Source organism: Dipodomys merriami, unplaced genomic scaffold (assembly GCF_024711535.1).
Source record: "Dipodomys merriami isolate MVZ:Mamm:240054 unplaced genomic scaffold, mDipMer1.0.p SCAF_9, whole genome shotgun sequence".
NCBI classification, from domain to species: domain Eukaryota; kingdom Metazoa; phylum Chordata; class Mammalia; order Rodentia; family Heteromyidae; genus Dipodomys; species Dipodomys merriami.
In genome coordinates, this window is record NW_027206512.1 from 25,505,063 (window position 1) to 25,577,151 (window position 72,089).

General features: G+C 37.1%; 2 protein-coding genes and 1 pseudogene across 3 annotated transcripts; all 3 read left to right on the forward strand.

Moving 5' to 3' along the window:
* The first annotated feature begins 1,354 nt into the window (after window positions 1–1,354).
* LOC138820877 (UDP-glucuronosyltransferase 2B15-like) lies at window positions 1,355–18,007 on the forward strand. Its single transcript, XM_070012829.1, has 6 exons — window positions 1,355–2,101; window positions 3,460–3,608; window positions 5,287–5,418; window positions 12,236–12,323; window positions 13,109–13,328; window positions 16,746–18,007. The coding sequence occupies exons 1-6, from the start codon at window positions 1,378–1,380 to the stop codon at window positions 17,023–17,025; spliced, it is 1,593 nt and encodes a 530-aa protein (XP_069868930.1). The 5' UTR covers window positions 1,355–1,377; the 3' UTR covers window positions 17,026–18,007.
* A 23,102-nt stretch (window positions 18,008–41,109) lies between these two features.
* Window positions 41,110–59,501, forward strand: LOC138821005 (UDP-glucuronosyltransferase 2B17-like). 2 transcript variants are annotated; one of them, XM_070013057.1, is made up of 6 exons: window positions 41,110–41,850; window positions 43,513–43,661; window positions 44,994–45,125; window positions 48,670–48,757; window positions 57,590–57,809; window positions 58,996–59,501. In XM_070013057.1, the coding sequence occupies exons 1-6, from the start codon at window positions 41,127–41,129 to the stop codon at window positions 59,273–59,275; spliced, it is 1,593 nt and encodes a 530-aa protein (XP_069869158.1). In that variant the 5' UTR covers window positions 41,110–41,126; the 3' UTR covers window positions 59,276–59,501. The 2 variants fall into 2 exon arrangements, with proteins under 2 accessions (XP_069869158.1, XP_069869159.1); XM_070013058.1 differs by having other exon boundaries at window positions 41,195–41,246.
* On the forward strand, window positions 46,118–46,552 carry LOC138820716 (AP-4 complex subunit sigma-1 pseudogene; annotated as a pseudogene).
* Window positions 59,502–72,089: the final 12,588 nt, after the last annotated feature.

Below are 72,089 nucleotides of genomic sequence, written 5' to 3' on the forward strand. Positions count from 1 at the left end.
CTATGGATTTTTAGGAGGTGGGATGACAGGTGAATATACCCACATTTGCCTGTTGTTGTTTTGTGAACTTTTCTGACCTTTGTGAACTGTGATTTGAACTTTTCTGCTCCATGTGAACTATGATATGAAATTTTCTTCCTATGTACCATGATCCTTGTGATGTCCATGACCCAAAGAGCTAAGACTACATAAGTGAGCCATTAGTGCTCAGCTTCAATGGAGTTTTAATTGAATTTGCCTTATTTATAACTTTTCTAAATGTATTTAATATCTTCCAAAGTACATTATATATATATATATATATATTTATGTTATGGTTTCTATTTTTAAAGATTGAAACATATCTTAGTCTACAAGAGGAAATGTTCATCATCCCTAACCATACAGGAAATAGAAAGCAAAACAACTCAGAGTTTCTGTCTCACCTCAGTTAGATTGGCACATATACATAATGGAATTTTGCACAGCAATTAGAAGGAATGAAATTATGACATTTCCATGGAAAAGGATGGACCCAGAACAAATAATATTAAGGGATATAAACCAAGCTCAGAAACCACAACAGTGCACGTTTTCACTCCTTTTAGAAGCTAGATCTGAAATACACATTTAGATATAATAGATAACTATACTTAGAGTCTTTATGTAGGTGTGCTATATATTTGACTCCTTGTATGTAAACCATGTTTGATCTCTGTATTCTGCAATATCTGTTTCAAAACCATCACTGTGACACTTCCTTTGGAGTGAAGAATTCCAAACACTTTGAATCAGCCATCTTATTGATATCCTGGGGGCATTTTTATGAGTCTTTATTAGAATACTTTACTGTTGATTAGAGTACTTGAAAACTGATAGTGGAGGTGATTACAGCCCTCTAGAAATATACTAGAAAGCATTGATGCCAAACTTTAAACTGAATTGGATGAATGAGTATTATATTTCGAAACAGTTACTATCAAAAACTCTTGAATGATGACTCTGAGAAATGTTAAGCAATTATGAAATTACTATGTTTCTTCTGTGTCAAAAAGGATGCAAAACCAAGTCAACACTCACCTGCCAATTTTTTTTTGCATAATTATAAAATGGCTTGCATAAAACAAGTGACTTACACAAACAGGTCATAGACTCCTAGCTGCCTGAAAGTATTTAATTACAAAAGGGATGCTGAATTTACAGGTCAAATCATCAGGAAATTAAATTTCTTTTATAAATCTGCCATTCAGTCCACATGCCCCAATTGGTCATTTTACATATTTGCTTTGATCAACCCAAGTTATATTTTAACTTCATGATCAATTTTTCACTTATATGTAAGCACAAGAACTTGTCAGAGGTGAACATAGTTTGAAAGAAGCTGTGCTGTTAGTCAGGATGACTTGGAAATGGATTTCAGTTCTACTACTATTACAGCTGAGTTATTACTTTAACTCTGGAAGCTGTGGGAAAGTACTGGTGTGGCCCGTGGAATATAGCCACTGGATGAATATGAAGGTAATACTGGACGAACTTATCATGAAGGGTCATCAAGTCACAGTTGTGAGACCATCATCTGCTATTTTTGTTGATAGCAATCAAGAATCCAGCATTAAATTTGAAACTTACCCTTCGGCTTACAAAACCGATGAATTCATCGCATTTTTCACAAGATTCACCTCTTTGTGGACATATGAATTGCCAAGAACAACATGTTTGGCATATTCACCATTACTGGAGAATCTATTTATGACATTTTCTGATATTTGGCTAAATATTTGTAAAGAAGCAGCTCTGAACAAGGAACTTATAGCAAGGCTACGAAAAGCAAGATTTGATGTTGTGATTGCAGATGGCATCGGTCCTTGTGGGGAGCTTCTGGCTGAGCTATTGGAGATTCCTTTCATGTACACTCTCCGCTTCTATCCTGGCTACACAACAGAAAAGTATAGTGGAGGGCTTCTATTCCCTACCTCTTATGTGCCTGTCATTCTGTCAGGATTAAGTGGTCAGATGACATTCATGGAGAGGGTAGAAAACATGATATGCATGCTTTATTTTGACTTTTGGTTCGAGACATATGACTCAAAGAAATGGAATAGCTTTTACAGTGAAGTTTTAGGTAAGTTTAATAGGGTAAGATCTTAACTTTTGTAAAAGTTGAGAGAGGTACTCTGAGATGCATGTGAAATAAGAGAAATTTCTTTGTTGTTGGTGAAACAGTTAAATGAGATATAAATTAGTTTACCAGATTATGGGATCAGAGAGAAGACAATGGACAATTACCTATCTATACAGAACACTGTAGGAGATTATCCTCAGTAAAAATTGTTCATTTTTTTCTTTGTTATCAAAATCACCAATTACCTAAGAGACTGATGAATGAAAATATGTATCTTGTTTCATAGGAAACAAGAAATAGTTTCCCTTAATCAATTTCCTTATTTAAATCAAAATATTTATTTGTATTCTCCTTTATTTTCTTTTTGCTTATAAGAGGTTTGGACTCAGAGAACTCAATCTTATTTGGCTTACTTATTTAGGCTGGTACCTTGCCACTTTAACCATGCCCCAACCCAGCATTTTACTACTTCATTGGAGGCGTAGTCTTGAGTATATTTCTGCCCATGTTAGCTTCAGACTTCACTCTTCCAGATCTCAGAATCCTGGGTAGCTAGGGTTAGAAGTGTGAGCCACCAGTGACCAGTTTTCTGGATTTACTAAATGGCTTCCTTATTCTTGACCAATACAATATTTCAGCACAGACTCAATAAATATAACTCTTAATGTATCCACATTCCTCTATTGTTTCTTATAATCTATTTTATAGACATACAATCTAGTAAAGTGGTGATATACTTGTGATTATTCTCTGTCATTCTTATTATGTTTCTACATTTACTAAAATATTAGCCATAAATAAGGTAAATTCAATTATCTAGTCTCAATATTTATGAAATACTTCCAGATGATATTTTCCAGTGTTTCCACATAATAAATAAATATGTTAGGCTACTACTGTGAATCAACTAGAAGGAAGAAATTCAGCCACAGTCATAAAAATTTACTCATATGGAAATCAAGAACCAAGGAACAGTTATTACAATGTAGAAAACTAGTTTAAGTACTGCAGAGAAAATACTTTCTGTGACTATGATAGAATTATTGTGTCTGGAGTTTGAAAATTTCTCTAATGGATAATGAGAAAAGAAATGCATAGTCAATACTATAATTGCTTATTTTAATGATTATTGATGACTGCTAATAAATTGAGGTGCCATAGATATAGTGTCTTACCAGAATTCTTTTCACACAAATACACACTTACCATATTTCCTGTGTATTACATTTTATCAACAAACACATTCTATATCATTAAGTACAAATAATACCAATCATTTTTAGAGAAATATAAATATTTTATTAAGAAACAACTCTTTCATGTCCTTACCTACTAGTTACTTTTTCCTCTCCACTCAGGACGACCCACTACCTTAATGGAGACCATGAGTAAAGCAGAAATCTGGCTTATTCGATCTTACTGGGACATGGAATTCCCTCGCCCAACTTTACCAAATGTTGACTTTGTTGGAGGACTCCACTGCAAACCTGCCAAACCCTTGCCTAAGGTAAATAGATAACCTTTTGTCTGTGTTATTTTATTTCCTTTTCAATAAATATGGTTCTGGACCACTCAATACAAGTCTTTGTTTACACTGAAAGAAATACAGGAAGTGGGGTAAAGCATTCTACCAATTGAAACTAATTTTTGAACCATCACAAGTTTCTGGATCTCAGAAAACTTAGAGTCATTCAGAACAAAGTCAGCTTAACTAACATTTAATGAGTCAGCACCTGGAAGGAATCCTTAATTCACTCATAAAACTATCAAGTGATTAGCATATAAAGAAATGAGTATTAGACATGCAGGGAAACAATGCAGCTATTTCTACTACAACCCTTAGTCTATTTAAAAGGAGACTTTAGAATCAATTAGTAAAAATTATGTGAAAGCATGTTGGAAAGGAAAAATTACAATATTAAGGTAACATCTGATAGGAATCAAAGAAAGTTTCTCCATCACTAATAGTGAAGTATTAGATGAACATTGCTCAGATATCAGTTGAGAAATAAGAATTGAAAAAGTTATATTACAAAAAGAAATTAGACTAGTAAGAACAATTTGCAAGAACTAATCTTTTGCTTTTTTAATATTAATAAATTTTTATTGTGAAAATAATGTACAGAGAGGCTACAATTACATAACCAAGGTAATGAGTGCATTTCTATCAAGCATTGTTGCCTCCTCCTTTGTTTCCCCTTACCATCCCTGCCCTTCCATCTCCCTCCCACTACATAGCTTTCCCCACCTCCCACCCACTGCCTACAAAGTAGTAAAGTTCATTTTTCCACATAAAGTCTTGTACATCTCATTGTTGCAATGGGTCCACCTGCATCCCTATTTAAACAATTTGTTTTTTTCCTTCCCCTGCACAAATTATACCCACATAAAATAGAGTGAATCAGGGGTTATACTGTGGGGGAGGGACATACAAAGCAACAAAGAAATCATCTTATAAATATGTTAGAAATAATAACAAGAAAGAAAAACCATTTGAATCCTTATCTTGGGGTTCATTTTGCCTAACATCAAGTTATCTGACCATTACTGCTTGTCTCAGATGTATACTAGTTATTGCAATAAGGGAAACCATGGGACCTATGTTTCTTTGGGCCTGGTTTAGTTCACTTAATATAAGGGAAAAATGCTAGACAATAATATAGATTCAAGGTGGAAATGTTTGGACATTTTATTGCACACTGGTGCCAATATCTGATTTAATACTACCTGTGCCCTTACTGTTGGCTAATGGAAAATTTTGTGTTTTATGTATCTTATTGCGATTTATGTATCTTCTTTGGCTATTGTCTGATAGTATTTGATCTTTCTCTCCAGTTTTCTATTAATGATTTTGCCTGTCATAAGAAGGGTTTGAACTCAACTTGGATATTGTCGCTGAGCTTCATTGCTCAAGTCTAGCACTCTAGCACTTGAGTCACAGTTCTGCTTCCAGCCTTTTCTTGGTTAATTGAAGCTGAGAGTCTCACAGACACTTCTTCCCAGGCAGATTTTGAACCAGGATCCTTAGATCTCAGCCTCCTGACTAGCTAGGATTAGAGGCTAGAGCCACCCATGCTTGGCTAGATGGATTGAGCAATATTTTATATGTTTGCTTCACTATTATTTCTGTGTGTGTGTGTGTGTGTGTGTGTGTGTGTGTGTTGAGGCAAAGTTTTTCTTCACAGGAAATGGAAGACTTTGTGCAGAGCTCTGAGGACAGTGGTGTGGTGGTGTTTTCCCTGGGGTCAATGGTTGATAACATGACAGAGGAGACAGCCAATGAGATTGCATCAGCACTGGCACAAGTTCCACAAAAGGTGAGATAGTGTACCTCAACAGTGGTCCTCACTGAATCGGCATTCAACCCTGCAGGTTTCTGATTGTATTAGTTTCCTGGTGAAATATACACAGTTACTACAGCTCTACCTTATCTTAGCCAGTTTAAAGACAAAGCAATGCACCACATTTGCTCAGATAGCATTCAATGTGGATTGTTTTAAATTTACATGAATTCTGTCATCAGAAAAAACACAACAGCCAGAGTATGAAATTTTGTCTTTATCATAGTATTGCCAGCAAGAGTTCACAGACATCCTGAAATTTTCATCTAGTCATAACAAGAATGTTAAAGCCTCTCAATAAACTAAGCAAGTTTCATAAAGGAATTAAAATACACTTGAGAAGTGATATTATGCAATAACAATTAACATGGAGAAAAAAGGTTTGAAATGTTCTACATAGTTTAGGGTTCACATGTAATCCTTTCCTCCAATTTTGTAATTGACCCATTTAGTGTGCACTTGAGGGGGTTCTTCAGAGAAAGGAAAAAGAAGGTTCACTCCTTCTCCCAGGTATGTATTCAGCCTGATTAATTCAGAGAAAGTAAATGCAGACATCCAGCCCTACAGGACTGGGCCTTGTTTCATACATGATCTGTACAGTTCATGTGAAAAGGGACATATTCTACTGAAAAATAAATGTACCATCAGTAAAATTTGGATTCCTTTCAGCAGCCATATGTCTCATAATCTACAGGCCAGCTCCATTTCCTACATTTAAAGATTTTAACACAATATTAATAGTAAGTTTGGATGTCACTATCATCAATTTGTGATCAAAATTCAGCTTGCAACTGTTCCTAGATGTCACAACCAATGCTTTGTAATATCAAACTAGCTTCATGTAATTACCAAAAAAGAATTAATTGATTTATCATAAAGAATTGGTTACATAGATCTGAAGAATTTTTCTTTAGAAAAGATTGGACAAAAATAGCATGCGTTCATGTGCTGGTCATGAGGCAGCAAATGCAGTCTTAACATGCAGTCCAATGGTGTGAGTTGTTGATCTGGGTGCCATGGAAAAGCCCAGTCAGCAAACACATAATTGGTTCTAAGGACCATTTGTCTGTCTGTCCAGATCAATGTATCCAACCAACATTTAAGGGAGGTTTAATGGCCAGTCTACTAGCTACAGTTTTGTGAGGCCCTTCATAGCATGAATAGCATGTTAATATTGTGTACTAACCTCATAATGTCCAACATTCTGTAATATAATCTGACTTAATACCATACTCATTATTGTGAAATTTGATTACATTTCTGGTCAAACAGGACAATATTTTTTTCACATAACTTCTCTCCAGAGAGAACTGTGAAGGTAAAATCGTTGTTATAAATAGGCAGGAAAGGAGCAAATGAAAATGTGAAATTAAAATGAAATCTTATAGAATGAAAAAATATTACTCTAATATCATTTTGTAATGGTTAATAGCTAAAACTAGCATTTAGTAAATATTTATGTGGTAAGATGTAAATCATAAGAATTTTAAGTGCTGTTATGCACCAGATCTATTATTATGACTACATAAAAATTTTGGAATGCATTCATTTGTCATTTATTATATCATTTTTCTAAATATTGTAAAAATTACGATGACATTCCATCTTATTGAGTGTGAAAATAAATGCTGGAAATGTCGATATTCTTTTTATTTTTTAATTTATTTTATTTTATTTGTGAGCATACTGTACAGAGGGGTTACAATTACATGGGCAGGATAATGTGTACATTTCTTACCAAGCATTGCAGCCTCCTCCTTTGTTTACCCTTCACATCCCTTCCCAGCCTCCCCCCTCCCCCCCCCCCAGTCCCAATCCTTCTCCCCCCCCACCCATGTTGTAGAGCTCATTTTGGACATGAAAACTTGTACTTCTCATTGTTGCAACAGGTCCACCTGTATCCTTAAACGACTTGTTTTTCCCCATCTCCTCCACAAGTTATACTGACATCAAAAAAAGTGAATGCAGGGGTTCTATTGTGGGGGAGGGACATACAAAGCTACAAAGAAATAATTTTATAAATGCGTTAGAAACACATGCATGAAAGAAAAAAACATTAAAATACCTATCTAAGGGTTCATTTTCTTAACATCACTTTATCTGACCTTTTCCGCTTGACTCATACATATACCAGATATTGCAAATAAGGGAAACCATGGGGCCTATGTTTCTTTGGGCCTGGCTTACATCGCTTAATATAATTTTTTCCAAGTCTTTCCATTTCCTAACAAATGTGGCAATGTCAATCTTTCTGATCGAGGCAAAGAATTCCATTGTGTATATACACCACATTTTCTTGATCCATTCATCTACTGAGGGGCATCTGGGTTGGTTCCAGATCTTAGCTATAGTAAATAATGCTGCAATAAACATAGATGTGCTGGTAGCTTTAGTGTGGTCTTGTTAATAAACAGTTGGGTAAATGCCAAAAAGTGGGATTCCTGGGTCATATGGGAGTACTATGTGGACTCGTTTGAGGAACCATCATAATGCTTTCCAAAGTGGTTGAACAAGTTTACATTCCCTCCAACAATGAAGTAAGGTTCCCTTCTGTCCACATCCCCTCCAGCATCTGTTGTTGTTAGAGTTCTTGATTTTTGCTGTTCTAACTGGGGTGAGGTGGTATCTCAATGTGGTTTTGATTTGCATTTCTTTTATGGCTTGGGATGTTGAGCATTTCTTCATGTGTCTATTGGCCATCCTTCTTTCTTCTTCAGAGAAGTTTCTCTTTAAGTCTTTCTCCCACTTATTTATTGGGCAGTTGTTTCTTTGAGGATTTGTTGTTGGGTGGTTTAATTTTTTGAGTTCCAAGTATATTTTAGATATGAGACCCTTGTCTGTTGTATGGCTAGTAAAGATCTTCTCCCAATCCCTAGGCTTTCTATTGATTTTGCTAGCTATGTCCTTTGCCATGCAGATGCTCTGCAACTTCATGCAATCCCATTTGTCCAATCTTTCTTTGATTTGTTGTGTTTCCGGGTCTCTATTCAGAAATTTTCGGCCTGAGCCAAAGAGACCTAGGGTTTCTCCTATTCCATCCTGTAATGTTTTCAGAGTGTCTGCTTTGACTCTGAGGTCTTTGATCCATTTGGAGTTGATTCTGATGCAGGTTGATATATAAGGATCTAGCTTTACTTTTCTACAAGTAGTTAACCAATTTTGTCAGCACCATTTACTGAAGAGGCTGTCTTTGTTGCATTCTATTTTTTTAGCTCCTTTATCGAAGATTAGATGGCTATATGTCTGTAGGTTCATTTCTGGGTTTTCAATTCTATTCCATTGGTCCTGAGGTCTGTTCTTATGCCAATACCAAGCTGTTTTGATTACTATGGCTTTAAAGTAGACGTTGAAATCTGGTATTGATATTCCTCCAGCAGTGTTCTTTCCATTGAGGAGCGTTTTTGCTATTTGGGGTCTTTTATTGTTCCATATGAATTTTTGGATTGCCTCTTCTATTTCCTTGAAGAATTAGGTTGGAATTTTGATAGGTATTGCGTTGAATTTGTAGATAGTCTTGGGAAGTATTGCCATTTTCACGATGTTAATCTTTCCAATCCAGGAGCATGGGAGGTTTCCCCATTTTTTAAGTTCTGTGTTGATTTCCTTTTTCAAGATTTTAAAGTTTTCATCATAGAGGTCCTTCACTTCTCTGGTTAAGTTAATACCTAGGTATTTTATTTTTTGAGGGGCTATTACAAATGGAGTTGCTTTCCTAATTTCAGCCCCACTTTTCTCATTGTTGGTATACAGAAAAGTAATTGATTTTTAGGGGTTAATTTTATAACCTGCTATTACCAAAGTTTTGAATTACCTTGAGTAATTTGGTAGTGGAGTCTATGGGATTCTTTAAATACAAGATCATGTCGTCTGCAAATAGGGAGAGTTTTATTTCTTCTTTCCCTATTTGGATCCCCTTTATGTCTGCATCTTGTCTTATTGCTGTAGTTAGGCATTCTAATACTAAATTGAAGAGAAGTAGAGAGAGTGGACATCCTTGTCTTGTTCCTGAGTTAAGAGGAAATGGCTTTAGTTTTTCCCCATTAAGTATAATGCTGGCTGTAGGTTTGTCATATACAGCCTTTATTGTATTGAGGAATGTTCCATGGATTCCTAATTTTTTCAAAACCTTCATCATGAAGGGTGTTGGATCTAGTCGAATGCTTTTTCTGCATTTATTGAGATAACCATGTGGTTCTTATTCTTGCTCCTGTTGATGTGATGAATATTAATTGATTTGTGTATATTGCACCAGATTTGCATCCCTAAAATTAATCCTATTTGATCATGGTGTATGATTTTTTGGATGAATTGTTGAAGTCGGTTGGCCAATATTTTGTTGAGAAGTTTTGCATCAATGTTCATCAAAGAAATGGGTCTATAGTTCTCTTTCTTTGATGAGTCCCTGCCTGGTTTTGGGATGAGGGTTATGATGGCTTCATAGAATGTGTTCGGTAGTGAGCTTTCTCTTTCAATTTCATTGTAGAGTTGGAGGAGTATTGATGTGAGCTCTGCTTTGAAGGCCTTGTAGAATTCCGCTGTAAAACCATGTGGTCCTGGACTTTTCTTAGGTAGAAGGTCTTTTATTGCTGCTTCTATTTCATTGCTTGATATTGGCCTGTTAAGCTGGTTTAACTCATCTTGTTTTAGTTATGGCATGTCAGTATTTGCTAGGAAAAGGTCCATTTCTGTCAAGTTCTCAAACTTATTAGCATAAAGTTTTGAGAAGTATTCCCTTGCAGTGTTCTGAATCTTGGTTGTTTCCGTGGTGATGTTTCCATTCTCGTCTCTGAGTTTATTTATTTGGGTGTGTTCTCTTCTTTTTCTGATAAGATTTGCTAAGGGTCTGACAATTTTTTTAATTTTTTCGAAGAACCAACACTTTGTTTTGTTGATCCTTTCTATAGTTTTTTGGATTCTAATTCATTTAATTCTGATTTAATTTTGATTATTTCTTTCCCCCTACTGGATTGGGTTTATCTTGCTGCTCTTTTTCAAGGAGGTTTAGATGTGTCATTAAATTGTTGGTTTCAGATCTCTCCAAATTGTTAATGTATAAGCTCAGAATAGGACATCCCACCATCACATTATAATCCACACAGGATCAATTCAGACCAAAGAAAAAGATCCTTAAAGCTGTCAAGGAGGAAAGATTAATTACCTATGAAGGAAAACCAATTAGAATCACCTCAGATTTCTCAGCAGAGACAATCAAAGCAAGAATAGCCTCGAATGATGTATGCCATGCCCTAAAAAGAAACAACTATCAACCAGCTAAACTCTCCTTCATAACTGAAGGCCAAATAAAAACATTCCATAGCAAAGAAAAATTGAAACAATACATCACCAAACCAACCCTACAAACGATTCTTAAAGATAACCTACACATAGAAAACAACGAGACCACAATAAAGGTCAAGAAACTGCACCCAAACTGAGAATCCAAGAACCATAGGAAGAACCCAGTTTTCACAACCCCCAAGAAGGTGGATAACATGGCAGGAACTCCCAAATACCTCTCAGTCCTTTCTCTTAATGTTAACAGACTGAACTCTCCAAATAAGCGACATAGACTGTCCAGTTAGATTAAAAAACAAGACCGTTCTATCTGCTGCCTGCAGGAGTCACATCTTGCCCGTAAAAACAAACACATTTTCAATGTTAAAGGTTGGAACAAAATCTACCAAGCAAACGGCCCCCATAAACAGGCAGGAGTTGCAATCCTAATATCAGATAAAATAGACTTCAAATTAAAATTCGTGAGAAGAGATAAAGAAGGTCGCTACATACTAATTAAGGGATCTGTCTTTCAGGAGGATATTACAATTCTAAATATCTACTCGCCAAACAATGGAGCACCCAAATTTATCAAAGAAACACTACTTTCCCTCAAATCCCATATAACTCCAAAGACATTAATTGTTGGGGATTTTAACACACCACTCTCCCCACTAGATAGATCAACTTGGCAAAAACTCAACAGAGAAACTGCAGATCTAAACAGCTGCATAGATCAACTAAATTTAACAGATATCTACCAAACATTTCACCCAGCAGCACCAGAATACACGTTTCTCTCAGCAGCACATGGAACATTTTCTAAAACAGACCACATTTTAGGTCACAAAGCAAACTTGTCCAAATTCAGAAACATTGAAGTTATACCTTGCATTCTCTCTGACCACAATGGAATAAAATTAGAACTCAACACCAAAAGCCACCAAAGAAAGTCTGGTATTACATGGAGGCTGAACAACACACTGCTGAATCACGAGTGGGTCATGGAAGAGATTAGAAAGGAAATTCAAGTGTTCATGCTATTCAACAAAAATGAACACACAAATTACCAGCTCCTCTAGGACACAGCAAAAGCAGTACTCAGAGGCAAGTTTATAGCTCGATATTCTTTTTATCAGTCTTATTATAGACCTCATTAATGAACCCTATCTGTTCTCTTTTCCATTCTGTGTAAGTCATTTAAATGTGTTATCTCTACATTTTATTCTTTTTCATTTTTTCTCTCTTTTTTTATTGTGAAAATACTGTACAGAGGGGTTACAATTACATGGGCAAGATAGTGAGTACATCTTCTCAAGCATTATAGCTTCCTCCTTTGTTTACCCTTCCCTTCCCTTCGCATCCTCCTTCCCCCCCACCCAATCCTCTCCTCCTCAAGTTGTAAAGTTCGTTTTTGACATGACAACTTGTACTTCTCATTGTTGCAACAGGTCCACCTGTATCCTTATTTAAAATGTAACATTTACAAATTTAAAAATACGGTATCTCAACCCACCAGATTCTTTGGAGATTTAATGGAAAGAAACCAGATACCTTAGGACCAAATACTCGGCTGTACAAGTGGCTCCCCCAGAATGACCTCCTTGGTAAGACTCTGAAAAACACATACTGGAAATATGAGTAACTGTAGAAGTAGTTGATAACAACACAACAGGAAAAAAAACTGGTGAAGATGTGTTAATAAAAACTCAAAAATGAAAACACACATTTTTTCCTAAGGAAAAAGTCTAAATAGTTGGAATTTCATCACAGTACATCATATTCTTTATAATCAGTTTATCTTTCTGCAAATATATTTACCATTGACAGAGAATTTTCTATAATTACCTGAGGTTATCTCTCTGTCCTTTAATTCATCCTTACATTATCCATCCTCCTAAAGTAGAGCAAGTATTTGCAATGCCACTGAAACTTGCAACTTTCTTTTATTTTGAAGGAGTCTGCCTTCTATGTGGGAAAAATTGCTTCATATGAAATGATAATACACTCTATTTCAAGCATCCCTCCTTCATTAGATTAATGTACTAGTTTTAAGTTTATGGGAGCATAATCTAACATGACCATTTTCTTGTTTTGGAATTTGCTATGATCCATTATGTTGTTTTCCTATATGTTCCACAGGAAATGGTATATTCATTTTCAAATCTCAAGACATAAAAAACTTAGGGCACAAACCATAGGAATTTTACGTACATCCCCAGATGATTAGATGCTACTTGCAGAGTGACACAAAGGCAAATTAAGTGTAACTGATTGGTTCAAGAATTATTATTTAGACAACACTGTTCTTTTCATTGCTCACATTATACATTTTTCATTTCATGTCTAAGACTTTTAATGAACAATTGTATTGAAATATCCCTAATCCTAGGCCATCCCAAAACAAAAGCTTTCATCACTCATGGTGGAGCTAATGGCATCTATGAGGCGATCCATCATGGGATTCCCATGGTGGGCATTCCTTTATTTGGGGAACAACACGATAACATTGCTCACATGGTGGCCAAAGGAGCAGCTATTCAACTGGATATAAGAGCAATATCAAGCAAAGACTTGCTGAGAGCACTGGAAGCAGTCATTAACAACCCTGTGTGAGTATAACCTTGATTATGTGTATGTGTGCATTTGTATGTAAGTCTGTCTTTCTCTTTGTTCATCTGGGCATTACACCCAGGGACTTGCTCATGATTAATGACCACTCTACTCTATTCGTTAGTCTGATGCTTGTTTGACCAAATTGTGATTATAGATAATTTCTCACACAAGCCTGACCATGAATGGTACCCTCAGTTAAGACTTGATTAATTCTCAAAGATTCATCAATAACCCATCATGTGTTTCACAAGTCACAATAATATTCGTGTATGTTTGTATGCATGGTGTGTGTGTGTGTGTGTGTGTGTGTGTGTGTGTCTGTGTCTGTGTCTCTGTCTGTGTCTGTGTGTGTCTGTATGTGTCTGTGTCTGTGTCTGTGTCAGTATCTGTGTTGCAACATTGTTATTCTATATAGGCCAGGATTGTCTCAAACTCATGATCATCATCTGTCAGCATTTGGAATGCTGAGATTCCACAGACCCAGTTTCATTTCCAACCATAATTTGTTTTGTTCCCCAGGTGATTCATTATAAAGGAATTATCAAAACCTTGAGAATAGTACAAAATTCGAAAACAGGCAAAGTGGACTGAAAGAAATCACTAAGAATGACAATAGACGAATGCAAGGAAGCTTAGGAAAGCAGTGAATTAGAGGCACATGAACTCTTCCTCCACAAATAACACTAACTAACCCATTCAGTTATAACTTTCTTCCCACTTAAGATAGCACTAGTTACTCTTTATAAAATAAAAATTCAGTGTGTTTGAAAAATAGAGCATGAAGTTTAGATGGTTGAAATTTTACTATTGTGAACCACATGAAAATATCTGTCATTTCAGTTTCTAGAGTTTGTTGTTTCTTCAAAACATTCTAAATGGTTTGTATTGTTAAACAGCAAGACAATAATCAAATTTCACATTCCTAGTATAAATGATTCCTCAAATATCTACGTTAATGCTTAGATTCTACCATTGTTAAATAACTACAGCTTTTAAAATTACCTGATTCATCCTGGTAAGAAAAGAGAACATTTTTTGAAATGTATGTGTATTCTTAGATACCACGGGACTATGATTATCTTATTCAGAATAATCATAAAATAAAAAAGAAATTACCTTCAGAAGTACAAGTGAAATGTAACTGCATGATAACTAAAATATCTGAAGTAATAATAACTTATTATTCAAATTATTTCAATAAATAGGTAAAATTCATTTATACTATTAATTTCCTCTTATACTCAGTAATACTCTGTATATAATTCTTTCCTTTCACCATAACTGTAAAATTAGTGGAGTGTATTTTACTTTTATTGGATATAATAATATAGCAGACACATTGTAAAGGCTGTATTACTTTGATCATATTTGGGGGGTAGTGGGTTTGAACTCAGACCTTAACACTCAGATGTTTAGCTTTTTAAGGGCATTCTAGGGCTGGGAAGATGGTTCAGTGGTACAGTGCTTGCCTTGCATGCATGAGGCCCTGGGTTCAATTCCTCAGCACCACACAAGCAGAACAAGGCGGAGTGGCTCTGTGGCTCAAGTGGTAGAGCACTAGCCTTGAGCTGAAGAGTTGAGGGACATCCACCAGGCCCAGAGTTCAGGCCCACAACTGACCAAAAAAAAAAGGGGGGGGCATTCTATGATTTATTATATGGCTCTAAGTTTATTCTTTGCTGGTTTTTTGAATGTAAAGTCTTGAGACTTTTCCACCATTTCCAGTTTTGGGCTGTTACTGTCAGGACCTAGCCTCCTGGGGTAGACAAGTTTACAGGCAGGAGCCATCAGCATCTAGCTCTGACTTCCATTTTCCTACAGATATTGAGAACCATAACATATAGTTTGTGAGCCATATTTTATCTTCCTTTGTTTTGAAAAACAGTGTATTTTTGTATTTTTATTTGCTATACAAGTATAGTTCTCATATATTGTTCTTATTAAATTATGGACAGATACAATGTTGATACTGAGAGATACAGGAGATTTCTTAACTAGATAGTACATGCTAAAACTTAGAATTAGGACACATTTCACTCATTTTTTGATGCATTTCCTTTTCTTTCTACCTGCTGTATTACAAAAAGGATCACCACTAGTCCTGGCTGAAGCTCACCCATATCAGTGAGTTCTGTTAAAATAATAGGGATACAAGTCACTTTACTTACCATTGCAACACTCTCCTTCTATAACACGGAATTACCCTTAATAATCATTCTCTAGGCATGCCCATTTTCACCTTACATACTAGAAAGAATACATTCACCACAAATCCCATGTGCCTCAATTTTACTAGAGCACCCTCTTATTGGGTCTAACATCATAATACTAACAAGAAAAATAACAGCAATGTTACAAATGTCTTTGATTGTCATCTGAAAAGATGAATAATTAAAATCATCCTAAATATGAGTACATTTATTTCTCATAATTCAAGAAAAACTCAATTATCTCTATTTTTCCATTTCCTATCTTTTCGCTGTATAATAGCAAACAAATAAAAACTGATACCTTTCAAAAGATGTTCATAGAGGGAAAAGGCAAGTCATAGAGTAATAGTGTTACAAGTAAGTGAAAGTTCAAGAAATAAAAGGAAGGATAGCTGACAGCCAACGGCTGATGGCTATGATTCTAGCTGTGATTCCAGAGGCTGAGATCTGAGAATTGTGGTTTGACATCAAGCCAGGCAGAAAGGTCCCTCAGACTCTGATCTCAATTTAACATTCAAAGAGCCAGAACTGGATCTGTGGCTGAAGTGGTAGAGTTCTTCCCTTGAGCAAAGAAAGCTCAAGGAGAGTGTGAAGCCCTAAGACCAGAATAAAACAAAAGAGGCAGGGAATTTTGTAGTTAAATAATAATTAAGCACCAATAAATGATAAAGAGAGCCTTCAGGGGAAAAATTCTTATTTAAATTAACTATCTCTAAATTATGATACAATTCTAAACTTTGAACAACATGCATTAATAATTAAGCTTTTTTATTGCTGTGGATTTCTTTGATCATTCTACTTTTGTCTTCAGAAATTCTTGTGTTAACAACATTTTTCTTTTTTTTTAATTGTAAAAACACCATACAGAAGAGTTACAATTGCATGTGCAAGATAATGAGTACTTTTCTTATCAAGCCTTGTTGCCTCCTCCTTTGTTTCATATTTCTATCCCTTCCCATCCAACCCACCTCCCCCTCCTATCTGCACCACTCCTCCTCAACGACTTTAACAAGATTTTTCTAAATGGTTAAATCCAGGGTCATTAAGAAGCTCTTGCCTTTTGCCCTAACATGTCTAAAAATACAGCAGAAGAAAAGAATTGTCTTTTCTCTCAAAATTTTTTTAGACTCATCTGCAGAAAATTTCAGTATCTGTATTTTCTAGTTCATTTGATATACTTACATCAATTTGATTTACCTTTAGCTACAAAAGGAATGCTATGTGGTTGTCAACCATTCACCATGATCAGCCTATGAAGCCACTGGATCGAGCTGTCTTCTGGATTGAATTTGTCATGCGCCACAAAGGAGCCAAGCATCTGAGGCCACTTTCCCACAACCTCACCTGGTACCAGTACCATTCTCTGGATGTCATCGGATTCCTACTGGCCTGTGTGGCCACTGTTACCTTCCTTGTCTTAAAATGTTGCTTGCTTGTTTACCAAAAGATTTTTAAGATGGACAAGAAGAAAAAGAGGGAGTAGAGCTTTTAACACTCAGTAAATGGACTAAAAGCCTGCTAAGGAAAAACATTCTAGTGATTTTTAGCACAATCAAGCTGGGAGAGATTCTCCTCCACACTTTACCTAATCCTATGCCTATTGTATTTTCAAATGGATCTTACTCGATTAAAAATGAAGCAATGTACAATTCTAATGTCAGAGTTCCTCAAAAAGTTCCATGTCACTGATTTTTGTAGATAGTATAACTGAATTAACCGGGACATATGGAAATTTGAGTTTGTTAGTTTGAGAGAAGCATACAATCCAAAGTTTTATGGGCATTTTCTAAAAAGGAATATTTTATTAAGATAAAATGAAATGAACTCTTTGTGTGTCTGTCCAAAGAAAAAGAGAGGGATAGGTTAAAAGAGGTAACATTTTATTCAGACTACTGACATATGGGAGAGAGCTGACAATAACTGAAGTAAACTTCTGCTAACTCAAAGCTAACTAAGAGTTTCATAACCATAAAGAGTGAGTGAGAGGAAGTGAAGAAAGGAGACTTAAATGGGACTACCATCTATGTGAAGATAGTCAACTACGAAAGAAGTGAAAATTTACTGGAAAAGGCCAGCTATGGGTAGAAAAGTTAGAAGGTGTGCATTATACATGGACACTGAGACATGATTATTGATTTTGACCTATGGACAGATTTTATGAATGTAATGAATAGAAGAAAATTAGATATCATTAAGACCGCGGTGGCTCATGCCTGTAATACCAGCAACACAAGAGGCTGATATCTGAAGATGACAGTTCAAAGCCAGCCTAGGAAGGAAAGTCTAGGAGAGTGTTAACTCTATTAGCCACCAGAAACCAAAAATGGAACTGTGGTTAAAGTGAGTACTAAACTTCAGCAAATAGAATCCAGACCATGAGTCGCTGAGTTCAAGGCCCATTACTGACATAAATAAATAAACAAGCAAATAATAAACAAATAAATAAATAAGGGATTTGATGGGCATTGTGTTATACATGTATAATCCCTGTTCCTTAGGAAATGGAGATAGTATGGTGATGGTTTGATTTGAGTAAAGGCAAAACTGTATATGCTCAAGCAAACTTGAGACTGTCATTTTTATTCCACTGCTATACAATAGGAGGCATTAATAAAACTAATTATGAAAGTAACATTACAAAAGGAAATAGGTAAAGACAGTTACCCTTTACTAACATTTAAATGTACAATCAGTCTATATTTAAAACATAGGATACAAATAAATGTACAAAAACAAAATAATATATCTGTGCTCTTTATTATATTAATTTTTAACAGAAGAAAACTTTGCAGGTACTTTTTCTGCACTAATATCGAAGCTCTGTATACATTATTCAAAGGAACTTCTAATCTACTTTAATTTCTTCCTCAAATTATTATATACAATAAGATAGCCTATTAACATTAGATATACAAAGGAATATTACTCTACCATAAGGAAAAATTAAACTATATCATTTTCAGGAAAATAAATAACACTGGAGGGACTGGGAAGGTGGCTCAGTGGTAAGGTACTTGCCTTGCATGCATGAGCACCACATAAACAGAAAAAAAAGCCGGAAGAGGCATGTGGCTCAAGTAGTAGAGCAGTAACCCTGAGCTGAAGAGCTTGGAGACAGCACCCAGACCTAGAGTTCAGGCCCCATGACTGACAAAATAAATAAATATATAAATAAATAAATATACTTGCAATCATCAGGTTGACTGCTATGAACAAAATCAAAAATGCTAAATACAGTATGGTCTTACTCATGTGTGGAGTGGACACATAAATGATGATGATAATGATAGTATTTAGCAGACAACATGAAGTTAAATGCAGGACCTTTTAAGAGTGGATTGGCAAAAGGAAGAAGAGAGAAAGGACAGGCTACTGTGGAGCACAGAGGATAAACGGACATTGAACATACACATCGATGACAGTGTCATGTTTAAATGAACAAAATGCTACTTGAGAAAGGAGAGGCCGTTGAGGGGAGTGAGAATAGAGTGGAAAAGGAAAATATGTTCCAAGTGCACAATGTGTATATATGGAAATATCACAATCAAAGCCCTCGTATTACAAATAAATGATAACTCAAAAATAAAATTCTACTAAAGAGCACAACAGAAGCTAACCAGGTTATAAGGGAAAAGAAAACATGATATAGGAGCAATGCAAACCAGTGCAGCTCCTATGGAAAGCAACATGGAAGATCCTCAAAAACTAGACATGGAGCTGGTGAATGACTTAATATCACTGTTGGTCACATCTCTGAAGTAATAGAATTGAACACTCAGATGTTTAATGCAGCGTTATTTATTAAAAGACAAGTTATGAAGTCAGTTTAGATGACCTTTGACTTTTCAATGAGTGAGAAAAATAGAGAGATGTATTCATATATAAATATATATACACATATATACCTATAAAAGAAAGTGAATAGAGATCTATACATGTATATATTATTTTACAGAAATAAGACTGTCATATCATTTGCAAACAAACTGGGTAGAAATTGGAGATTAGTGCGTTAAAAACAGTAAGTCAGTTCCCAAAGGACATAGGTCACAAATTTCCTCCCACATGCAGAGGACACAGAGAGTATATCTGTTTATCTATCTATCTATCTATCTATCTATCTATCTATCTATCTATCTATCTATACAGTGTTATTATATATATAGTATTATATTGGTATACATAATACCATCTATAATGTGGATATATTTATAACTATATAGACCACTCTCTGTCTTTGCACATATATATATCACTGTTTTATCACTATGTATGTATATGTGTAGGCTTATATAATCAATATGCATAAGTGTATATATATATATATATATATATATATATACACACAGTGATGTAATTGTTGGACTGTTTGAGGGAAAGGAGATTAAAATGAGAGAATGATTTAGTATAAACAATACCAAAATGCATTACCAGTGTTTGAGGATGAAACATAGAACAGACTGAAAGCTTTCCACATACAGGTGTAAGGAGCGAATAGGATAAGAAAAATGTAATTACTAGAAGTTAATACAGGTTAATTTAATGAAAGTGCAGTACAGTGGATATGCAATTACATAGTGAAATAGTTTATATGCACTAATACAAATTCTTGAAATTATAGGTGCATTCCCTCATTACACGAGGTGAAAAGGGACAGAATGGATGAATGAAAAATTAAAAGATAATCATATCCAGCTGTGGAGACATTTAGTGAATTTTCTGGATTTCTGAGTAAACATGAAGAGAAGAGCACACAATGAAAATCTGCTAAGGGCTCCAGAATAGCAGGTAACAGGTTAGAAGCCAAATTTTCTTAATGTCTTATATTAGTCGTACCTTTTCTTAAAACCCTTAGTCACCAGCAATTACTTGGCTTTTGCCTTATGGAACTGAGTCAGATTATTTACTTCAATTTTGCATTGATTTTGTCTTAATTTGCGTGAATTGTCTCTAACAATTCTGATTGACAAATGGTTGCAATCCTAACCTTAAGTGACCTAGAATTACTAGTTAATTATTACTTTTTTTAACCTTAATCCCATTTAGGCCAGGAACTCTAAGCCACTGACATTATGACTCAGGAATCTAACCCTTTTCACAAAAACAATTTTTTTTTTACTTGTCTGTAAGAAAACAGAGAAAGCAGAAATTTTGCAAAAGTGATATTGAGAGCACATGCCTTGATCCTAGCCAGTCAGAAGACTGAGATCTGAGGATCATGGTTCAAAGCCAGGCCAGGCAGGAAAATCACTGAAATTCTAATCTCCAATTAAACACTCAAAAGCTGGAGGTAGAGCTTTGGCTTGAGTCTTAGAGTGCTAACCATGAGCAAACAAAGAAGAGAGAAAAACTTAGGGAAAAATGTTCAGGTCCAAGTTCAAGCCATTGAATGAAAGGTGGATTCTAAACTTCAAAAGATAGTCAATGAGTTTAATAAATAGTGCTTTGCCACATCGATTAATGATATATTTTCTGGTTCTATAAAGTAGGTAAAACAAATATCCACCTTTTGGGCCCAAACAAAGTCACCACTGCAGTGCCGGTTGGATGGAGGTAAACACTGAATAGAGCAGAATCTTTTCCATTGGAAGTGAAAAGTAAACAAAACAAAGGAACGGGTATACATTTCTCTTTCTCCTAGGGTCCATTCACAAAATCACTCTTTAGTAAAGTTAGTTTAAAAACCATTTCCAAATCACACTGGACCCAAGTGTGGAACCTGGCTGCCTTCCCACCTCCTCACTGTGGCATCTCTTCCTAAATGGAGAACTGACACTTTGAGAAAAGCCATGGCATTGACAGACTTATCACATGAACCCTGTGCTTTTGCATACTGGAGTCAATACTGAAAGGTCTCTGAATTGATAATCTATGAATTGATGCATAAAATACTGCACACAACAAAATGGACAATATTTTTGCCAGATGAACCATCACTAAAGTAAACAAAGTCATATATATATATTAATATATATTATATATATTAATATATATATATTAAATGGCATAAATACCTCAACTGATACTTCAGAAATGCAGCTAGAGGGATTATCAGAAACAACTTCTCAGCAATCAATAGGAAAATGTAAAACAACTAGATCTATTTCTGGACACATAACCTACTAAAATGGTTTGTAAGTATGTGGGAAACATGGACAGACCAATAACATATGGTAGAGATACCAAACAAAGAGAAGACTAGGACCAGCCAACTCCACTGCTGAATTGTGCCAAAGTTCTCAAGAATTAACCCTGTGTCTTCTCAAGCCATGACCATGCACCATGTGTTGGACTATTTCCCCTTTCATCTTGATTTCTTCATTTGGGTCTCCCCTCTTGTTTCCTCATCAGTCCAGAAAATGGTTTCTAAAGTATGTTTTTAAATCAGATATCTTCTTTATTAACCCTTTATCTTCCAGTGTGTAAATTACTTTGTTTCTGGTCTTTGCTCTATCTTGCTTTTATTCATTTGAGGTTTGCTTGGTGCATTCTTTTCTAGCTTCCTGATTGACGTTTGTAGTGTATTTTTTAAACTCCCTCTTCTTGTTCCTCCTTCATGTTAAGTTCCCTCTTCTGTCTGTGTTTGCTCCATTCCACTTCATCTGAATCAAGAAAATGTTAATTTCACTTTGGGTTCCTTAATTGTGACATCAATTGATCAAGAAATTATCTTTCATTTCTCTGTTATGGGTACTTTGAAATTTTTCTATGTTTTTAAATTTCTAATTTTATGTGGTTAAGAAAATATATCTTATTGCTGAATTTTTCATATCTGTTTTGTATCTATCAGTTAGCTTATCATACGGAACTTTTCTTATGCTAATGAAAGAAATGTTACATGCTGGAATTAATGTGTTAACATTTTCTAGTTCAGCATCATCTGTTGTACAATTTACTTCATGTTACTTTGTTGATGTTTTAGTCCATATGATCAGTCCTTTAAGGAAATTGGATGTTTAGTCTCCTAAGCTTTATTTTGTATCAGCATAGTGGTACTAGGTTAATAATGTTTTACTCATAGAATGCTAGGATGGGGAGAATTATCATCTTTCTTTTGTTTGTACTGATCCATTTATCATTCTAGAATTACCTCACGGATTTTTACCTACTGTCTATTTTGCCTTCATTGGTTTAAATACTCTTATTCTCTTCTGTTATGCATTTCTGTGTGCAACTTTTGTTATTCCTTCACTTTCAGTCCATGTGGGTCCTTATAGCTGACACAGTGTAATGTATTGTATATTCAGTCTGTAAGTTTTTCAGAGAGAAGGTTTACCTAATTTCATTCAAGGTGTTTTTTCTTCTCTTAGTTTTCTTCCTAGCGAATGAATAGTTTTTGTAAAGACCATATTATGATTCTTGTTTTTTGGTTTGTTTATTTATTTTATTCTTCTGTGTCTGTGTCTATATGATGGAAACTATCACCCTTCTCTTACTAGGTGAGACTCTTTAAGCATTATTTACAGGATTACTATAACAGTAATTAGTACACAAGTTTTTGGTAGTTTGAAAAATACTTTATTCACCTTAATGTTGTGTGTGTGTGTGAGTGTGTGTGTGTGTGTGTGTGTGTGTGTGTGTGTGTGTGTGTGTGTGTATACACATTGGTTCTGGGTTTGGCATAAGTTTTTCAGGAATTTGAATATATCAACCTGTATTATGTAATGTGAAGTTACTGCTGAGTATTATACTCAAAAGCATATACTTAATATATGCCTTGAAATGTTATGCGGTTGTTAAAATTCTCCTTGTTTGGTTTTTAGAAACATTTGGTGATCTTCTCTTTTTTATAACTATATTCTCATGTGCCTTGGCTAGCATAAATTTTGTTCAAACCTATTAAAGTTCCATTGAGCCTTTTAAATATCTATACTGCACTGAGTTTCTTCACAATTATTATTTTGAATAGTTTTTAGCCAGTCATTAATTTCATTAAGATTACTTTAAATTTTTTCCAAGAATGTACTGTGTTCTCTTTGAATGATCATAGAATCTTCTCTTTTTTTACATATATCTTGTGTCCATACATTGGCATTTCTGCATGTGGAAGATCAGTTGTGCAGCCATTATAAAGGATCATTTCCATAGTAAAATCCTTCATTGTTTTATCTTAGAGAATTGGCCACATCAGATGTATCAGCTTTGATTACAGTGTTGGTGTTGGGTGTTGGGTGTTGGTGCAGTGTCAACAGAAATCATCAGCTGTAGGCAATGGCGGTGAGCTCTGGATGTGTCAGTGGCTTCTTCTGTAGGTATAGGACATAACATTGCAGCTGAGGTATATTTCTCTTAGGCAGAGCTAGTCAGCAGCAGCTGTAGGTTGTAAAGCCCACTGAGTCTGTTGAGCACTTGTCTGTTTATGGGAGTGCCCTGGGAGTGGTAGCTCCTTATGGTGACAGAGTCTAGGATTCCAGTGTGGAAGCTGCCAGTTTTTATTTACAAAAAATAATAAAGCAATCAATAAGCAACCAAATCTCAGCAATGTAGTCAAGCACAGGCCAGCCAAAGGAGGAAACTCAAGAACTGGTCATTACTGTCTGATTCAAAAACCAAAGAAAGGAGATTCTTTTTAAAAAGAGGGATAATTCGGTTGAAGTAATATTTACAAAACAAATTATTCAAATATAGCTGGGCTTAAAAATGATTTTTTTTCTGTGAAGCAGCAGATCAGGATGGAGCGCCTTGAATATCTGTAGAATTTTTTGGAGCAATGCCTCACCCTGAAAACCAGGAAGACCACCTGACTGTGCCCAAGAGATAAAATAGTTGCTTCAAGCATCTAAACTGCATTATTGAGCTATCCAGATTCTTCCTGGGGCTGAAAATGAGTGAGAGGGGCCAATATTTGCTTCCTAGGACTTATGAAGTAAGCTGGGCATTGTGTCTCTTTCTGGGTCACATCAGGATATGTGAAGCCACTTGGCTGCTTCAAGAGAACTGTAACAGGCTCCCTCACTCAGGCTCAGAGGTTTGCTGTTGTGGGTGGCCTGAAGAGAGGGGCAGAGTCACCTGCCTACTTCAAAGGGCCAGTGTTTGATAACCAGCTCAGCACTGGATTCTTGGCAAGTTTCAAGTGGCAAGTGGAAGTTGTTTGGGCATTGAAGGCGATTTGCCTAGCCTGTGGGTAAAGTGGGCAGAGAAGCTGAGCAGATTTCTGGTTAGCAGTGTTAGGGTCAGCAGGATTTCAGTTGTTTTCTAGAGGTCTCTGAAGTTGGCATTGCTCAGGATGAGGATACCCAGGAAATGTGCAGAACCACTTGAGCTCTTAGGGCAGCTGCCTAGAAGCTTTTGTGGCCCCTTGAGGGGATTGTAAACGTGGCACTCTGCAACAAGAGCTTTGGGAGGTAGTGAGGGGCAAGGGCACAAGGAGGGGTGGATTTTTTCTCCATGGCAATGCATTTGTCTGCTAACTTAGTGTCCCAAATTAGGCTCATGGCTTATGAGGACAACAGGCTTCCTCAGCAGCAAATAGCAGGAGCAGGGTTCTGAGTGGCAATTGTTGGGGAATCTTATTTACCCTCCTCCACTAGTGGAAGGGTCTTTTGGCTCATGTTCACTTTTGCAACATGGGAAAGTGAAGAGTCTGTGTTCTTACTCCCTTATTTTATAAAGCCATAGTTCAAATCTGAGTTCTCCATTGTAGTGGCCTCTTCATGTCCTCCCTGTACACTGTCACTCTGCTTCAAACTCCAAGAAAATCACTGTGCTTTGTCTGGGCTTTATTCCTTTCTTGTGGAGTAAAGGACCTTTATTATCTTTCTTCTGTCTTGATGATAGGGAATTTCTTCCCAGGAAGCTATCTACTTGGGAGGCTGACATCAGGGCATCATTGTTCAAGAACAGATAAGATGGGAGAGTACATGAGATTCATATCTCCAATTAACCACTGAAAAACCAAATGATAGTAAAGACTATTGGAAGGTAAGAAGTAGAATAAATTGGTATAAGGGATTTACAGAGTTAGAAAACTATAAAAAGAAAGCTATAAAATAATTGAAAATTGCCTGGCAAGGTTTACAGTAACACATTTCATAGCACAATAAAATCACATAGTATGAACAAGAGGAATTATTGGTGCTTGAGTCTTCAGTTGAGCTATACTTAGCCAGAATAAATACTTAAAGAAAGTCTATTGTGTTGTATGATAAGAGTACACATCCTTCTTGTTATTAAAAGTAGTTACTATGGGATTTTTCTTTTTCTTCTTTTATTTACTAGTCCTAGGGATTGAATTCAGGGCCTTGGCATTGTCCCTGAACTTCTTTTGCTTAAAGCTAGTGTTCTACCACTAGAGCCACAGTGCCACTTCTGGTTTTTCCTGCTTATGTGGTGCTGAGGAATCGAACCCAGGGCTTCACACATGCTAGCAAGCACTCTACCACTAAGTCACATTCCTAGCCCTGGAATTTTTCTTGTTTTCACAAATTCTGGAGAGTGTCAACAGGCCACCTATCTAAAACTAGGCCACCCAGCTAACCTCTTTATGCAATTCTGTCTTGGAAAGGTGAAAGATATTTTTTTTTTAATTGTATTTTATTTTATTTGAGAACATACTATACAGAGGGGCTATAATTACATGGGCAGGATAATGCATACATTTCTTACCAAGCATTGCAGCCTCCTCCTTTGTTTACCCTTCACTTCCCTTCCCCGCCTCCCCCCTCCCCCCACCCAATTTTACCCCCCTCCCCCCACCCATTTATACCCCCCTCCCCCCCACACCGAAATTGTAAAGCTGGTTTTGACATGACATTTTGTACTTCTCATTGTTGCAACAAGTCCACCTGAATCCTTAAACGACTTGTTTGTCCCCATCTCCTCCACATGTTATACTGACATCAAATATAGTGAAAGCGGGGGTTACACTGTGGGGGAGGGACATACAAAGCAACAAAGAAATAATCTTATAAATGCATTAGAAACACATGCATGAAAGAAACAAAAACATTAAAATACATATTTAAGGGTTCATTTTCCTAACATCACATTATCTGGCCTTTTCCGCTTGACTCATACCTATACTAGATATTGCAAATAAGGGAAACCATGGGACCTATGCTTCTTTGGGCCTGGCTTACTTCACTTAATATAATTTTTTCCAAACCCTTCCATTTCCTAACAAATGGGGAAATGTCATTCTTTCTGATGGAGGCATAGAATTCCATTGTGTATATATACCACATTTTCTTGATCCATTCATCTACTGAGGGGCATCTGGGTTGGTTCCATATCTTAGCTATGGTAAATAATGCTGCAATAAACATAGTTGTGCTGGTAGCTTTAGTGTGGTCTTGTTTGTAAACATTTGGGTAAATGCCCAAAAGTGGGATTGCTGGATCATAGGGGAGCTCTATGTGAAGTCTTTTGAGGAACCTCCATACTGCTTTCCAAAGTGGTTGAACAAGTTTACGTTCCCACCAACAATGAAGTAAGGTTCCTTTCTGTCCACATCCCCTCCAGCATCTGTTGTTATTAGAGTTCTTGATTTTTGCTGTTCTAACTGGAGTGAGGTGATATCTCAATGTTGTTTTGATTTGCATTTCTTTTATGGCTAGGGATGTTGAGCATTTCTTCATGTGTCTATTGGCCATCCTTCTTTCTTCTTCAGAGAAGCTTCTCTTTAAGTCTTTCGCCCACTTATTTATTGGGCAGTTGTTTCTTTGAGGATTTGTTGTTGGGTGGTTTAATTTTTTGAGTTCCAAGTATATTTTAGATATGAGACCCTTGTCCGTTGTATGGCTAGTAAAGATCTTCTCCCAATCGGTGGGCTTTCTATTGATCTTGCCAGCTATGTCATTTGCCCTGCAGAAGCTCTGCAATCTTATGCAATCCCATTTGTCCAACCTTTCTTTGATTTGTTGTGCTTCCGGGTCTCTATTCAGAAAATTTCGACCTGAGCCAAGGAGACCTAGGGTTTCTCCTATTCCATCCTGTAATGTTTTCAGAGTGTCTGCTTTGAGTTCAAGGTCTTTGATCCATTTGGAGTTGATTCTGGTGCAGGGTGATATATAAGGATCTAGCTTTAGTTTTCTACATGTAGTTAACCAATTTTGCCAGCACCATTTACTGAAGAGGCTGTCTTTCTTCCATTCTATTGTTTTAGCTTCCTTATCGAAGATTAGATGGCTATAGGTCTGTAGGTTCATTTCTGGGTTTTCAATTCTATTCCATTGGTCCTGAGGTCTGTTCTTATGCCAATACCAAGCTGTTTTGATTACTGTGGCTTTATAGTAGAGTTTGAAATTTGGTATTGATATTCCTCCAGCAGTGTTCTTTCCGTTGAGGAGCGTTTTTGCTATTCGGGGTCTTTTATTGTTCCATATGAATTTTTGGATTGCCTCCTCTATTTCCTTGAAGAATGAGGGTGGAATTTTGATAGGTATCGCGTTGAATTTGTAGATAGCCTTGGGAAGTATTGCCATTTTCACGATGTTAATCTTGCCAATCCAGGAGCATGGGAGGTTTTGCCATTTTTTAAGTTCTGTGTTGATTTCCTTCTTCAAGATTTTAAAGTTTTCATCATAGAGGTCCTTCACTTCTTTGGTTAAGTTAATTCCTAGGTATTTTATTTTTTGTGGGGCTATTACAAATGGAGTTGCTTTCCTAATTTCAGCCACACTTTTCTCATTGTTGGCATATAGAAAAGCCATTGATTTTTGGGGGTTAATTTTATAACCTGCTACTTTGCCAAAGTTTTGAATCAGCTTGAGTAATTTGGGAGTGGAGTCTATGGGATTCTTTAAATACAAGATCATGTCATCTGCAAAGAGGGAAAGTTTTATTTCTTCTTTCCCTATTTGGATCCCCTTTATGTCTGCATCTTGCCTTATTGCTGTAGCTAGGCATTCTAATACTAGGTTGAATAGAAGTGGAGAGAGTGGGCATCCTTGTCTTGTTCCTGAGTTAAGAGGAAATGGCTTTAGTTTTTCACCATTGAGTATAATGCTGGCTGTAGGTTTGTCATATACAGCCTTTATTGTATTGAGGAATGTTCCATGGATTCCTAATTTTTCCAGAACCTTCATCATAAAGGGGTGTTGGATCTTGTCAAATGCTTTTTCTGCATCTATTGAGATAACCATGTGGTTCTTATTCTTGCTCCTGTTGATGTGATGAATAATATTAATTGATTTGCGTATATTGAACCAGCTTTGCATCCCTGAAATGAATCCTGTTTGATCATGGTGTATGATTTTTTGGATGAATTGTTGAAGTCGATTGGCCAAAATTTTGTTGAGAAGTTTTGCATCAATGTTCATCAAAGAAATGGGTCTATAGTTCTCTTTCTTTGATGAGTCCCTGCCTGGTTTTGGGATGAGGGTTATGATGGCTTCATAGAATGTGTTCGGTAGTGAGCTTTCTCTTTCAATTTCATTGAAGAGTTGGAGGAGTATTGGTGTGAGCTCTACTTTGAAGGCCTTGTAAAATTCCGCTGTAAAGTCATCTGGTCCTGGACTTTTCTTAGCTGGGAGGTCTCTTATTGCTGTTTCTATTTCAATGCTTGATATGGGCCTGTTAAGCTGGTTTAACTCATCTTGGTTTAGTTTTGGCATGTCAATATTTGCTAGGAAAAGGTCCATTTCTGTCAAGTTCTCAAACTTATTAGCATAAAGTTTTGAGAAGTATTCCCTTATAATGTTCTGAATCTTGGTTGTTTCCGTGGTGATGTTTCCATTCTTATCTCTGAGTTTATTAATTTGGGTGTGCTCTCTCCTTTTTCTGATAAGGTTGGTAAGGGTCTGTCAATTTTGTTAAGTTTTTCGAAGAACCAACTCTTTGTTTTGTTGATTCTTTCTATAGTTTTTTTGGATTCTAATTCACTTAATTCTGATTTAATTTTGATTATTTCTTTCCGTCTACTGGATTGGGGTTTATCTTGCTGCTCTTTTTCTAGGAGGTTTAGATGTGTCATTAAATTGTTAGTTTCCGATCTCTCCAATTTGTTGATGTAGGAGCTCAGAGCTATAAACTTGCCTCTGAGTACTGCCTTTGCTGTGTCCCAGAGGAGCTGGTAATTTGTGTGTTCATTTTTGTTGAATAGCATGAACATTTGAATTTCCTTTCTAATCTCTTCCATGACCCACTCATGATTCAGCAGTGTGTTGTTCAGCCTCCATGTGATACCGGACTTTCTTTGGTGGCTTTTGGTGTTGAGTTCTAATTTTATTCCCTTGTGGTCAGAGAGAATGCAAGGTATAACTTCAATGTTTCTGAATTTACAAAAGTTTGCTTTGTGGCCTAAAATGTGGTCTATTTTAGAAAACGTTCTATGTGCTGCTGAGAAGAACGTGTATTCTGCTGCTGCTGGGTGAAATGTTCAGTAAACGTCTGTTAAGTCTAGTTGATCTATGCAGCTGTTTAGATCTGCGGTTTCTCTGTTGAGTTTTTGCCGAGTTGATCTATCTAGTGGGGAGAGTGGTGTGTTAAAATCCCCAACGATTAATGTCTTTGGATCTATCTGGGATTTGAGGGAAAGTAGTGTTTCTTTGATAAATTTGGGTGCTCCATTGTTTGGTGAATAGATATTTAGAATTGTAATATCCTCCTGAAGGAGAGATCCTTTAATTAGTATGTAGCGACCTTCTTTATCTCTTCTCACGAATTTTAATTTGAAGTCTATTTTATCTGATATTAGGATTGCAACTCCCGCCTGTTTATGAGAGCCGTTTGCTTGGTAGATTTTGTTCCAGCCTTTAACATTGAAAATATGTTTGTTTTTACGGGCAAGATGTGACTCCTGCAGGCAGCAGATAGAAGGGTCTTGTTTTTTAATCCAACTAGACAGTCTATGTCGCTTAATTGGAGAGTTCAGTCCGTTAACGTTAAGAGATAGGACTGAGAGGTATTTGGGAGTTCCTGCCATGTTATCCACCTTCTTGGGGGCTGTGAAAACTGGGTTCTTCCTAAGGTTCTTGGATTCTCAGTTTGGGTGCAGTTTCTTGGCCTTTGTTGCGTTCTTGTTGGTTTTCTATGTGTAGGACATCTTTAAGAATCTTTTGCAGGGCTGGTTTGGTGGAGATGTATTGTTTCAATTTTTCTTTGCTATGGAAGGTTTTTATTTGGCCTTCAGTTATGAAGGAGAGTTTAGCTGGGTACAGTATTCTTGGTTGATAGTTGTTTGTTTTTAGGGCATGGCATACGTCATTCCAGGCTCTTCTTGCTTTGATTGTCTCTGCTGAGAAATCTGAGGTAATTCTAATTGGTTTCCCTTTATAGGTGATTAACCTTTTCTCCTTGACAGCTTTAAGGATCTTTTCCTTGGTCTGGGTTGATCCTGTGTGGATTATAATGTGACAGTGGGATGTCCTATTCTGGTCTGGTCTATTTGGGGTTCTAAAAGCTTCTTGTATCTGAATAGGCCTATCTTTTTGTATGTTTGGGAAGTTCTCTGCTAGGATCCTGTTCAACAAATTTCCTAGACCATTAATTTCTGTTTCTAGGTGCTCCTCTACACCCATTATCCTTAGATTGGGCCTTCTGATGGTGTCTTCCAGGTGTTGGATAGACCTATCATATTTCTTGGACTTGTCTTGGATGGTTGTATGTTCTTTCTCTATAATATCTAGGCTGTCTTCAATCCCTGAGATTCGATCTTCTGCATGGTCTAACCTGCTGTCAAGACTCTCTACTTTGTTTTTTATCTCTTTTCCTTCTAATTGGTCAGCTTTGATGGCTTCAAGTTCTTTGTTGAAGCTCTGTTTTAGGTCTTGTACGAATTTCTTTACTTCCTTAATTTGGTGTTCAGTGTTTGTTCTCAAATCACTTAGTTGATTGGTTATGGTTTCTTTGGACTCCCATTCCTTCTGTTGGGTTCCATTCAGCATTCCCTTTGTGGTCTCCCTGACTTCCTTCAGCTCTTTGTTAATGGATTCCATGAATGTCTTTAGTGATCTTTGTGTATTCTCTACCTGGTCTCTTAATTCGTGAATTACTCTTTGATTAGTTTCCTCCTTTCTGTGGGATTCCTGCAGTTCTCTGAGTGTTCTCTGCCTGCTCACGCCATTCCTCCCTTTCTCTTTGAGTATTCTCAAGTTGTTCACGCAAATCCTGTATCAGTTTTTGAGAAGCTTCCTCACGCTTATGATATTCCTGTATAAACTTCTGGGATGCCTCCTCTCTCTCCCTATCACGCTCATACAGAGTCCTTTGTACATTGTCAAACTTCTCATTTATCATGTTTGCTATTAGTGTTTGTAGAGCTATTTGGGAACTCTCCTCTGGATTATTCTTTATCTGTTCTAATCCCTGATTATCAAGGTTGGGAATTGAGATACCCGAATTTGCCATTTTTCTTGTGTTTTTCCGGCTTACTCGGCCCATTTGAGATAAAGATTGCACCAGTTTTGTGCTAGAACACTATCTTATGGCAACCATCAACCAAAGTTTGCATTTGTACAGTCAATAGTCTACAGATACAATCTAGTTCAACAGATACATCTATTCAACATCAAACGACTATATGTTAAAGGACTTCGAACCGCAGAAAAGAATTTGGAAAACCAGAAATTATTAGGATTAGGGAGAGATGTGGGTAAAAAATAGGAATAGATTGGTGTGGGGAGGCACAGGGAGAGTTAACTATGTCCTAATCACAGTGCAGGAAATGGGTTGGGTAGGATGCAAGTAGAGAGAGAGAAAAAAAGAAGAGACGGAGAGGGGAATAAAGAGAGACCAGAAAAAGAATAGAAACATAAAAATTAATGTTATTATAGAGGTTAAAAGACCGTCTATTTAGAGAGGAATGTGAATATGTTCAGAGAAGGGGAGGGACATAGAGGAGATGTGAAAAGCTTTAAGGGAGAAGAAAAGATCAGAAGTTCAGTAGAGCTAGATAAAAAACAAAAAGATAATTAAGAAAGAAAGAAAAAGAGAAAGAAGACAAGAAAAGAAAGGAAAACTCTCATTCACGTAATTCTGAAATAAAAATTATAAGATGAGAAAAAAAAAGTTACTGGAAAACAATTATTTTTTCAGAAGAGGCAAAAATTAAAGATTAATAAAAGTTTTAGAAGGGAAAAAATTTATATACATATATATATATATATATATATATATATATATGGTAACAAAAAACAAAAAACAAGCAAAAAAAAAGAAAAGAAGAAGAGGAAGAAAAAAAAAGAAAGAAAAAAAAGAAAAAAAAAGTCTTTTGATTTTTTTTTTTTGGGGGGGGAGGAGTGGGAAGAATCCTGTATCTCCCTTTTGTCTGCAACCAGTCTCTTGTTGGAGTCTCTGGTCAGCTTGAGGTCCTGTGGCTTGATTGGTTTCTTAAGTCGGTTGGTTGGAAGAGGCAGAAAAATGCTCTGCTTTACCCAAGATTTTGAGATCCCCCTCCCAGGTTAGTTTTCTGGGAGGGTGGTCTGCTTTGAGAGTCACAAAAGAGGGGGATGTGGTGATGAGGCTAGGTTCTGGGTAGAGTTGAGGCCTTTCAACAAACAATAGCTTTTCCCTGGGGCTATTTTGTGATAAAGCTCACAGAGCCCAGCCTGGAGCCATTCTCAGGGTTTCTGTTTTTCAATTGATTGTGGTGGCTGCTAGAGGGAGGGGCAGCCTCTGGCTCTGGTTACCCAGTGAGGCTAGGCACTCCCATGGCTGGTGCCTGAGCTGGGTGACTTTTCCCTGGATGGAGCTGAGTCTGGCAGGTCACTTCGCCGTTAAGTTCTTGTGACCTGCTAAATGACTCATTTTATTCCAAGGCCTGAGCTGGAGCTAGCAGCAACTCCGAGCTTTGTCGGTATCCAAGATGGAGATCACCGGTGCTGGGGGGGGAGGGGTGGCCTTCCTTCCTCTGCTCCCTGAGGAGTGAGGATGTCGGGCTTGTACTCACGCCGAGTCTTGGATCCTGGGTCGTCTCTGGTGCCGAGTCTTGGATCCTGGGTCGTCTCTGGTCTGCAAGCTGCAGGGTGAAGATGTCCACTCTTTGTTGGTTCTTGCTGGTGTTGAGTAGAATCCGCTCGCCCGCTGCATCTGGCTCCTTCGTCCCGGACTCTCTGTGTGAGCGCTCAGGTATGGCCCCCGGCTGTGGTCTCTGCTGCTTGCGACCCTGCCGCCGCCGCCGCCTTGGTGGCTGCCGGCGACTACTCAGGTGCTTCTTTTTGCCTTGGCTTCCCCTCTCTTGTCTAACTCTCTGTCCTCTCATGGCACACTTGGTGTGATTCTCTGGCTTAGGACTGTTCACTGGAACTCTAAAGCTGCTTTCTATGCGAGCGCTTGTTCAGATTCCAGCTTCTCCTCCGCCATCTTCCCAGAACTCCCCTGAAAGATATTTTTGTACATTCTCAAGTGATCATCATTCCTTCACTGAATATTCATTTGGATAGTCATCTCTTGGATAGCCAAACAAACTTTTAAAGAGAAAGAGGAAATCACTTTCCTACATTTAATTAACCATGATAGCTAGGGCTCTGAAAGTCAGTCTCATTAGTTCATTAGAGTGTAAAGCTATCTTTCCATCTTTTGCAGTAAGATTGACAATTTCATACTTTACTAGGCCAACTCACTTATATTGTTTCTTTAATACCTAAATACTGAGTATATGAAAACAAGAAAAGTACTTATAAATTAAATAAAATCAGTTATTTCATGCAACAAATCTTAAACCTTATATTTGAAAGAGCATTTGAAATGGCAAATGGTCCAGGCAACAGTGGCTCATGTTTATATGCTACCTTCTAAGGAGCTAAGATCTGAGGACTGCAAAGCCAGCCCAGACAGAATGTCCAGATACTCTTACCTCAATTTGTAACCACAAAAATGCTGTGAGTGGGGGCTAGGAAGGTGGCTCAGTGGTAGAGCGCTTGCCTTACATGCATGAGACCCTTGGTTCGATTCCTCAGCACCACATAAGCAAAAAGAAAAAAACTGGAAGTGGTGCATTGGCTCAAGTGGTAGAGCACTAGCCTTGAGCTGAAAAGCTGAGGGACAGCACCCAGGCCCAGAGTTCAGGCCCCATGACCGGACCCAAAAAAAAATATATGCTCTAAGTGGAGTTGTGGCTCAAGTGGGGCTCAAACCCCAGGACTGATGAAACAGATAGATAGACAGACATACAGAAACACAGACAGAGAGCAAATAAGAAGAAAACAACAGACAGATCCAGAATCATGGATTCAGAATACACTCTACAAATAGAAGAAGAGAGAAATAAGTGAAGAACATTTCTTTGGCCCAATAGGAAATACTGCAGTTTAAATTGATTGGTGAGAAATATAGAAAAATATCAAAAACAGAAAAATGATTTCACAGTAATATCCTTTATTAAAATTAGGGACCATGATTATTAAAAATAAAAATCATAATAATTCCAAAAGGAAATAAGAATGAATTGTTTGATTGAACTGAATTTAAAAATCAAACAAATATATACAATAAAAATATGTTGGAATGATTTATTGTAATATATTCTTAAAGAAGAAAAACCTGATATCTACACATTATTTAGTGACAAAATGAGCTTCTCTACATTCACTTCCAAAGCAAATTCAAATCTTCTAATGATTTCATAACTACTTTCTGCAAGTCCATTAGTAATATTCTCAAAATATATATTCTTGGGAATTCATAGATAATATAGCCCAATGTATGACTTTGCTTTTTTTGAGATTATTTAATTATCAATTTCAAATAGTATTACGAAGGAATTGCCATTTAACAAAGCAGATTATGTATACATTGTGCCTAGATCAATGTCACACCTTTCCAAATACTCATCCCTCGCTCCCTTACATACCCCTTCAGTCACTCTTCCTAATGTTGTATACATGGATTCTTTTTTTTTTTTTTCTTTTTTTTTTTATTGTGAAAATACTGTACAGAGGAGTTACAATTACATGGGCAAGATAGTGAGTACATTACTTATCTAGCATTGTAGCCTCCTCCTTTGTATACCCTACCCATCCCTTACCATCCTCCCTCCCCCCCCCACCCATACAATGGAATCTTGACTTCATTTCTCCCCCTCTTGAATACCTGTGTCTAGTATTTTATTTTGATGATCTTTAATTTTGTCTTTCTAAAGAATTATACTATTTGAGTTCTCCTTTGAATCTACCATATTCCAGTTAACACATTTATTTACACTTGCATGCCACCCAACATATTTCCTTATAAGCTAAAGCTAGCTTTGACTATATGGGAAAAGAAGCATCATTGGATTCTGTGGGTCTGACTTATGCCACTTAGCATATTTTTCCAGGTTTTTCCATTCAAAGAAAGTTTGCAATAGTTACTACAGTTAGAATAGTCAGAAGTGATATACAGAAGACACCTACCTTGAAGAGGAGAACTGGATACTGAATAGGATCAAGAAGCACAATAGAGGGGTGATTCAGACCCCTCTGGCTAAGTTGGGGGTATACTTTGATTAGAGAAGTTCTCTCTCCACCAACCAATTATCACAGGAGTTAAAGCAGGTTTTGGGTCTATGGAATATGGGAAATACAAAACTGTCTCTCCCTTCTATATGGCATGGAGAGGGAATCTAAAACCTTCACTGTTCAGGGACCAAAAATCTCTGGTGCCTTCTGACGTATGACAGGTACACAGAAGGGACTAGCTAGGCATTATAATGCAGCCACCAGCTGTGACAGTGCACCATCCAGATATTATCTGGCATGATACTGGACAGGAGACTAACAGCCAGTCTTCTGAGTTTTCCATTTGGCTGGTTGCCACAAATGACAAATGTGTACAGGTAGTTGGGCTATCTAATGAGGCCTTGCTTTGTGTGTAATCTCATGGAAACTAAAGAGCTGAGTCATTGGACACCCTCCATTGTGGAGACAAGTCATGGGGCTGGACGTTTAGGCTATAGGGACAGTAGAATGTTATCACAGTGATACACATGATGTGCATGCACCTCAGCTAGTACAGCTAATGATGGTGTGGACATGGTAGCTAGAGAGGACTGAAGAAGCCATGGACTGCATTATGAATAATTACATGCTTGATTAAAGACCAGGTAACATACTATAAAAACAAGGGTTTGCTAATTACTTGAGAAGCTTTCCAAGAGGCCTACCAGAAATGTACTGTATGTATGCTCATATGACCATTTTTAAACACAAAAGCCCAAGACAATTAGGTCAAGAGGGTATTTCATCCCACTGACATATTGTCAGGTAGATGATATTGCCCTGGGAGCAAGCTAGGCTATCAATATGCCTATCAGTAAGCCAGGAAGTGCTAATAATAGAACATGGCCAGGGGGACACACTTCACTGGGTGGAAAAATGGAAGGCTTTACTAAGCAATTATAGATTCAATGCAAATTACATGTGCCCTATCACCCCCAAGCCACAGAAATGATGCAGCAGTATAATGGGTTGTTGCCACAGGAACTGTGGGATGCTGGATGCCCTCAAAAAATGTAGGGGTAGACAAAAAGACTGTGGCAAATGATTTCTACACTAAGTGAAAGAGAAAAAAAGGGAAAAATAACTCCTATGTAAAATGAAAATAACTAACCCCAAAGACTGCATGGACACAATCACATAGATCAAAGGGAATTTACTGCCAGCAGAGCTGACAAGGACAAATATCTCACAGGAGGGGGAGAAATGGTGCCCATCTGTTTCCCAGGGGACCCATTTACAGTCAAGAGAGTAGAAGTGGGTGGTACTCTGCCTGGGCAGTGGGTCATTGCAGAGAGACAGCAAATAGGCTGAGGAAAGATTAGGTCTGGGGAGAAGGAGGAGTCCTGCTGATGTAGTAGTGGCTAGTGATATATGAGAGCCTTGGATGGACACTGCCAAGCCCCAAATGGAAGAGGATATACTAACATTGCCACCTTTGTTGCTCAATAGGTAAAGGTACCAAATCTCGGGAGTATAGGCAGAAGTCATCTCTTCTAAAGCTCCTTCCTGCTGAGAGGGGAACAGTAGTGAGGAGGGCACCAGGTACCATCCAAGAGGTATTTGCTTGGAAATTTGATTGATAAAGGTCCTCATTTTTATCATGAGAATAGTTTTAGATATCTCAAATGCACGGCACAATTAGAAAAGGCAAAAACTGCTGCCAGTGGACCCAAGAGAGGCATAAACCAGGGCATAATTGATCCCCAAAAGAGGATGTCAAAGACCTGAGATTCCCAGATGTTTCTTGGATATGGTATCCCAGGCTCACCAATGTCTGATCAGACAAGTGCCAGTCTGGTATGGGCTGCCAATCCTAGAGCCACAATCAAGGAGAAAACACTACTAGATTTGACAAAGGCCATGGCTGTTATGCAGATGCTAGTTATCCAGAGTAGGGTCCTCTGATTCCACAGTAACTGGAGGAAGACTGGGTCTAATATTTCTTTTGCATAGGGACAGGAGTTCAGTTGGCTCAGAGGTTTATAAAGGTTGATTAGGCAGCTGATGTTTGACATGGTGGAGATGAATCTAGTGTGGAAGACTCTGAACCTGCACAGCCGTGGGAGTAGAGAGAGTCTCTGGTAAGGTCCTTCCCACTTAGTAGAAAATGTGGTAGAACTCAATGCCTGTGCCACATAACTTTTAGAAATGTACAGCAGGTCTTCAGAATTTAGGGAGGGCACAGAAGATGACAAAGGAGGCATAGGGCTCTATGGGTGCTTAAGGAGAGAAGATAGCACTGGAGGAGTTAAAGGAGAATCTGAGGCCTGAAATACTGAAGGTGAAGGTGGGCAGCCATACCAAACTTCAAAAGGACTTAGCATTAAAGGCTTTTTAGGTAGAAATCACAGATGAAAAACAGCTTGATTAAAATCTGTTTGAGGGAGGGGTTGGCATATTCTGTCTTCCCCTACCCCAAGGACTGGGGGTGATAGGGAATGGGAGAGTGTCAGGAAATGTCTAGGAACTTGGCTCACAGTTAAGTAATAGAGGAATTGAATTCGGGGCCATTATCTGGATGGAAGCTAGCAGGCCAAACTACGAATGATTTTCTTTCGAAGAAGCTGGGACACAGAGGAAGCGCTCTTGGTGGTGGTGTGAAATATCTATCCATCCTGTAAAGGTGTCTGTAAGAACCAGCAGGTACTTATGAACAGTTGGCATAGAGGTAAAATAAATTTTCCAATCCTCCTTGTTACTTCATGTTTGATGGGTTATAAAGGGAGGTGGCCACATATTGGTACTGGGGTTGGCCTTTTAGCATCTTTTACAGGTGTGTGAAAGCTGTGTGAGGACCTGGGTTTCAGCCTAGGTTAAGGGAAAGCTTTGTTTAAGGAACTTTCTTAAGGGTCCTGTATGGGGGTGGAAAGGGTGGTACAGGTATTTAAGAAAATCCTTCCTGGCTGGAGGGGTAAGTTCCTTTGTTACAGGCAGTGTTAATGCCCATTGTTTTGGGGACATTCCAGCCCCTTTGGCAATCTCACCAGCAAGGTTCTTTCCCTTAGTTCTAATGGAGTCATTTGACTGGTGGGCCTTGCAGTGAACTATCGATGAGGAGAGAAAAGAGGCTTGCAAAAGCTTGGTAATAGAGGGACTGTTTATAACTGAGATCCTGTTGGTTGTCAGAGGCCTTGCTTGTTCCACAAATGGCTTGATGAGAAAGGTCAGTATGAAAAGAATATTTAGAGTTTATCTATATCATCAAGGAATGGCCCCAGCCTGGTGAAAAGCTGGTGTTAGGGCCTCTAGCTCAGCCTGTTGATTAGTAGAGTTTTCATTTTGTAAACATTACTGTGGAGTAGCTGTACAAAGCACTTGCCATTCATTGTGATCATTTCTTAAATGAGGCTCAGAGACATGCAAACTAATGTAACCTAAGGATTGGCAATTAGGGAGAATGTGAAACATAAGCAATTCAGAGAGCAAAATGTATTTGTTCATTCGTTAACATGTTCCTAATATAGCTTCTAGATGTTTAAAATATTTATACAATTAACCTTTTTCAAATTAAAGGCATTGAAATTTACAACTTGGATTTATCTTACTCTCAGTTGCTTAACTGCCCTTTGATAAATAGAAATCATTGATTTGTGTAATTACTCTGAATCTGCCTCTTGTTTAAAGATCAAAGGTTAATATTTAGAATTACCCTGTACTAAGCAGGTTATTGGACAGCAATAACAAGTAAGCATCTGATAGTCTCTTAGTGCTCATGCGCACTGAAAAATACAGAGTAGGAGTCTGAAACAGGGTCTTTACTTTATTCTTGTGCCAGCCTGGACTATCATGACCTTCTCTATGTATTTCTAGCTCCTGGGATGACAGGTAAATACACCCACATTCAGCTGTTGAGGTTGATTTGGGGCTTTGTGAACTTTTCTGCCCTTTGATAACTGTGTTCTGAACTTTTCTGCTCCATGTGAACTATGAGATGAACTTTTCTGCCTTGAACCATGATCCTCGTGATGGCTATGACACACAAAGCTAAGATTGCAGAAATAAGTCACTACTGCTCATCCTCAAGACAGTTTTAATAGAATTTACCATATGTATTGCTTTTTTCTCCACCATTTTAAATATCTTGCAAAGTACATTAAATATATGTGGAAGTTATGGGTTCTATTTTTAAAGGGTGAAAAAATGACTTAGTCACAAGGAAATGCTCATCATCCCTAGCCATCAAGGAACTGCAAAGCAAAAAACTCAGGGATTCCACCTCACCCCAGTTCGATTAGTACAGATACAAAGTGGAATTTGCACAGCCATTAGAAAGAATGATCTTATGTCATTTGCAGGGAAAAAGATGGGCCTTCAAAAAATCATGTAAGTGATATAATCCAAATTCAGAGACAACAATGGTTCATGGTTTCACTCCTTTAGGGAATCTAGATCTAAAATACACATTGAGCTATAGTAGACATATAGTCCATAATTAAGAGTCTTAATGTAGGTGTGCTGTGTGCTTGATTCCTTATTTGTAAGATCATGATTTATCTTTGATTCTGTCAAGTCTCTCTCACAACCATAACCATTTTTCATTGTGGCAGACTGCCTGATATACTCTAGAATAGTTGTTGTTTTTAGACAGTTGGGTCTTTCACTTGGAGTAAAATATTCCACACACTTTGAGTCAGCCATCTTAATGACTTCCTAAGTGTTTTTTCACAATTCCTTATTAGAGTTCTTGAATGCTTAAAACCTCATAGTGAATGTAGCTACAGGTTTCTGGAAATATACTAGAAAGGACTGATGGTGTGCATTTTAAATTGAATGGTATGAGTGTAAATAATATTTCAGCAGAGTTGCTACATTAATTTCTTGAATCATGACATCTAAGGAATTTTGAGCAATTTTGAAGTCACCATGTTTATTTCTTAATCAAAGTCAATAAAAAGACGAGTTGCGTCTCAACTTCAAATGTTCTTGGGAGGATTGTAAAATTGCTTACATAAAAGGGGTGGCTTGGAAATACAGGTCATAAAAACTTCTAACTACATGAAAATACCTTATTTCAAAAGAGAGGTTGAACTTACTTGTCTAATCATCCCCAAATTGAAGATTGTTTATAAATTTACCATTCTGTCAAATGGCTCTGACCAGTCATTTTACCTACTTGCTTTTATCAACCCAAGTTATATTTTAACTTCAAGATCAATTGTTTTCTTGAATATAAGTACAAGAAATTGACAGAGGTGACCATAGTTTGCAGGACACTGTGCTGTTAGACAGAATGACTGGGACAAGGATTTCAGTTCTACTGCTACTACAGCTGAGTTATTACTTTCACTCTGGAGGCTGTGGGAAAGTACTGGTGTGGCCTATGGAATATAGCCACTGGATGAATATGAAGGTAATACTGGACGAACTAATCATGAAGGGTCATCAAGTCACAGTTGTGAGACCATCGTATGCTATTTTTGTTGATAGCAATGAAGCATCCAGCATTAAATTTGAAACTTTTCCTTCAACTTCCAATAGTGATGAATTCTCCACATTTATCTCACGAGCAATTTCTTTGCTGACATATGAATTGCCAAGAACAACATGTTTGGCATATTCACCATTATTACAGGATGTATATATGATGTATTCTGATGCTATGCTAAATATTTGTAAAGAAGCAGCTCTGAACAAGGAACTTATAGCTAGACTACGAAAAGCAAGATTTGATGTTGTGATTGCAGATGCTGTTGGTCCTTGTGGGGAGCTTCTGGCTGAGCTATTGGAGATTCCTTTCATGTACACTCTCCGCTTCCTTCCTGGCTACACAACGGAAAAATACAGTGGAGGGCTTCTATTCCCTCCCTCTTATGTGCCTGTCATTCTGTCAGGATTAAGTGGTCAGATGACATTCATGGAGAGGGTAGAAAACATGATATGCATGCTTTATTTTGACTTTTGGTTCGAGACATTTGATTCAAAGAAGTGGAGTAGCTTTTACAGTGAAGTTTTAGGTAAGTCATGTTTCATTTTTATTAGGGTAAGTTCGTAACTTTTGTAAACGTTGAGAGAGGTACTATGAGATGCATGTGAAATAAGAGAAATTTGTCTTTTTTGTTGTTGTTATTTGTCATGGGACTTCAAATCTGGGCCTAGGCACTATCCCTGAGCTCTTCAGCACAAGGTGAGTGTTCTTGAGCCACAGCATCACTTCTGGTTTTCTGGTAGTTTATTAGAGATAAAAGTCTCATTTATTTTCCTTCCTGGGCTGGCTTTGAATCACGATACTCAGAACTCAGCCTCCTGAATAGCTAGGATTACAGCCGTGAGCCACCTGCGTCCTGTAAGAAATTAGTCTTTCATACATGAAACAATTAAATGAGATATAAAATTGTCTACCTGATTCCTGACTACAGAAAGTCTTACATTATAGGGTCAGAAAGAAGACAACAGACAGTTACCTATCCTATAGGATACTCTAGCAGGTCATCCAGTATGAAAACTTCATCCACAATGAAAAATTGTTCATTTGTATTTGTTATCAAGCTAATTAATTACTTCCAAAACAGACTGATGAATGACAATATGTATACCAAAGAGATATATATTGTTTTATTCTACCTATGTATGCAGGAAATAAATTGTCTCCCTTGATTATTTTCCTAGTTAAATCAAAATATTTCATTTGTTTTCTCTTTATTATTTTTTCTTTTTATTTGTACCAAGGTTTGAAGTCTGTGACCTCAAGCTTGGTTGGATTACTTGTATAGGCTGCTACTTTACCACTTGAGCCAGGCTACCCAGCATGTTCATACTTCATTGGAGGGGTAGTCTTGAGGATATTTCTGACCAGGACAGCTTCAGACTTCATGCTTTCTGATCTCAGAATCTTAGGTAGTGGGGGCTCCAGGGGTGAGTCACTGATGACCAGTTTTCAGGATTTTCTAAAAGTTTTCCTTATTCTTGACAGATCCAATGTTTTAGCACAGACTCAATAACTATAACTTCTAGTGATTCCACATTCGATTATTGTTTATAATCATCTATTTTATAGCTATAAAATCTAGTACAGTGCTGAAGTACTTGTGATTATGTCTAAATTGTTTCTGCATTTAATAAAATATTATCCATCAGTACGTTGAATTCAATTACCTAGTCCCAGTAATCCAGATGATATCTGCCAATGTTTCTGTGCAATAAATAAATATTTTAAGCTCCTAATGTGAATCAAGTAAAGGTAAGAAATTCAGCCACAGTCATAAAGAATACTCATTTTGGAACTCAAGAATCAAGGAACAGTTTGGTACACTGTAGGAAACTAGTTTGAGAATTGCTGGGAAAATAATTTCTGTGAATATTATAGAATTATCGACTCTGAAATTCAAATATTCCTCTAATGGATAAGGAGAAAAAATGCATAGTTAGATCTATAATTGCTTATTTTAATGATTATTTATAACTGCTCATAAACTGAGGTATCAAGATGGTCTCTTACAGACTGCCTTACACACACAAAAACACACACACAGCACATTTCCTGTGTAGTACATGTTAGCAACAAACACATTCTATCTCATTAAGTACAAATTTAGAAAATTATTTTAAGACAAAATTATATTCAGAAACTTCTCTGTAATGTCGTTTCTTACGTTTTACTTTCTCCCCTCTCTACTCAGGACGACCCACTACCTTAATGGAGACCATGAGTAAAGCAGAAATCTGGCTTATTCGATCTTACTGGGACTTGGAATTCCCTCGCCCAACTTTACCAAATGTTGACTTTGTTGGAGGACTCCACTGCAAACCTGCAAAACCCTTGCCTAAGGTAAATAGATAACCTTTTGTCTGTTATTTGATTTCCTTTTCAATAAATATGGCTCTGCACTGCTCAATCCAGGTCTTTGCTCACAGTGAAAGAGATATAGGAAGTGGGGTAATGCATTCGACAAATTGAAACTTATTTTTGAACCATCACAAGTTTCTGCATTTCAGAAACCTAAGAATCATTCAGAACAAAGTCAGTTTAATTAAGACTTAATTTTTCAGAACCTCAAAGAATCCTTGATTCACTCATAAAAGTGATCTGCATGTGAAAAAGTGAATGTTAGCTATACAAGGAAACAATAAATATTTCTACCCCAACAAACACACCATTTTTCCATTTAATAGGATGGTTTAGAATCAATTAATAAAAATTACGTGAAAGCATCTGGGAAAGGAAAGATGACAATAGTAAAAGAAGATATATGGGAATCAGAAAATTTCTCACTCATTGATATTAAAATGTTATATTAACAATGCTCAGAAATCAGTTGATGAATGAGAATTGAAATATATATAAAGGCAAGCAACTAGGACAGTAAGAATAATTTACAGCAACTAAATATTTTAGTTAACATGGAAAATGCTGGAGTCCAGATGGAAATGTTTGCAAAATTTGTTGCAAAATGACACCAATATACTGAGTACTAGACCTGTGCCTTTACTAGTGGCTAATGGAAAATGTTATGTCTTATGGGTGTTACTCTTTTTATATATCTTTTTTTTTTGGGGGGGGGGTGGGTGTCCGGTCGTGGGCCTGAACTCTGGGCCTTAAAGGAAAAATCAAACATATGGGAAAAACAGAAAGGTCACTAGTCATGAGGTGAGAACCCTTGAGAAGAATCTCTAGGGTTCCAGCTAGGTGATCAGGTTTCCAATGGACAGGACATGTAGTATATACATGTGCTTCCTAGAGAGGGCAGGCTAGCAAACATAGAGAACTCTACACAAGCTTGGGTCCAGGTACTTCAGGAATGTACAGGTCAGGTGCAAATGCTCCATCAGGTTGTCTATTACAGAAAGCACAAAACTGGGCAACAAAAGCAGGTTTTTATGTGGGGGTGGGTTTTTATGTGGGTGTGGTTTTATATGGGTGCAGGTTTTTTGTGTGGGGGTACTTTTTTATGGGTGAAGGGAAGTTCAGAAAAGCCACTTTCAAACTGCAGTCTACAAAGCTTAGCTAGTGTGATAAAAACAACACTTGAAATAATATTTGCTTCACTATTATTTGTGTGTGTTTAAGTGAGAGAGACAGACAGAGACAGAGAGAGACAGAGGGAGAAAGTAAGAGAGGGAAGGAGGGAGAGAAAAAATGAAGCAAAGTTTTTCTTCACAGGAAATGGAAGACTTTGTGCAGAGCTCTGGGGACAATGGTGTGGTGGTGTTTTCCCTGGGGTCAATGGTCGGTAACCTAACAGAGGAGACAGCCAATGAGATCGCATCAGCACTGGCACAAGTTCCACAAAAGGTGAGATAGTGTACCTCAATAGTGGTCTTCACTGAATGGGCCTTAAACGCTGCAGGCTTCTGATTGCACCAGTTTTCTGTTAACAGATACGCTGTTACAAGAGCTCTAACTTATTTCAGCCAGTTTAAACAAAATATATGCATGACAAATGCTCAAATAATATGGATTTTGGATTGTTTTAAACTGACAATAACAATAACATTAATTTTGTCACAAGAAAAAAACCCAGAAGTCATAATGTGAAATTTTATTATGATAGTATTCAAACCATCAAATTTCATCCAGTCTTTGCAAGAATTCTACGGCCTCTCAATACACTAAATATGTTTTAGAAAGGAGTTAAAATACACTTAACAAGTGACATTATACAATAACATTTAGCATGTAGAACAAAAAAAGGTTTGAAATGTCTGATATGGCTTAGTCTTTATTCCTCCAATTTTGAAACTGACCCATTAAGTGTACACTTGAGGGGGTTATTCACAGAAAAGAAAAGGATGGTTCACCCTCTTTCCAGGTATGTATTCAAGCTTGTTCATGAAGAGAAAGTAAATAAATCCAATATGCCCTACTGGGTTAAGCCTTAAACCAGATCTGTGCATTTCATGTGAAAGTAGACATAGTCTACTTAAAAATAAATGTAGCATCATTAAAATTTGGATTCTTTTCAGCAGCCATGTGACTTATGAACTACATGCCAGCTCCATTTCCTACATTTATATTCTTCTATTTATGATAGTAAGTTTAGATGTCAGTATCCTATATTGTGATCAAAATTCAGGTTGCATTTTTCCTAGACATCACCACTAATAATTTGTCATCTAAAACTAGTTTCATGTAATTACTGAATAGAATTAATTGATTTATCATACAAATCTGAGGAAAGTGTCCATTGGGAGGGACTACTTGTTTCCAGGCCACCCAGGTTCCAATTTCAGCTATCTCCTGTCATAACTTTTCACTTCTGTTTAGAAAAACATTGGCAAGAAAAAATGATAATTTTTTTTCTAATGGTAAATAAACAAAGGCAGACCCACCTTTCTAAGTACTCTGAACATATAGAGATTAAAAAGAGGACCCTTCTGGAAACAGAGTTCATCAAGAGCTGTCTGCCATGATCCAGTGAAGAGTGCTCTTTCATTGAATATAAGGACTTTAAGCTGATCTACCAGCAGTATGCAGCGCTCTTCATTGTAGTTGGAGTGAATGACACTGAGAATGAGATGGCTATTTTTGAATTCATCCACGATTTTGTGGAAGTTTAGATGAATATTTCAGCCGAGTGAGTGAATTCGATATAATGTTGAATCTGAATAAAGTACACATCATTTTGGATGAGATGGTGTTAAATAGCTGCATTGTGGAAGCCAATCCGGCAAGAATACTTGCCCCTCTACTAATCCTTGATAAGATGTCAGAAAGCTGAATAGAAGGTCTACCAGACAGCATTGAATTTATAGGAAATGTGACCATCATGGAATTCACTTCAACATATGTATCCCAAAAGAATCTGGAAGATCACACATGGCAAAATGCAGTAATCTTTCAATTATTACACCAAACAAAATTGCATTTTAAAGTATGAGCAAAGAAATAGTTTCAACTAAGAGCCGTTTTATTTTCTAATTGTAAACATATTTTCCCTTATCTATTTTTTATTGCAAATCTAAGGAATCTTCTTTGCCACTGCTTCTTTTTGCAAATTAAATTCAAGAATAACAGGATAGGAAGAATGTGTGGCAGTTATCAGACAAAAAATTTTAAGTTTATTGAAATATACAGGATGTTTTGAGTAAACCTGTCTTCTGAGTGTTTTTCTGTTGAAATGTCTTAGTAAGCTGGGCACAGGTGGCTCATGCCTGTAATCCTTGCTACTGATGTGGAGGAAATCTCAGGATTACAGTTCAAAGCTAGTCAGACAGAAAACTCCTTGGGACTCCTATGTCCAATTAACCACTAAAAAGCCAAAGTCAAATTATGGCTCAAGTGGTAGAGCACTAGCACCAAAACAACAACAACGAAAAACACCCGAAATTTAGCAAGTGAAGGGGTGACATTGTCCAAAAAGAAAAGTACTCATTACCTGACTTATGAAACTGTAATCTTTCTTACATCCTTTCAATAACAATAAAAAATTGGGTCGGGGGTGTCCGGTGGTGGGGCTTGAACTCTGGGCCTTGGTGCTGTCCCTCAGTTCTTCAGCTCAAGGCTACCACTCTGCCACTGGAGCCACAGCGCCACTTCTGGCTTTTTTTTCTGCTTATGTGGTGCTCAGGAATCGAACCCAGGGCCTCATGCATGCAAGGCAAGCGCACTACCACTGCTTCCCAGCCCAATAAAAATATTTTTGAAAATGGGAAAAAAAATCTGAGGAATCTGTCATTAGCAAAGATTGAAAAAAAAGAACATTTGTTCATATGCTGGTCATGAGGCAGTAGGTGATGCCTTAACATGCAGTACAACAGTGTGAGTTGTGATGCAGGTGTGCCATGGAAACGTCTAGTCAGCCACCACATGATTGCTTCTAAGGACCATTTGTTTGTCTGTCCAGATCAATGTGACCAGGTTGACAACCAGCATGTAGGGGAAGTTAAATGGCCAGTTTAAAAGCTAGAGTATCATGAGGCCTTCATAGTATGAAAATTTATGTTAGTATCATGTACTCACTCCATAATGCTGAACAGTATGCAACATAATATCACTTAATACAATACTCAGTATTCTGAGAACAAATACTGAATAGTTTGATGCTGTTTCTGGTCAAACAGGACAATACCTTTTCACAAGCTTCTCTCCAGGGAGAAGGGTGCACGTAAAATATTTGTTATAGTTGGGCACCGGTGGCTCACACCTGTAATCCTAACTACTCAGGAAGCTGAGATCTGAGGATCACCATTCAAAGCCAGCCTGGGTAGGAAAGTCTGTGAAACACTTATCTCCAATAAACCACCAGAAAACTGGAAGTAGCGTTGTAGCTCAAGTGGTAGAGCACTAGCCTTGAGCTGAAGAACTCAGGGACAGCACTCAGGCCCACAGTTCAAGCATCACAACTGCCAAAAGGAAAAAAAAAATGTTATAAATAGACAGTTAAGAAGAAAATGAAATATGTTAAACTAAAATGAAATCTCATAGAATACGAGAGTACTACACTAATATCACTTTATAAATGTTAATAGATAAAAATTGGAAGAAGCTAGCTATTATAGTAAATATGTGTAAATGTAAATCTTAATTATTTTAAATGCTATTGTTCACTAAATCTATGTTTATAACTACATAAAATTGTTAAAAAGGGTTCATTTGTAATTCATCATATCATTTCTCTATGTTTTCTGAATAATTATGATGATATTCCATAATATTAAATATGAAAATGAGTATAGGAAATGTTGGTAGCCTTTCTCTCTAAGTCTTATAATAGTCCTCATTAATTAACCCTATTTGTTCTCTTTATCCATTCTATGAAAGGCATTTAATTGTGTGATCTCTAAACTATAAAACATCACATTTTAACATTTAAAAAGGTAGTGTCATTATTTGGCAGATTCTTTGGAGATTTAACGGCAAAAAACCAGACACCTTAGGACCAAATACTCGGCTGTACAAGTGGCTTCCCCAGAATGACCTCCTCGGTAAGACTCTGAAAAACACATCCTAAAAGCATGAGCAATTGTAGAAGTAACTGATAAAAACACAACAGTTGTTAACTGATGGAAATTTATTAGTAAAAATTCATAAACGAAAGCCAACTTTTAGATTTATACCCATTCTGAGAAAAACAGCCTTAACAGATGAAATTTTATCATACTCCATCGTACACATTTTTTTACCAGTTTATCTTTTTTCAAATATATTTACCAAGGACAAAGAATTTTATTTTTTTAATTTATTGTGAAAATACTGTACAGAGTGCTTACAATTACATGGGCAAGAAAATGAGTACATTTCTTATCAAGCATTGTAGCCTCCTCCTTTGTTTCCCCTTCCCATCCCTTCCCATCCTCCCTCCACCCTCCCACCCGATCCTCCCCACCTCCTCACAAAAGTTGTAAAGTTCATTTTCGACATAACGACTTGTACGTCTCATTGTTGCAATGCGTCCACCTGTATCCCTATTTAAACAATTTGTTTTTCCCCTTCCCCTCCACAAATTATACCTACATCAAATACAGTGAAATCAGGGGTTATACTGTGGGGGAGGGAAAAACAAAGCAACAAAGAAATAATCTTATAAATGTGTTAGAAACAATCACATGAAAGAAAAAAAAAACACATTTGAATACATATCTTAGGATTCATTTCCCTAACATCAACATATCTGACCTTTTCTGCTTGACTCAGACATATACTAGATATTGCAAAAAAGGGAAACCATGGGCCCTATGTTTCTTTGGGCCTGGCTTACATCACTTAATATAATTTTTTCCACGCCTTTCCATTACCTAACAAATGGGGCAATGTCATTCTTTCTGATGGAGGCATAGAATTCCATTGTGTATATATACCACATTTTCTTGATCTATTTATCTACTGAGGGGCATCTGGGTTGGTTCCATTTCTTAGCTAGAGTAAATAATGCTGCAATAAACATAGTCGTGCTGGTAGCTTTAGTGTGGTCTGGTTTGTGAACATTAGGGTAAATGCCCAAAAGTGGGATTGCTGGGTCATAGGGGAGCTCTATATGGAGTCTTTTGAGGAACCTCCATACTGATTTCCAATGTGGTTGAACAAGTTTACACTTCTACCAGCAATGCAGTAAGGTTCCCTTCTGTCCACATCCCCTCAGGCATCTGTTGTTATTAGAGTTCTTGATTTTAGCCATTCTAACTGGAGTGAGGTAGTATCTCAATGTTGTTTTGATTTGCATTTCTTTTATGGCTAGGGAGGTGGAACATTTCTTCATGTGTCTATTGGCCATCCTTCTTTCCTCTTCAGAGAAGTTTCTCTTTAAGTCTTTAGCCCACTTATTTATTGCGCAGTTGTTTACTTGAAGATTTGTTGTTGGGGGGTTTAATTTTTTGAGTTCCAGGTATATTTTAGATATGAGACCCTTGTCTGTTGTATGGCTAGTAAAGATCTTCTCCCAATCCGTGGGCTTTGTATTGATCTTGCTAGCTATGTCCTTTGCCATGCAGAAGCTCTGAAATTTCATGCAATCCAATGTTCCAACCTGTCTTTGATTTGTTGTGTTTCTGAATCTCTATTAAGAAAATTTTTGCCTGTGCCAACAAGATCTAGGGTTTCTCCTATTCTATCCTGTAATATTTTCAGAGTGACTTCTTTGACTCCGAGGTCTTTGATCCATTTGGAGTTGATTCTGGTGCAGGGTGATATATAAGGATCTAGCTTTATTTTTCTACAAATAGTTAACCAATTTTGCCAGTACCATTCACTAAAGAGGCTGTCTTTTTTCCATTCTATTTTTTAGCTCCCTTATCAAAGATTAGATGGCTATAGGTCTGTAGGTTCATTTCTGGGTTTTCAATTCTATTCCACTGGTCCTGAGGTCTATTCTTGTGCCAGTACCAAGCTGTTTTGATTACAATGGCTTTATAGTAGAGTTTGAAATTTGGTATTGATATTCCTCCAGCAGGGCTCTTTTTGCTGAGGATCGTTTTTGCTATTTGGGGTCTTTTATTGTTCCATATGAATTTTTGGATTGGCTCTTCTATTTCCTTGAAGAATGAAGTTGGAATTTTGATAGCTATCACATTGAATTTGTAGATAGCCTTGGGAAGTATTGCCATTTTCACTATGTTGATTCCTCCAATCCAGGAGCATGGGAGTTTTTTTTTGCCACTTTCTAAGTTCTGTTTTGATTTCCTTTTTCAAGTTTTTTTTTTTGTTGTTTTATTTTTTTTGGGTACGGTCATGGGGCCTAAACTCTGGGCTTGGCCGCTGTCCCTCAGCTCTTCAGCTCAAGGCTAGCCCTCTACCACTTGAGCCACAGCGCCACTTCCGGCTTCTTTCTTTTTGCTTATGTGTTGCTGAGGAACTGAACCCAGGACCTCAGGCATGCAAGGCAAGCACTTAACCACTGAGCCATCTTCCCAGCCCCTTTTTCAAGTTTTTAAAGTTTTCATCATAGAGGTCCTTCACTTCTTCCGCTAAGTTAATTCCTTGGTATTTTATTTTTTGTGGGGCTATTACGAACAGAGTTGCTTTCCTGATTTCAGCCACACTTTTCTCATTGTTGGCATACAGAAAATCCATTGATTTTTGAGGGTTAATTTTATACCCTGCTACTTTGCCAATGTTTTGAATCAGCTTGAGTAACTTGGGAGTGGAGTCTACAGGATTCTTTAAATACAAGAGCATGTCATCTGCAAAGAAGGAGAGTTTTACTTCTTCTTTCCTTATTTAGATCCCCTTTATGTTTGCATCTTATCTTATTGCTGTAGCTAGGCCTTCTAATACTAGATTGAAGAAAAATGGAGAGAGTGGACATCCTTGTCTCGTTCCTGATTTAAGAGGAAATGGCTTTAGTTTTTCACCATTAAGTATAATGCTGTCTGTGTTATGCCAAGGTCGCAGGACCCCCCGCAAGAAGACGACCGAGAGTCAAACTATACAACTGTTTTATTTAAACGGGCTGCAGCTCGGGCCTCATCCTACACTCCGACACAGCAGAGCCTAGGAGGAGAGCCCCGAGCTAAGGATTTTCAGGTCTTATATAGGCACACAATCAACCAGGTGTTTTGATTACCACCATGTGTTGCCTTGCTAGACAGAAAAAGGAAAAAGTGGTGGTCACTGCCTCAAACTTTAACCTTTCTGCTGTAGGTTTCTCATATACAGCCTTTATTGTATTGAGGAATGCTCCATGGATTCCTAATTTTTCCAAAACCTTCATCATAAAGGGGTGTTGGATCTTGTCAAATACTTTTTCTGCATCTATTGAGATAACCATGTGGTTCTTATCCTTGCTCCTGTTGATGTGATGAATTATATTCATTGATTTGCGTATATTGAACCAGCTTTGCATCACTGAAATGAATCCTGTTTGATCGTGGTGTATGATTTTTTGGATGAATTATTGAAGTTGATTGGCCAAAATTTGTAGAAAAGTTTTGCATCAATGTTCATCAAGGAAATGGGTTTATAATTCTTTCTTTGATGAGTCCCTGCCTAGTTTTGGGATGAGGGTTATGATGGCTTCATAGAATGTGTTCAGTAGTGAACTTTCTCTTTCAAGTTCATTGAAGATTTGGAGGAGTATTGGTGTGAGCTCTGCTTTAAAGGCCTTATAGAATTCCGCTGTAATATCATCTGGTCCTGGACTTTTCTTAGATGAGAGGCCTCTTATTGCTGTTTCTATTTCAATGCTTAATATGGGCCTGTTAAGATGGTTTAACTCATCTTGGTTTAGTTTTAGCATGTCAATATTTGCTAGAAAAAGGTCCATTTCTGCCAAGTTCTCAAACTTATTAGCATAAAGTTTTGAGAAGTATCCCCTTATAATGTTTGGAATCTTGGTTGCTTCTGTGGTTATGTTTCCATTGTCATCTCTGAGTTTATTTATTTGAGTGTGTTCCCTTCTTTTTCTGATAAGATTTGCTAAGGGTCTGTCAATTTTGTTAATTTTTCTGAAGAAGCAACTCTTTGTTTTATTGGTTCTTTCTACACTTTTTTTTGGATTCTAATTCATTTAATTCTGATTTAATTTTAATTATTTCTTTCCATCTATTGGATTGGGGTTCTTCTTGCTGCTCTTTTTCAAGGAGGCTCAGATGTCTCATTAAATTGTTGGTTTCAGATCTTTGCAATTTGTTGATGTAGGAGCTCAGAGCTATAAACTTGCCCCTGAGTTCTGCCTTTGCTGTGTCCCAGAGGAGCTGGTAATTTGTGTGTTTATTTTTTTGAATATCATGAACATTTGAGTTTCCTTTCTAATCTCTTTCATGAACTACTCATGATTCAGCAGTGTGTTGTTCAGTCTGCATGTGTTACAGGACTTTGTTTGGTGGCTTTTGATGTTGAGTTCTAATTTTATTCCCTTGTGGTCAGAGAGAATGTAAGGTTTAATTTCAATGCTTCTGAATGTGGACAAGTTTGCTTTGTGGCCTATTTTAGAAAATGTTCCATGTGCTGCTGAGAAAATTGTGTATTCTGATGATGCTGGGTGAAATATTTGGTAGATGTCTATTAAATCTAGTTGATATATGCAGCTGTTTGTTTAGATCTGCAGTTTCTCTGTTGAGTTTTTGCCGAGTTGATCTATCTAGTGGGGAAAGTGTTGTGTTAAAATCCCGAACAATTAATGTCTTTGGATCTATGTGGGATTTGAAGGAAAGTAGTGTTTCTTGGATAAATTTGGGTTCTCCGTTATTTGGTGAATAGATATTTAGAATTGTAATATCTTCCTGATGGAGAAATACCTGAATTAATATGTAGTGTCCTTCTTTACCTCTTCTCACTAATTTTAATTTGAAGTCTATTTTATCAGATATTAGGATTGCAACTTCATCTGCTTATGGGGGCCGTTTGCTTGGTAGATTTTGTTCCAGCCTTTCATATTGAAAATGTGATCGTTTTTATGGGCAAGATGTGACTCCTGAAGGCAGCAGATAGAAGGATCTTGCTTTTTAATCTAATTAGACAGTCTTTGTCGATTAATTGGAGAGTTAAGTCCGTTAATGTTGAGAGATAGGACTGAGAGATATTTGGGAGTTCCTACCATTTTATCCACCTTTATTTCTTTATCCATTCCTTTATTTCTCTTTGAGTGTTCTCAAGCTGCTCACACAATTCCTGTATTCATCTTTGAATAGCTTCCTCACACTCATGATATTCCTGTGTTGACCTTTGACTAGCCTCCTCTCTCCCTATTGCTCACACAGAGCATTTTTGCAAAGGCTCAATCTTTTCATTTACCATGTTTACCAGTAGTGTTTTTAGAGCTATTTCAGAACTCTCCTCTGGATTATTCATTGTCTGTTCTCTCCCCTGATTATCATGGGTTAGAGTTAAGATACCTGGACTTGCCATTTTTCTTGTTTTTTTCCTGCTTACTCTTCCCATTTGGGATGAAAGTAATACCAGTTTTGTGCTAGAACACTATCTTAAGGCAAGCATCAACCAAAATCTGTAGATTGCACAGTCAAAAGTCTGCAGATACTATCTAGTTCAACAGATGTATCTATTCAACATCAACAACTATATATTAATGGGCTACGAACCACAAAGAAGAATTTGGCAAACTAGAACTTATTAGGTGTAGGGAGAGATGGGGGTAAAAATAGGAATAGAGGGATATGGGAAGGCACAGGGAGAGTTAACTAAGTCCTAATCTCAAGGTTGAAAATAGATTGGATAGAATGAAAGTAGAGAGAGAGAAAATAAGAGGAAAGAGAAAGAGAAAAAAGAGACAACAAAAAATAGAAAAGCAAAAATTAAAAATTAAAAAGTGCAATGCTTAAAAATTATGCAAATGAAACAAAATGTTCAGAGAAGAACGTGGATACAAGGAGAGAAGGGGAAGGATATAAAGGAGACGTGAAAAACTTAAAAATAAAAATGCTTAAAATATTATATAGGTATAAAGAGGTAGTACTGCTATTAAGGAATTTAAGTCTAAAAGGTTTTGAACTGAGTAATAAATTTCTGGATTAAGAGTAAACACAATGGGGGATAAGGTCTAATAATTGACTATGGGTATATCTGAGGATGTGCAGAACAGCAATTAAGTCACACAAAGAAGAATGAAAGAGAAGAAAAGAAGTAAAGAATGAGAAAGTAAGAAAAAAAGATCAAAAGTTCAGTAGAGCTAAACAAAAAACAAAAAAAGTAAAAATTTTTAAGAAGAAAAAAAAGAAAGGAAAACACACACATATACCCCTAAAATAAAAATTATAAGTGGAAGAAAAATAAGTTAGTAGAAAACAAAATTTTTTTTATTTTTAAGAGTCAGGTTTTCTTTTTTTTTTAATTTTAATTTAATTTTATTTGTGAACATACTGTACAGAGGAGTTACAATTACATGGGCAGGATAATGCGTACATTTCTTACCAAGCATTGCAGCCTCCTCCTTTGTTTACCCTTCACATCCCTTCCCAGCCTCCCCCCTCCCCCCAATCCCAATCCTTCTCCCCCCCTGCACCGACGTTGTAAAGCTCGTTTTGGACATGACAACATGTACTTCTTATTGTTGCAACAGGTCCACCTGTATCCTTAAACAACTGGTTTTTCCCCATCTCCTCCACAAGTTATACTGACATCAAATATAGTGAATGCAGGGGTTATACTGTGGGGGAGGGATATACAAAGCAACAAAGAGATAATCTTATAAATGCATTAGAAACACGTGCATGAAAGAAAAAAACATTAAAATACATATCTAAGGGTTCATTTTCCTGACATCACATTATCTGACTTTTTCCGCTTGACTAGATATTACAAATAAGGGAAACCATGGGACCTATGTTTCTTTGGGCCTAGCTTACTTCACTTAATATAATTTTTTCCAAGGAAAACAATATTTTTTAAAAATTAAAAATTAGAAAAAGTTTTAGAAAAAAAAATTTTTTTAAAGGTACAAAAAAATTCTTTGATTTTTTTGGGTGGATGGGAAGATACTGTATCTCCCTTGTGTCCATAACCAGTCTCTTGTTGGCGTCTCTGGTCTGCTTGTGGTGTTTGATTTTCCTGTGGCTTGGTTGGTTTCTTAAGTCAGTTTGTTTGAGCAGGCAGGAAAATGCTCTGCTTTGCCCACGAATTTGTGATCCTCCTCCCAGGTTAATTCAATGGGAGGGAGATCTGCTTTGAGTTTCACAAAAGAGGGAGATGGCTGTTTCCTCTAGTTTGGAGATGCTGTGATGAGGCTAGGTTCTGGGTAGAGTTGAGGCCTTTCAGCAAACAGTAGCTTTTCCCTGAGGGGCTAGCTTGTGAGACACTCACAGAGTCCAGCCTGGAGCCATTCTCAGGGTTTATGTTTCCTAAATTTCAATTGATTGTCAAGGATGCTGTAGGGAGGGGCAGCCTCTGGCTCTGTTTTACCCAGTGAAGAAAGCCACTCCTGGGGCTGGAGGCCAGGGCTGGGTGGCTTTTCCCTGGGTGGAGCTGAGTCTGGCAAATCAGGTTAGGTTCTTGTGACCTGCTAAATGACTCTAGTTTTCTTCCAAGGCCTCAGTTGGAGCTAGCAGCTCAGCCGGGCCTTTGTCAGTATGGGCCTTTGTCAGTATCAAAGATGGACATCTCCAGAAGGGGTGGCCTTCCCTCCTCTGCTCCCTGAGAAAGAGTGAGGATGTCAGGCTTATACTCACACCGAGTCTTGGTTACTGGGTCATCTCTGGTCTGCGAACTTCAGGATGAAGATGTCTGCTCCCTGTCAGTTTTTACTGGTGTTGAGTAGAATCAGCTCACCTGCCGGGTTGGGCTTCTTCGTCCCGGATTCTCTGTGTTGCAGGTATGGCGGCTACAGCCGCCACCACCGCAGTCACAGCTGCAGCTGCAGCAGTTGCAGAGGCAGCTGCTGTCAAGTGCTCAGATCTGTCTCCTTATCTGGATTTTCCCTCTCTGGCCTAACTCTCTGTACTGTGATGGCACACTTGGTGTCATTCTCTGGCTTAGGACTGTTCACTGGAACACTAAAACTGCTTTCTATGGGAGAGCTTGTTTAGCCTCCAGCTTCTCCTCCACCATTACACAAAGAACTTTGTGTAATTCCCTGAGGTTATCTCTCTGTCCCTAATTCAATCATTTTATCCAGCCTCCTAAAGTAGAGCAAGTTTTTGTGATGCCACTGAAACATACACAGTTGTCTTATTATGACTGAGTTTGCATGTTATGTGGGGAAAAAATTCATGTTGCTTAATATGAAGTCATGATACACTCTATTTCAAGCTTCACTCCTTCATTAGATTAATGCACTATTTTTAAGCTTATGAGAGCAAGATCTAACTGGACCATTTTCTTTTTTTACATTTTTTATTGTAAAAACACTGTACAGAGGGGTTGCATTTACCTGACCAAGGTAATGAGTACATTTCCTATCAAGAATTGTTACATCTTCCTTTTTTTTTTCGGCTACCATCCCTTCCCTCCCACCTCCACACCTACACTCCCCTATATGCCCCCACCCCCAGCCCTGACCTAAATTGTAAAGTTCGTTTTTCAACATAATGTCTTGTACATCCCATTGTTATAATGGAACATGACCATATTCTTGCTTCAGAATTTGCTCTCTATTACCCTTTAAGTGTATCCTATCTGTTCAACAGGAAATGGTATATTGATTATCACATCTCAAGTCACACGAAACCTAAGGCACCTATCATAAGATTTTTCACTTACTTCTCAAGTGGATTAGGTGGTCCTTATGGGTGAGATATGAAGGCACTGTAAATGCAACTTCATTGGGACAATAATTGTTATTTGGGAAACACTATACCTTTTACGTGCTCATACATTTCTCATTTTCTGTAAGACTTTAATGAGCAATTTTATTGAAATGCCCCTAATCTTAGGCCATCCCAAAACAAAAGCTTTCATCACTCATGGTGGAGCTAACGGCGTATATGAGGCGATCCATCATGGGATTCCCATGGTGGGCATTCCTTTGTTTGTGGAACAACGTGATAACATTGCTCACATGGTGGCCAAAGGAGCAGCTGTTCAAGTGGATATAAGAGCAATATCAAACAAAGACTTGCTCAGAGCACTGGAAGCAGTCATTAACAACCCTGTGTGAGTATAAACTTGATTATGTGTATGTGGTATTTGTATGTAAGTCAGACAGTCTCTTTGTTTATCTGGGCATTACACTCAGGGACATGATTAATAACCACTCTATTCATTAATCTGATTCTTGGTTTACCAAATTGTGATTATAGATAATTTCTCACTCCACTCTGATTATGAAAGTTACCCTCAGTTAAGACTTGATTAATTCTGGAAGATTCATCAATAACCCACCATGTGTTTCACAAGTCATAATAATATTTTTGTAAGTTTGTATGCATGAGGTGTGGAACAAGTAAGTGAAAAGGTCAAGAAATAAAAGGAAGGCAAGTTGATAGCCAATGGCTGATGCCTGTGATTCAAGCTGTGATTGCAGAGGCTGAGATCTGAGAATTGTGGTTTGACATCAAGCCAAGCAGAAAAGTCCCTCAGACTCTGATCTCAACTTAACATTCAAAGAGCCAGAACTGGATGTGGGGGTCAAGTGGTAGAGTTCTTCCCTTGAGCAAAGAAAGCTCAAATCAAGGACAGTGTGAAGGCCCTGATTTCAAGTCCTAAGACAAGAACAAAAAAAGGGGGGCAAAGAACTTTTGTAGTTAAATAATAATTAACCCCAATAAATGATAAAGAGACCCTTAAGGGGAAAAAAACACTTCTTGATTAAATTACCTATCTATCTCTAAATTATGACACAATTCTAAACTTTGATCAAAAGATGCACTAATAATTAGGCTTTTATATTGCTGTTGATTTTTTCAATGATTCTACATTTGTCTCGAGAAATTCTTGAGTTAAGAAGATTTTTCTTTTTTTATTGTAAAAATACCATACAGAAGAGTTACAATTACATGGGCAAGATAATGAGGACATTTCTTATCAAGCCTTGCTGCCTCCTTCTATTTTTCCTCTTCCTACCCCTTCCCATCTCTCCCCCCACACATAACACCCCACCCCCCCACCAAAGTTGTAAAATTAGTTTTTCGACATAAGGACTTTAACCAGATTTTTCTAAATGGTTAAATCCAGGGTCATTAAGAAGCTCTTGCCTTTTACACTAACAGGTGTAAAAATACAGTAGAAGAAAAGCATACTCTTTTCTCTCAAAATTTTTATAGGATCATCTGCAGAAAATGTCAATATCTATATTTTCTACTTCATTTGATATACTTATATCAATTTGATTTACCTTTAGCTACAAAAAGAATGCTATGTGGGTGTCAACCATTCACCATGATCAGCCTATGAAGCCACTGGATCGAGCTGTCTTTTGGATTGAATTTGTCATGCGCCACAAAGGAGCCAAGCATCTGAGGCCACTTTCCCACAACCTCACCTGGTACCAGTACCACTCTCTGGATGTCATCGGATTCCTACTGGCCTGCATGGCAGCTGTTACCTTCCTTGTCTTAAAATGTTGCTTGCTTGTTTACCAAAAGGTTTTTAAGATGGGAAAGAAGAAAAAGAGGGAGTAGAGCTTTCAACACCTCAGGAAATGGACTAAAAGCCTGCTAAGGAAGAACTTCCTAGTGATTTTTATCACAATCAAGCTGGGAGGGATTCTCTACCACATTGTACCTAAACTTATGCCTTTTGTATTTTCAAATGGATCTTACTCTTGATTAAAAATGAAGCAATGTACAATTCTAATGTCAGAGTTCCTCAAAAAGTTCCATGTCACTGATTTATGTAGATAATATAACTGAATCAACCAAGACTCATGGAAATTTGAGTCTGTTAGTTTGACAGAAGCATACAATCCAAAGTTTTATGGGCCTTTTTAGAAAAGGATATTTTAATAAGACAAAATGAAATGAACTCTGTGTGTCTGTCCAAAGAAAAAGAGAGGGATAGGTTAAAAGAGGTAACATTTTATTCAGACGCTGACATATGGGAGAGAATTGACAATAACTGAAGTAAACTTCTGCTAACTCAAAGCTAACTAAGAGTTTCTAAACATAAAAAGTGAGTGAGAGGAAGTGAAGCAGGGAGAATTAGAGGGAACTACAATCTACGTGAAGATAGCCAACTACAAAAGAAGTGAAAAATTACTGGAAAAGGCCTGCTTTGGGTAGAAAAGTTAGAAGGTGTGCATTATGTCATTGAGACATCATTATTGCTTTTGACATATGGAGAGATTTTATGAATGTAATGAAAATTAGATATCATTGAGACCATGGTTGCTGTAATCCCAGCAACACAAGAAGCTTAGATCAGAGGATCACAGTTCAAAGCCAGCCTAGGAAGGAAAGCCTAGGAGAGTGTTAACTCTATTAATCACTAAAAACCATAAATGGAACTGTGGTTAAAGTGAGTACTAAACTTGAGCAAAAACAATCCAGACCATGAGTCACTGAGTTCAAAGCCCATTAATGACATAAATAAATAAATAAATAATAAGGGATTTGATGGGCATTGTGTTGAACATGTGTAATCCCTGTTCCTAGGGAAATGGAGACAGTACAGTGATGACTTGATTCCAGTAAAGGCAAAACTGTATATGCTCAAGTGTTCCTGCACTGACCTAGCAAACATGAGACTCTCATTTTTATTTCTACTGCTATACAATAGGAGGTATTATCAATGAAAGTCACATTACATAAGGAAATAGGCAATGATGGGTACCCTTTATTAATATTTAAATGTATAATCCGTCCATATTTTAAACATAGGATACAAACAAATGTATAAAATACAAAAATAATACATCTGTGCTCTTTATTATTTAAGTTTTTAACAGAAGAAAACTTTGCAGGTACATTTTTCTGCACTAATAATGTAAGCTCTATATACACTATTCAAAGCAAGTTCTAATCTACTTTAATTTTTTCATCAAATTATTATATACAGTAAGATTACCTATTAACATTAGATATACAAAGAATATTAGTCTACCATAAGGAAAAATTAAACTATATCATTTTCAGGAGAATAAATAAAACTGGAGGGACTGGGAAGGTGGCTCGGTGTTAGGGTGCTTGCCTTGCATGCATGAGCACCACATAAACAGGAAAAAATGCCGGAAGTGGCATGTGGCTCAAGTGGTAGAGCAATAAGCTTGAGCTGAAGAGCTGAGAGACAGCACCCAGACCTAGACTTCAGGCCCTATGGCCGACAAAATAAATAAATAAATAAATAAATAAATAAAACTGGAAATCATCAGGTTGACTGCTATGAACCAAAATCAAAATGCTAAATACAGTATGGTCTTATGTGTGGGGTGGACACATAAATGAGGATGATAATGATAGTATTTAGCAGACACGATGAAGGTAAATGCAGGACCTTTTAAGCGGGGATCAGCCAAAGGAGGAAGAGAGAAAGGACAGGCTACTGTGGAGCACAGAGGACAAAAGGACATTGAACACACACATCGATAGCAATGTCATGATTAAATGAACCAAATGCTACTTGAGAAAGGAGAGAGTATTGAGGGGAGTGAGAATAGAGTGGAAAAGGAAAATATGTTCCAGGTGCACAATGTGTAGATGGAAATATCACAATCAAAGCCTTCATATTACAAAGAATTGGTAACTCAAAAATAAAATTCTAAAAAAGAGCACAACAGATGCTAACCAGGTTATAAGGGGGAAAAAAAAAGATGATATGGGAGCAATGCAAACCAGTGCAGCTCCTGTGGAAAGCAACATGGAAGAGTTTCAAAAACTAGACATGGAGCTAGTGAATGACTTAATATCACTGTTGGTCACATCTCTGAAGTAATGTAATTGCACACTCAGATGTTTAATGTGGCATTATTGATTAAAAGCCAAGTTATGAGGTCAATTTAGATGACCTTTGACTTTTCAATGAATGAGAAAAATAGAGAGATGTATCCATATAAAAACATATATACACATAGAAACCTATCAAAGAAAATGAATAAAGATCTATACATGTATATATTTGATTATATTAAAGAAATAAAAATGTCATGTCATGCGAAACAACTGGGGAGAACTTGGATATTAATGCGTTAAATAGAGTAAGTCAGATCATGAAAGACAAAGTTCACAAGTTTCCTCTGACATACAGAGTACACAGAGAATATAGCTATATCTGTTTATCTATCTATCTATCTATCTATCTATCTATCTATCTATCTATCTATCTATCTATCTATCTATGTATTCATACAGTGTTATTATATATAGTATTATATTTGTATACATAATACCATATATAATGTGTATATATCCATAACTATATATACCACTCTCTGTCTTTGTACAGACACACACACACACACACACACACACACACACATATATATATATATATATATATATATATATATATATATATATACTACTGTTGTTTTTTTATTGTGAAAATACTGTACAGAGGGGTTATAATTACATGAGCAAGATAATGAGTACATTTTTTATCAAGCACGGTAGCCTCCTCCTTTGATTCCCCTTCCCATGCCTTCCCATCCTCCCCCCAATCCAATCCTCCCCCCCCACAAAACTTGTGAAGTTCATTTTCGACATAAAGACTTGTGTATCTCACTGTTGCAATGGGCCCACCTGTATCCCTATTTAAACTATTTGTTTTTCCCCTTCCCCTCCACAAATTATACCGACATCAAGTACAGTGAAAGCAGTGGTTATACCGTGGGGGAGGGACATTCAAAGCAATAAAGAAATCATCTTATAAATGTGTTAGAAACAATCGCATCAAACAAAAAAACTTTTGAATACATATCTTAGGGTTCATTTTCCTAACATCAATTATCTGACCTTTTATACTTGACTCAGACATATACTAGTTTATGTTTGCATCTTGTCTTATTGCTGTAGCTAGGCATTCTATTACTAGATTGACGAGAAGTGGAGAGAGTGGACATCCTTATCTAGTTCCTGAGTTAAGAGGAAATGGCTTTAGTTTTTCACCATTAAGTATAAGTAGGTTTGTCATACACAGCCTTTATTGTATTGAGGAAGGTTCCATGGATTCCTAATTTTTCCAGAACCTTCATCAAATAGGGGTGTTATATCTTGTCAAATGCTTTTTCAGCATCTATTTAGATAACCATGTGGTTCTTATCTTTGCTCCTGTTGATGTGATGAATTATATTAATTGATTTGCATATATTGTACTGAGTTTGCATTCCTGAAATGAATCCTGTTTGATCATAGTTTATGATATTTTTGGATGAATTGTTGAAGTGGATTGGCAAAATTTTGTTGCGAAGTTTTGCATCAATGTTCATCAAAGAAATGGGTCTATAGTTCTCTTTCTTTGATAAGTCCCTGCCTAGTTTTGGGATGAGGGTTATGATGGTTTCACAGAATGTATTCAGTAGTGAACTTTCTCTTTCAATTTCATTGAAAAGTTGGAGGAGTATTGGTGTGAGCTCTGCTTTGAAGGCCTTGTAGAATTCCGCTGTAAAACTATCTGGTCCTGGACTTTCTTAGCTGGGAGGTCTCTTATTGCTGCTTCTATTTCAATGCTTGATATGGGCCTGTTAAGATGGTTTAACTCATCTTGGTTTAGTTTTGGCATGTCAATATTTGTTAAGAAAAGGTCTATTTCTGTCTATTTCTGCCAAGTTCACAAACTTATTAACATAAATTTTTGAGAAGTATTCCCTTATAATGTTATGAATCTTGATTGTTTGTGGTGACACTTCCATTCTCATCTCTGTATTTATTTATGGGTGTGTTCTCTTCCTTTTCTGATAAGATTTGCTAAGGGTCTGTCAATTTTGTTAATTTTTTCGAAGAACTAACTCTTTGTTTTACTGATTCTTTCTGTGACTTTTTTGGATTCTAATTCATTTAATTCTGATTTAATTTTAATTATTTCTTTCTGTCTACTGGATTGGGGTTTATCTTGCTGTTCTTTTTCAAGGAGCCTCAGATGTCTCATTAAATTGTTGATTTCATATCTCTCCAATTTGTTGATGTAGGAACTCAGAGCTATAAACTTGCCTCTGCGTACTGCCTTTGCTGTGTCCCTGAGGAGCTGGTAATTTGTGTGTTCATTTTTGTTGAATATCATGAACATTTGAATTTCTTTTCTAATCTCTTCCATGACCTACTTGTGATCTAGCAGTGTGTTGTTCAGCCTCCATGTGTTACAGGACCTTCTTTGGTGGCTTTTGATGTTGAGTTCTAATTTTATTCCCTTGTGGTCAGAGAGAATGCAAGGTATAATTTCAATGTTTCTGAATTTGGACAAGTTTGCTTTGTGGCCTAAAAAGTGGTCTATTTTGGAAAATGTTCCATGTGCTGCTGAGAAAAACGTGTATTCTGATGCTGCTGAGTGAAATATTCGGTAGATGTCTGTTAAATCAAGTTGATCTATGCAGTTATTTAGATCTGCAGTTTCTCTGTTAAGTTTTTGTGGAGTTGATCTATCTAGTGGGGAAAGTGGTGTGTTTAAAGACCCCAACAATTAATGTCTTTGGATCTATGTGGGATTTGAAGGAAAGTAGTGTTTCTTGGATAAATCTGGGCGCTCCATTGTTTGGCGAATAGATATTTAGAATTGTAATATCCTCCTGAAGGAGAGATTCTTCAATTAATATGTAGCGACCTTCTTTACCTCTTCTCACTAATTTTAATTTGAAGTCTATTTTATCTGATAGTAGTATCGTAACTCCTGCCTCTTTATGGGGGCCGTTTGCTTGGTAGACTTTTGTTCCAGCCTTTAACATTGAAAATTTGTTTGTTTTTATTGGCAAGATGTAACTCCTGAAGGCAGCAGATAGAAGGATCTTGCCTTTTAATCCAACTAGACAGTCTATGTCACTTAATTGGTGAATTAAGTCCATTAATGTTGAGAGATAGGATTGAGAATTATTTGGGAGTTCCTGCTATTTTATCCACCTTTATTTCTTGATCCATTCCTTTATTTCTCTTTGAGTGTTCTCAAGCTGCTCACGCAATTCTTGTATCAGTTTTTGAGTAGCTTCCTCACGCTCATGATATTCCTGTATTAACCTTTGGCTTGCCTTCTCTCTCCCTATCACGCTCAAACAGAGTCCTTTGCAGGTTTCAATCTTTTCATTTACCATGTTTACCAGTAGTGTTGGTAAAGCTTTTTGGGAACTCTCCTCTGGATTATTCATTATCTGGTCTGTACCCTGGTTATCATGAGTGAGAGTTGTGATACCCGGAGTTGTCATTTTTCTTGTGTTTTTCCAGCTTGTTGTGCTCATTTTGGATCAAAGTAACACCAGTTTTGTGTTAGAACACTATCTTAAGGCAAGCATCAACCAAAGTCTGTAGTTGCACAGTCAAAAGTCTGCAGATACAATCTAGTTCAACAGATATATTTATTCAACATCGAACAACTATGTATTAATGGGCTACCAACCTCAAAGAAGAACTTGGCAAACCAGAAATTATTAGGTTTAGGGAGAGATGTGGGCAAAAATAGGAATAGAGGCATGTGGAAAGGCAGAGGGATAGTTAACTAAGTCCTAATCTCAAAGCAAGAAATAGGTTGGATAGAATGATAATAGAGAGAGAGAAAAAAGAGAGAGAAAAAGAACAGACAAGAAAAAATAGAAAAACAAAATTAAAAAGTGAAACACTTAAAAATTATGCAAATTTAAAAACGTACTATTCAGAGAAGAACAGGGATAGGCTAAGTGAAGGGGAGGGATAGAAAGGAGATGTGAAAAACTTAATAATGTTTAAAATATTATATAGATATAAAGAAGTAGTACTGCTCTTAAGGAATTTAAGTCTAAGAGGTTTGAATTGAGTAATACTTTTCTGGAATAAGTGTGTACACAATGGGGGATAAGGTCTAACAATCGACTATGGGTATATCTGAAGATGAGCAGAACAGCAATTAAGTCACAAAAAGAACGAAAGAGAAGAAAAAGGGAAAAGAATGAGAAAGAAAGAACAATATAGATGAAAAGGTCAGTAGAGCTAAACAAAAAAAGAAAAATACAAAGATAGAAAAAAACACACACACATATACCCCTAAAATAAAAATTATAAGAAGAAGAAAAAAAAGTTAATAGAAAACAATTCTTTTAAGTTAAAAATTAAAAATTAAAAAAAGTTTAAAAAATTATAAAAGGTACCAAAAAAGAGTGCTTTGATTGTTTTGTGGGGGATGGGAAGATCTTGTATCTCCCTTGTGTCCATAACCAGTCTCTTGTTGGAGTCTCCGGTCTGCTTGTGGTGTTTGATTTTCCTGTGGCTTGGTTGGTTTCTTAAGTCAGTTTGTTTGAGCAAGCAGAAAAATTCTCTGCTTTACCCAGGATTTTGTGATCCTCCTCCCAGGCTAGTAATATGGGAGGGAGATCTGCTTTGAATATCACAAAAGAGGGAGATGGCTGTTTCCTCTAGTTTGAAGATGCAGTGATAAGGCTAGGTTCTGGGTAGAGTTGAGGTCTTTCAGCAAACAGCAGCTTTTTCCTGAGGGGCTAGCTAGTGAGACACTCACAGAGTCCAGCTTGGAGCCATTCTCAGGGTTTATGTTTACTGAATTTCAATTGATTGTCCAGGCTGCTGAAGGGAGGGGCACCCTCTGGCTCTGTTTACCTAGTGAAGAAAGCCACTCCTGGGGCGGCAGGAGCTTGCTAGATGGATTCTAAACTTGATATAGTCAAGAAGTTTAATAAATAGTGCTTATATATCAATTAACGATATATTTTCTGGTTCTATGAAGTAGGTAAAACAAATATCCACCAAAGATGGGGCTCAAACAATGTCACCACTGCAGTGCTGGTTTGATGGAGGTAAACACTGAATAGAGCAGAATCTTTTCCACTGGGAGTGTTAAGTGAACAAAGCAAAGGAACAGGTATACATTTCCCTTGCTCCTAGGGTCCATTTACAACATCACACTTTAGTAAAGTTAGTTTAAAAAACATTTCCAATTCACACTGGCACCAGTGTGGAACCTCACTGCCTTCCCACGTTCTCACCATGGCATCTCTTTCTTAATGGAGAACTGAAACTTTGAGAAAAACCATGACATTGACAGACATCACATGAACTCTGTGCTTTTGGATACTGGAGTCAATACTGAAAGGTCTCTGAATTGATAATCTATGAATTTATGCATAAAATACAGCAAACAGCAAAATGGACAATATTTTTTGCCAGATTAACCATCACTATAGCAACCAAAGTCATTTTGAATGGCATATATACCTCAACTGACACTTCAGAAATGCAGCTAGAGGGATTATCAGAAACAATTTCTCAGCAATCAGTAGGAAAATGTAAAACAACTAGATCTATTCCTGGACAGATAACCTACTAAATTGGTTTGTAAATATGTGGGAAACATGGACAAGACCAATAACCAATAACATATGGTAGAGATACCAAACAAAGAGAAGACTAGGACCAGCTAACTCCACTGTTGAATTGTGCCAAAGTTCTCAAGAATTAACACTGTGTCTTCTCAAGCCATGACCATGAGGCATGTGTTGGAATATTTCCCCTTTCATCTTGATTTCTTCACTTGGGTCTCCCCTCTTGTTTCCTCATCAGTCCAGATAATGGTTTCTGAAGTATATTTTTTAAATCAGCCAACTTTTTATTAACCCTATATCTTTCAGTCTGTAAGTTATTTTGTTTCTGGTCATTGCTGTTTCTTGCTTTTATTCATTTGAGGTTTGCTTGGTGCATTCTTTTCTAGTTTCCTGATTGGCATTTGTAATGTATTTTTTAAACTCCCTCTTCTTGTTCCTCCTTCATAAGTTCCCTCTTATGTCTATGTTTGCTCCATTTCACTGCCTCTGAATCAAGAATATGTTAATTTCACCTTAGGTTCCTTAATTGTGAAATCCTTTGCTCAAGAAATTTTCTTTCATTTCTCTGTTATGGGTACTTTCAAATTTTTCTGTTTTTAAATTTCTAATTTTTTCCTGTGTGGTTAAGAAAATATATCTTATTGATGATTTTTCATATTTGTTTTGTATATGCCAGTTAGCTTATCATAGAGAATTTTTCTTATGCTAATGAAACGAATGTTCATGATGGCACCTTTAAATAAATGTGTTATCTTTTGCTAGTTCAACTTCCTCTGTTGTATAATTTAATTCTCATATTTCTTTGTTGATTATTTGGCCACATTGTCTGTTCATTAATAAATTTGGATGTTTAGTCTAATAAGCTTTATTTAGTATCAGTATAGTGGTATTAGGTTAATAATGTTTTATTCATAGAGTGGTTGGATTGGGGCTATATATTGAGAATTAGCACTTCTCTTTTGTTTGCACTGATCCATTTATCATTATGAAATGACCTCCTTTGTAGTGTTTCATGGATTTTTATCTACTGCAGGGTGCATGGGCAGCAAAGATGGTGCTGAGGCCAATTTGCCTTACCTTCAGTGCATAACCAGCCCATGAAAGCTTAGGTGCATGATGGGGTGCGACCTTGACAGTGATTGGTTCCTCTTCCTCTCCTGACATGCCACCCGCTCTTTTTGGCTTTAAAAATGGCTGCTTTCTGTTAATAAACAAGTTTTCTTCCTGCTTGATTTGGCTCCCTGCTGTGTCTGATTGTCTACCAGGCTGAGGGAGGCTGGGGAATGGGAGAGCACTGCACTTACCTTTCCTTGGACCCTGTCCGTCTTTCGTGAGACAGAGGAAGACCCAACAACCTACTGTCTATTTTATCTTCATTAGTGTAAATACTCTTATTTTCTTCTGTTATGAATTTCTGTGTACACCTTTCATTGTTTCTTCACTTTCACTCCATGTGGGTTCTTACAGCTGACATTGTGTATTGTATTATATTTGTTGTTAACCTAAGCAGTCTGTAGGTTTTTCAGTAAGGAAGATTACCTATTCCATTCAAGGTGTTTCTGCTTCTCTTACTTTTCTTTCTTGGGATTGCATAGTTTTTGTAATGATCATGTTATGATGATTCTCCTTTTTTTCTTTTGTATGTTTTACTTTATTCTTCTGTGTCTGTATCGATATAAAGGTAGCTATCATACTTTTCTTTCAAGATAAGATTATTTATGTATTATTTGCAGGATTTGTCTATTAGTAGTTAGTTCATATCATTTTTGCTAGTTTGAACAATACTTTATTCTCCTTAATTTATAAGGGAATATATATACACACATGCACACACGCATGCATGTATAGATATACAGAGACAGAGACAGAGTTCTCAGGTTTGGTATGAGCTTTTCAGGAATTTGAACTTATCAACCCCTGTCTTCTCTGATGTAAAGTTACTGCTGAGTGTCATACACAAAAACATGTCCTTAATATATTGAAATGTTATATTGTTATAATAGAGCTTGTTTTGATTTTATACTCATTTGGTGGTCTTTTCTTTTATTTGACTATATTCTCATGTGCCTTGGCAAGCATAAATTTTGTTCAAACCCATTAAAGTTCCATTAAGTCTTCTAAACATCTATATCTCACTGAGTTTCTTTACATTTATTATTCTGAACAGTTTTTAGCCAATCATTAATTTCATTAAGATTTCTTTAAATTTTTTTCCAAGAACGTACTGTGTTCCTTTTAAATGATCACAGAATCTTCTCTTTTTTACATGTATCTTGTGTCCCTACATTGGCATTTCTGCATGTGGAAGATCAGTTGTGCAGCCATTTTATAGGATCGTTTCCATAGTAAAATACTTCATTATTATATCTTTGGGAATTGGCCACATCAGATGTATCAGCATTAATGACAATGGTGGTGTTGGTGTTGGGTGTTCATGTAGTGTCAACTCAGATTAGCAACTGTAGGCAATTACCATGAGCTCTGGGTGTCTCACTGGCTTCTTTTGTAGGTATAGGACATAATATTGCAGCTGAGCTCTGGGTAAACATAGTTGCTTCAAGCATCTAAACTGCACTTAATCAGCTTCCCAGGTTCTTCCTGGGGCTGAAAATGAGTGAGAGGGGCCAATATTTGCTTCCTAGGCCTGATCAAGTAAGCTGTGCATTGTGAGAATATATCTTCCTGGGTCACATCAGGATATGCGAAGCCCCTTGGCTGCTTCATGAGAACTTCAACAGGCTCCCTCACTCAGGCTCAGAGGGTTGCTGTTGTGGGTAGCCTGAAGAGAGGGGCAGAGTCACCTGCCTACTTCAAAGGGCCAGTGATAACCAGTTCAGCATTGTGCCACGCCATGTCCTGTGGAGTCTAGGTGAGAGATCATGTTAGACAAAGAGCTTCAAGGAAGCATGCCTGCAGGAAGGGGGTATTGGTTCAAGGCTTCCCATACACTTTGCTGCACCTTTATAGTCTCTACCTTTATTCTTACTATAATCTTCTTGGCTGTATATTTGCCTTTATTTTCGTTTGGCTATTTTTCTATTGATCTGCGAACAGAGCATGTTGTTTCTTTCCAGTCCAATAGAGACGGCTACTCTAAATAATAAAGACTGGGACCAAAGATAAAATGTGGGCAATGCCCCAATCAATCTATCATCTGCCTCCAGAAACTCCTACAACTTCACAAGCAGTTTTGCAGCTCATGCATAGTGAATATAGAAACTTAAAATTTCCAGATATGTTACAACAGGTAGAATTAATGAATTAAACTAAGCTAGAAGGAAACTCAGAGAGTTCTTAAAAAAGGGACCCCTGATAATAAAAGGAAAAGAAAGATTCCCCCAACAGTTATGATTAAGTTTAGTCAAGCTTACGTTATAGGGAATAGATGGTGGTTTCTCACAAAATATAAAGTTAGTGACATCACATTTCCTGAACTGACCGATGAACCATTGCCTTATACAGGAGCTTATAAAGATGAAAATAGATAGATTAATGTAAAAGGAAAAAGGGTATTTGAAACTCATTAGATTTTATGCAAAGATTAGGTAGGTCTAGACCATTATGGTGTTTATTATTAAAACAACAATAAGATAGTTTAAAATAACAATTAGAAATTTATGTGAACAAATATTGGGATTAAAATAATAGAAAACGGAGAATGCCTGACTCAACCTGGAAGTGGATTTTAGGATGGTTTCAAAGGGATTTAAAAATATATGGAAAAAATAAAAGAGTACAATATAAGTACAGCCCTGTCTTAGGTTTATTAATTATTAAATATCAAAAGGCTGAATAGATGACATATTCTATTAAACAATATACTAGACTTGTTTCACACCACTTAGCTTAAGCAATTGGTTGGATAGTCATCAATTTTCATGTAATCCATCAATGCTTTGCTTTTCTTAAAAATTGATTACATGCTTAACCAAAGAATCTATGTCACAATCACACACTGTATAAAAATGTTAATTTTCCTCAATAAAGATACACTCAAGTGCAACTCTTTTGAGTCTGTGTCTGTTTGTCACTTCGCCGACTCCTTGCCCACCTATCCAGAGATCCCTGTCCCATTGATCCCAGTGCCCTGGCCGAGCTGGTCCGTTGCAGCATTGGCTTCTTAGCAAGTTTCCAGTGGCAAGTGGAAGTTGTTTGGGCATTGAAGTCTGCTTGCCTGACCTATGGGTAAAGTGGGCAGTGAAGCTGAGCAGATATCTGGTTAGCAGTGTTAGGGTTAGCAGGATTTCAGTTGTTTTCTAGAGGCCTCTGCAGTTGGTACTGCTCAGGTTAAGGCTTCCCAGGAAAAGTGCAGGGCCACTTGAGCTCTTGGGGCAGCTTCCTAGCAGCTTTGCTGGCCCCTTGAGGGGATTCTAAATGTGGCACTCCGCAACAAGAGCTTTGGGAGGTGGTGAGGGGCAAGGGCACAAGGAATGATGGACTTTTTCTCCATGGCAATGCATTTGTCTCTAACTTAGTGTCCCAAATTAGGCTCATGGCTTATGAGGACTGCTGAGGCTTCCTCAGCAGCAAAAAGCAGGAGCAGGATTCTGAGTGGCAATTGTTGGGGAGTCCTGTTTACTCTCCTCCACTAGAGGAAGGGTCTTTTGGTTCATGTTCCATGTTGAAAGATGGGAAAATGAATAGTCTGTGTTCTTACTCCCTTTATTTTATAAAGCCATAGTTCAATCCTGAGTTCTCTTCATGTCCTCCTTGTACACAGCGACTCTGCTTCAAACTCCAAGAAAATCACTGTGCTTTGTCTGGGTTTTATTCCTTTTTTGTGGAGTAAAGCACCTTTATTCAACCATCTTGCTTCTGTCTTGATGATAGGGAATTTCTTCCCAGGAAGCTATCTACTTGGGAGGCTGAAATCTGAGCATCATTGTTCAAGAACAGATAAGATGGGAGAGTCCATGAGATTCTTATCTCCAATTAACCATTGAAAAAACAAATAATAGCAAAGGCAATTGGAAGGTAAGAAGTAGAATAAATGGGGATAAGGAGCTTATAGAGTTAGAAAACTACAAAAAAGAAAGCTGTAATATTATTGAAAA

Coding starts and splice junctions, on each gene's coding strand:
- LOC138820877 (XM_070012829.1), top strand. CDS start 1,378: ATGACTTGGAAATGGATTTCAGTTCTACTACTATTACAGCTGAGTTAT. Junction 5,419..12,235: donor TGGCACAAGTTCCACAAAAG/GTGAGATAGTGT, acceptor TCAACCCACCAG/ATTCTTTGGAGATTTAATGG. Junction 13,329..16,745: donor GCAGTCATTAACAACCCTGT/GTGAGTATAACC, acceptor ATTTACCTTTAG/CTACAAAAGGAATGCTATGT.
- LOC138821005 (XM_070013057.1), top strand. CDS start 41,127: ATGACTGGGACAAGGATTTCAGTTCTACTGCTACTACAGCTGAGTTAT. Junction 41,851..43,512: donor CTTTTACAGTGAAGTTTTAG/GTAAGTCATGTT, acceptor CTCTCTACTCAG/GACGACCCACTACCTTAATG. Junction 48,758..57,589: donor TCCCCAGAATGACCTCCTCG/GTAAGACTCTGA, acceptor CCCTAATCTTAG/GCCATCCCAAAACAAAAGCT.